At 32.7% G+C, this 72,089-nt stretch overlaps 1 protein-coding gene and 1 non-coding gene across 2 annotated transcripts; one reads left to right on the plus strand and one right to left on the minus strand.

The window, feature by feature from the left end:
- Positions 1 to 16,745: 16,745 nt before the first annotated feature.
- Positions 16,746 to 16,852, minus strand: LOC139860936 (small nucleolar RNA R71). Its single transcript, XR_011763561.1, has one exon. It is a non-coding gene; the product is annotated as a small nucleolar RNA R71 (small nucleolar RNA).
- A 9,332-nt stretch (positions 16,853 to 26,184) lies between these two features.
- LOC139859920 (uncharacterized) lies at positions 26,185 to 28,268 on the plus strand. The gene is made up of 2 exons (XM_071848694.1): positions 26,185 to 27,210; positions 27,384 to 28,268. The coding sequence occupies exons 1-2, from the start codon at positions 26,185 to 26,187 to the stop codon at positions 28,266 to 28,268; spliced, it is 1,911 nt and encodes a 636-aa protein (XP_071704795.1).
- Positions 28,269 to 72,089: the final 43,821 nt, after the last annotated feature.

Below are 72,089 nucleotides of genomic sequence, written 5' to 3' on the forward strand. Positions count from 1 at the left end.
TTTCTTTTCGACTTTATTAACATGTGCTAAGATAGCATAGCACCCTTTCTTCAAGCACTTTTGAGCTTTCAAATAACTAATGAGTTTTAGCTTTGAGTTACCCTTCTCTCCATAAATCATTACTGGCGTTTTATTCTTACGAGGAATGCGAATTGCCTTCTTGGCGCACACAACTTCAGCTCCTATTTTGGACATCCAGTCCATGCCGACTATTACATCAAAACTTCCTAATTCTACGGGTATCAAATCAATCTTAAATGTTTCTCCGGCTAAATTTATTTTACAATCACGGCAAATTTTATCGGCTTTAATTAGTTTACCATTAGCTAACTCCATCATGTACTTAGCATCTAGAGGTAATGATGAACAATTCAATTTAGCGTGAAAGTCTCTACACACGTAACTTCTATCAGCACCAGTATCAAATATAATAGATGCGGATAAGTTATTAATGGTAAACGTACCCGTAACAAGCTCCGGGTCTTCACATGCCTCTCTAGCATTAATAACAAATGCTCTCCCACGTGCAGGTCCGATATTCTTCTCTGGATTCGGGCACTGGCTCTTATAGTGACCTTGTTTTCCACACCCAAAACAAGTAATGGTAGCCAAAGCAGTTCTATTTGCATTGGTGGCAGGAGTCTTGGTACCATTTGTATTTGTAACGAGAGCCCTACAATCTTCAGCAAGATGACCCTTTCGATTACATTTGTTGCATACCACATTACAGTAACCAGAGTGATGTTTGTGGCATCGGTTGCATAAAGGATTTTGTCCTTTATAACCAAAGCTTAAACCACTACCCGCACCTTGCGTGTTTTCTTGTTTCTTAAAAGATTGTTGTTGGTTACCTCGATCATAATTTCCATTCCACTTTCTTTTGTTACCTGATACCTTCACATCAGTATTGGATACTTTCTTATCCATGATGACCTGATCCATTAGCTCGTTTGCCATGGTTATAGCTTCATGAATTGTCTTAGGTTTCGATGCTGTAACGTTTGCCTTGACCTTTTTGGGCAAACCATCTTTGTACATTTCAATCTTCCGTTCTTCGGTTGGAACCAATTCAGGACATAGCAAAACTAATTCCATGAATCGCTGATTGTAGTTGGTGATTTCAGTACCAACAACCTTCAGACTTCGTAATTCATCTTCCAACTTCCTAACCTCGTTCCTTGGACAATATTCGTTGATTAACATTGTTTTGAATTCTTCCCATGGAGTATCATAAGCTACATCTCCTCCTACAGCCTTCACATAATTTTTCCACCACGTGAGTGCACTATCTTGTAAAGTGCATGATGCATACTTGGTCATGTCCTTTTCAACACAACCACTGATTTTAAACACAGTCTCCATCTTTTCTATCCATCGGGTTAAACCGATCGGTCCTTCTGTTCCACTGAATGATGAGGGCTTGGAAGCTTGAAAAGTTTTGTAAGTGCACCCCACACGAGGATTTGGGTTAACTGCAGCACCTCTTGCAGCCTCAACCCATAACATTCTGTCGTTCACTCGTTGATTGATGAGTTCCTGGATTTCTTGTTCCGTCATTCGGTTCAATCGCGCCATATTCTTCTATAAGAATGAAAAGAAAATAATTATTCACATGGAATATTATAGATGTAGTGTATATTTACAGTACATTATAGCTTATTAATAATATGAACCAGGTATTATTATAAAAGCCTTTTCTTCTTATTAGCGTTTTATAATTATATCTAGGGTAGTACCTACCCGTTAATGTCCATACTTAATAGCTTAGTACAGAATCAATTACTACCATCTAAATAATACTTAACCATGGAAAATTATTGCATTTCACACTTCACTATTTTACATATGCTTATCTTACATCGAACATTAAGCAAACCACACTAATAATATTATACAAAACATTATATGATCCCATGGTTTAATACGGCAGCGCATCGTTTGGTCTATTTTCTAGGACGTTTAGGTTCAAAGAATCGCTTAACGCTTATCCTGGCTGTCTGCCTATATTTTGGCTGTGGGACTGAAGAACTGGATGCCGGGATAGAACGAATAGGAATAGCGGGAATAGGGGTGGTAGTGTCTAGTGGAGTTGGTGCCACATCATCCTTATTAAACTCAGGATTTGAATTTTCTAATTCATTAGCCTTTCGTTTCTTTCCTAGTTCGAACTCGTCTTTTGTAATTTCCTGTATTTCTTCCTCGGGTTCACTTTCCTCCTCGGGTTCACTTTCCTCCTCGGGTTCACTTTCAGGGTTCTCTATAGTTGGTTCATCCGGAATTTGTGAGTCTTCCCCAAAGATATCATTTTCGTCATCGGATAGGTTAATGACTGGAACACCATCTGAAGATTCTGGTTCGGAGTCGCTGAATGTGATAACAAGTTTTGAGCCCGACATCTATCATACAACAACTAACCCATTAGTACTACATAATATTTACATATAAATTTTAACCAACAATGATAAGCAATGGTTTTTAAATCAGACCCGGTCAAAGTCCAGACTTACTAATGTATCCTAATGACTTATCAGTTAGACACACTAATGCAAACCTGGTTCGCTAAGACCACCGCTCTGATACCACATGTCATAACCCGTCCTTAACCATAAGAACGTGTTAGATAACGTATGATTTCATTGCGAGGTATTGACCTCTATATGCGACATTTTTTAAAGAAAAACTGCATATATTATACATTACAAACCATGATCCTTATTTTTGATACAAGCTTTGGACAAAATAAAGATGATTATCGTTTAGCGATAATCTTCGACTTACAAACTTTACAAATGATAATAACAACCCGATTTCTAGCATATTTTACAACACAAGTTCTTGGATATGCAGTCTTATTTTTGACACAAATATGCGTACGCAAGATCCTGCTTAGATTCAACATGATGCAGCGGAAGCTTTTAGAAATCACCTGAGAATAGACATGTTTTAAAAGGTCAACATAAAGTTGGTGAGATATAGGTTTAGTGCCGGCAGCAATATATATATAGACCACAAGATTTCGTATATAAACAGTTTAATAAAAATATTCTAAGTGGTTGAGCACTTGGTAACCATACTTAACATTTAATCACGTCGCATATTCCCTTTATTATGAAATCTTACTACACCGTACCAAGTGTAGTCACGAAACGAAGTACTGTGCAACCGTTGAATACTGGTCGTCCAGTCCGGTTGGGGTTGTCAGGCCCGATAGATCTATCAACAGGATTCGCGTTTACAATACCGCTGTAAATAACAGTTACCAAGCTACAGGGAAGTATGCCAGTGGTACAACTCAACGTAGAATATATTTTTCAGTTACTTGTGTCCATAATGTAAAACATAAAATACATGTATTCTCATCCCGAAATATTTAGAGTTTAAAAGTGGGACTATATACTCACTGTTGTCTTGAAGATATATATAATTTGACTTGCTCTCCGGTTGATATCACGAACCTATCCATATATAATATATCAATACCTTTTCTTTTTAAACAAACGTCACATATATATACTTGTTATACTTTTAATACTTTGAATAATTCCTTAGTCCGTAGTTAGCAGTTCGTTGTTAGTAATTCAATTTTAATGGTTCATTTTTAGATGTTTAATATACCCGCAATGAAATAAATAAAACCCCCTAACGAAATAAATAAAACCCCATCGTATATGTATTGGTCGAGATTAATCTTGACCCACGGTACCGGTGTTGTCAAATGACGTGTTGCGTACATAAAGTACCGGTGTTGTCAAATGACGTGTTGCGTACAAACATGGGATCTTATGATTAATCTTCTCGTGTTGTTTGCGGGTGATCTTGAACCATATAAAATTGAATTATAAGTACATATATATAAAATATCATGTTATCTTAGAAATATGTGATTTTATTTAATTTTTCCCAATTAATCCCGAAGTTAAACAAGTCTTAGATATCCGATCTCGTTTTGGTCATAGTTTCTTCGTTACAACTCCGTTTTCGTTGATTCAACTTGTCACTTCCTTGGATCGAGTCCCTCTTTAAGACTATGAACTGTAAATACCTTAGTTTGTATTCGAAATCACAGGTCATAGGTCAAACTTTAGTGAAACTTATGAAGTTAATCATTTTCCATCATGTAAACAACCTTAAATGATTATTTTTCTAAAAATACTTATACTTTGAGTTAAATCATGAAATTTTTATGTGTTATCATATTCATAGTAAAAATCATTTTTCCAGAAAATAAACCTCCAATTCAAAGTTTAAGATGGTTTTTAATTATCCAACCCAAAACAGCCCCCGGTGGCACTCTGACGTCGTAAAAACAGTTTTTAAGATAATCTTTGAAAAACCAAGTTATACCTTGTTAAATTAGCATATATTTAAGTTATATTATAGGTCTTGGAGTATTTTAAAAGTTAAGTTAGAAGGATCTATTTAGTTTGCAAACAAGTTTGAAAACATTCAAACTATGTTCTTGTTGTTAAAATTTTATACCACAAAATAAGATAGCTATATATATATGAATTGAATAAGGTTATGAACATAGTTACTACCTCAAGTTCCTTGGACAAGGTTGCTGTAAAATAGGAGTAAGAACCTAGAACTAAAAGGGTGATGGAATTGGATGAAAGATTGGAAGTAAGTTTGTGTTCTTGGAAGGATTCTTGAAGTGTTTTTGTAAGGGTTTTCTTATGGTGATTAAGTGATGTTTTTGAAGCTAAATGATGGGGAAAATGCTTGGAGATGATCAAGTATGAAGTTAAGAGTATTTTGAGAGAGAAATGGGAGTGTAAGTATGAGAAAATGGGGTGAAGAAATGGTGTGCATGCATAAAAACGTTTTTAGGTTATAAAGGAAAAAAAAGATACCTAACTTTGTTTTCTTGCTAAATAATTCATGCTACTTGACAAATGGTTGGTTCCACATGTTTCTTAATCATTTAAGGCTGCTAAGGAGCAGATTTTTATTGGTATATACCAATAGTAAATACATCTAGAAGCTGCGTATGATACGGGTACATATACTCTAGGTATACGTATAGAAATCTTTGAGGAAACGGAACGAGGATTCAAATATAGCTATCTTTTGTAAATATACTTATATTGTTTTATGTATGTAAGCCCTTTAAAAGTGATAAAATACATATCTATACGATGCATGTATAAGTAATATAGGTTATAAGTATTTACGTCGAAAAACATTACGTATAGTTATCGTTTTGAAAACTTAAGTTAGTAGTTTTAAAATATACTTATAACTTATTGTTATTAATACAAAATGAGATATTAAAACATTCTTAGATCATGTTAAATATGTATATATACATATATATACACAAACGTATAATTATCATATGTTATATAGTTCGTGATATCATCGGTCAAACTAGACGGTCAAACGTTGTGTAAACTCTTTTCGGAAATATAAATCTCGACAATTTGGATTGCTTATCATGTTGGTAAGGTTTAATTTATGTAAATATTAATCTTATAAGTATAGAACGATCGAAAAAGTGCGGGTCGTTACATCTTTAATCCTTCCTTCGATCTGATTCACTAGTTTGTGAGCCATTCGACTTGCCTTTTGTATGTAGGCAGGCTCGCGTGAACTCACATCTTCTTGAATCCTTTCCGATAACCCATTTACAAATGCGTCGATCTTCTCTTCTTCGTCTTCGAACGTTCTGGGACACAATAGGCACAACTCTGTGAATCGTCGTTCGTACGTGGTGATATCGAAACCTTGCATTCGTAATCCTCTAAGCTCTACCTTGAGCTTATTTACCTCGTTTCTGGGACGATACTGCTCTTTCATCAATTGCTTGAATGCTGACCACGGTAGTGCGTAAGCAGCATCTTATCCTACCTGCTCGAGATGGGTATTCCACCATGTTAAAGCAGTACCTATGAAGATATGCGTAGCGTACTTTACTTTGTCTTCTTTAGTACATTTACTTATGGCAAACACCGATTCAACCTTCTCGGTCCACCGTTTTAATCCAATTGGACCCTCAGTTCCATCAAATTCCAAAGGTTTGCAGGCAGTGAATTCTTTGTAGGAGCATCCTACACGATTTCTTGTGGAATTAGTTCCACTGCTAGAACCAGAGTTATTGTTGTTATTTTGCAGTGTAACCTGCACGGCGGCTATGTTCGCAACAAGGAAAACACGAAAGTCTTTCTCACTCATGTTCAAGTTTTGACGAGTCGTCGGTGCCATTTCCTTCAAAAATAGCCAAAACAATTGAGTTAATCATATAGAATTTAAGAGTAGTCAATAGTATTTCGTAGCATAATATGAACTTATTTATAAAAGCTTTTTTTCATATTAGCATTTTATAGTTTTAATTCGGGTAGTACGTACCCATTAAGTTCATACTTAGTAGCTACTATACAACTCAACTACTACGCTTCTATATGAAAAACTTATTACAATAATATTTCGCGTTCAAACTTTTATACAATATTTTACAAACATACAATACCACTATTATACATATAGGATGAAATATAGCATATAATAACTTGCTACTCGGTAGCTATAAAGGCAATTCTAGTTAATACGCAAGCCGTTCAACAAAAGAAATAAAGACACGTAATTCATAAGTCCAGAAACAAATCATGCATTCTGGTTGTACTAATATTATCTCCCATCCTTGGTTATGTGGCAGATAACCATTATGACCGTTAGCTAGGCAACATGTTGTAACGTCGTCAAAAGGACGAGGGTTTCGTAATGCCCAACAGCCCCGTAACAATCTAAAAACCTTGTTTCTCACCCCAACTACCGAATCCGTCACTTGTGGGAAGGTTTTATTTAAAAGTTGTAATCCGATGTTCTTTTTCTCACTTTGGTGATAAGCGAAAATCACTAACCCGTAAGCATAACATGCTTCTTTATGTTGCATGTTAGAAGCTCTTTCTAAAGCACGAAGTCCTATGTTGGGATATGTTGAGTCAAAATAGGTTCGTAACCCGTAGCGTAAAATTGCATCTAGGTTTCCCGCACTAAATGCTTTAAAGAAAACTTGGTGTAACTTAAAGTCTCCCCAATGTGATATGCCCTATCTTTCAAAGGAAAGCCTTTTATAAAGTAAGGCATGTATGGAATGTCTTTCAAACGTTCAACAAACTAATTTTGCCGTAAATAATTGTGCTGATAAATTCTGCCCGATTCTAGACAAGATTTCATCAATCGTATCCCCTGGTAGGTCTTCTAAAATTTTTGGCTGTCTATCCTTAACGTCCATTTTTGTTTTTATACTGTAAAATAAACAAGGATTAGATTCGTAAAAGGTAATTAACAAACAATACAAGCAATTTTTACATATAACATAAAAATACAAACACACTACAATACATATATTACACAGCATGATTACAACTCTTTATTCCGACTCACTCGTTTCTTCTTCTTCGGACTTAGTTCGTTTGGCTAATTTCCTAGGGATACATGGTGATCCTCTAATATGAGCCATCATTTTCACAAATGGTTTAGAAAAACCTGGTGGCCTAGATGTTCCTGAATTATTGTTAAAATCTAAGAAATACTAGCGTTTACGATACATATAAAGTTCATCGGGGTCGGAATCAGGTTTCTCTATTTTGATGTCCTTTCCTTTATTATTCTCTTTTGCCTTATTAAATTGAGTTGGGATGATTTCTATAACATCATCGAAATCCTCGTCGGGATCCGATTCATCAGAAAATTGGTAATTTTCCCAATATTTTATTTCCTCGGCGGAAACACCATTGACCATTATTAACTTTGGTCCGTTGGTTGAGGATTTTCTTTTATTTAATCGTTTAACTATAGGTATTAATATTTCTTCCTCCAAAACCTCTTCTTCTTCTTCCGGTTCCTCCTCTTCCGGTTCCTCTTCTTCCGGTTCCTCCTCTGCCGGTTCCTCCTCTTCCGGTTCTTCCTCAGGAATTTGTGAATTTCCCAAAATATATTCGACTCTTCATTATTATTAGGTGAGTCGATGGGATTTGTACTAGAGGTAGACATCTATCACACAATATCAAACACGTTAAGAGATTAATATATCACATAATATTTACATGTTAATAATATATAGTTTCTAACAAAAAAAAGTTAAGCAATCGTTTTTAAAGAAAACACGGTCGAAGTCCAGACTCACTAATGTATCCTAACAAACTCGGTAAGACACACTAATACAATTTTCTGGTTTTCTAAGACCAACGCTCTGATACCAACTGAAATGTCCCGTTCATATTGATTATAAACGTTCCATATTAATTGATTTCGTTGCGAAGTTTTGACCTCTATATGAGACGTTTTTCAAAGACTGCATTCGATTTTAAAACATACCATAACCTTTATTTTATCGTTAAAGGTTTAAAAATGATAATAAAAAATATATCGTTTTCACACGAAAATAATATTACACAACAATATATGTCTTCGAATGCAGTTTTCAAACAATATTATACAAGCATGGACTCCAAATCTTGTCATTAATTTAGTATGCAACAGCGGAAGCTCTTAACAATTACCTGAGAATAAACATGATTAAAACGTCAACAAAAATGTTGGTGAGTTATATGTTTAACCTATATATTTATCAATCGTAATAATAGACCACAAGATTCCATATTTTCATTTTTCATAAACATCATTCCATACATAGAGATAAAAATCATTCATATGGTGAACACCTGGTAACCGACATTAACAAGATGAATATAAGAATATCCCCATCATTCCGGGACATCCATCGGACATGATATAAAAACTCGAAGTACTAAAGCATCCGCTACAATGGATGGGGTTTGTTGGTGAAGGTTTTTCTTATGCCCGAGAGACATATTAAATTAATGTGGCTAATGTGTTGTGATCCAAGTCGGGTCATACCCAATAACAAGCTTACCGACACCTTATATGTATTTAATCTTAACGATTGGATCGTTAAATAAATACGCGACACTTGAACTTTGGAAAATCGGTTTTCTAAAATATTATCACTTGAGATAAATTATTTGGATAATTTATATTTAATTATTTATAGGTTTAAATAATTATGTTGTGTTATATTTTATAAATTGGTTTATAAAATGTAAGTAACTTAACAAATGCATGTTTTATATAACAAGTTTTATATATAATTGCAAGGTATTTTATAACAAGTTTTATAAAATATAAATCTTGTTATAAAACCTAATGGGGGATGGTTTTGGGGTCTCCAAGGAGACACCCCATGCCTTGTTTTGTTACTTTCAAGATCACACAAATACTTATGAGCATGCTTGTCTCCTTGAACTCTCTCCTTGACCAAGAAAATACACTAAGTTTTAAAAATAACTCTCTCATTGTTGTGAGGGGTCTGCTGGCCAAAACTTTTGGTGAGGAGAGGAGAGTTTTGCTTTCTAATTAAGTTCATCAAGTGTCCTAAAATCCTAACTAAATAATAGAAGATGTTGGTGATTGAAAGCTTGTGGGTATTACACACTTGAGACTTCAAGTTAGAGGTTGTTGTTGCTTCATTTTCATCATCATCTTGCTTGTTCAAAATAATCCTCAATTTACTTGAGGAGGTATAATATCTACTCTCCTTGTTCTTATATGTAAGCATATGTTTCAAGACTTGATAACAATATGGAATTCACACAAAATGGTTTAACATATAAACTTGGTTTTATAAACCTTCATGCATCCGCTTTCTTTAACTATCATAATATGGCTTTGTGATTATGTTAACATTAATACTTGTTGTTATGTTAAATTCCATCAATGGTATATAGAGTCGAAGTCTATGAAATATGCTTCTTATATACGGTCTTTAAACCCACTATATTTTCATTCTAAGTACATGCATGAAAATGGAATGCAAAAATTTTCGGGTTTGGGAGGGTTGAGTGATTTGGCCGGATTCTTGGAGGACCCAAATGGGTTTTGGGTTGTTCCATTTTGGTCATATTTGTTGTATATTAATGTTCACAATCATAGCCATGACCATGTGTTTGGATGAATGCTTGTTTGGTTGATTAATTATTCATTTGGTATATAATATTAATTCATTCATTTGGTTGGTAATATTTATTCATTTGGTCATGTAATTTATGTAATTTATTTTATATTTGGTATGTAAAATAGATTAGGTTGTATTTTCATTTTTTAGAAGAAATGTATTAGGATATATTTTTTGTAATATGATGAAGATACAAGATGAAGACTTGGAAGAACACAAGAAGAAGCATTTGGATGCAAGATTAAGTGGGAGATTTAAAATCTCCTACTTTGTGTTACAACCCCTTTACCGGTGGCATTTGTTTTCGGTTAAACAAATGTCTACCAAATTGGCTTGATTGTGAACATATTTATTTTGCATGCATGGTTGTTTATTGTGTTTGTATGTTTGGTTACTACAATTAAATCACAAGTTAACAACAAGTAAATTGATAATTTAATTGGTTAAATTAGACATTATTAACAACATGCAAAACGATAATTTAATTAGTTAAATTAAAAATGGCTAAATGGATTATAATAATTGGTTATTAAAACACATATAAAATGGTTTATATCAATGTAATGAAATTGGCTTTATTACATAACATGAAAATGGATTTTCAAATAAACCATACACTAAATGCATGTTGGTGAATGGCATAGAAGTTTTCTTAAACTAGAAATAATGAAAACTTAAAATCCCTTATTAACAAGGCAAAACAAGTTAAACGCCATCCTTTTATGTGACACTTAAAAATATTAGGGAACTCATAATGGAATAAAGGTCACCTAACCGTTATGAGCAAACTAATATGATTAAGGTGAATTTCGCACACTTGTGGGATAAAGGTCACCTAACCACTTGTATGTTAAGTTTACAAGTTTACACAAGTAGGACGACTTGATTTGGGAATCATGAACTTAGGATCACCGAAGCATGAGGAACAAACATGCATTAATGGGATAAATATGCCATGCAAAAGGATTGCATGATCCCATACCTTAGAAGTTGCAAAAGGATTGGAATTGTCATATTAATGACTACCTAGCTAAATTAAATGACGGGATAAAGGTCACCTAACCGAAATTTGGTTTACCGTTGGATTCTAAAATTTAATAAAAATCAATTGGATTTAAAGGGTATTGATTGTTAAATTAAAATTGATACTTAAACAACTTTGTTAAATTTTGTAGATGACCGCCAATAACAACAACATTCCAAAAGCACCAATCAACTTTAACAACCTATCGTTGATGTCAATCCTCGAAAAGGAAAAACTCAACCATACGAATTTCATGGATTGGTTTCGCAATCTAAGAATTGTCCTTAAACTTGAGGATAGGGCATATGTGTTGGAAGACCCCATTCCCGATCGACCCGGCGAGGATGATACGGAAGGCATAGCTTATTGGGATAAGTATTGCACTGATTCGGTGAAAGTCTCTTGCCTTATGCTTGGGACTATGATACCCGAACTCCAAAAGGACTTCGAGCATCATAGTGCATATGACATGATCACACAGTTGAAGGAGATGTTCCTTCAACAAGCTCGTGTCGAGCACTTCAAAACAGTTCGAGCGCTTCCTGCATGTCGGATGGACGACTCCCAATCCGTTTCATCTTATGTCCTTAAGATGAAAAGCCTAATTGATCGAGCGAACCGTCTAAACTGCAACGTGTCTAATGAATTAGCCACGGATGTCATCCTTAATTCCTTGTCAAAGGGGTTTGACACATTTGTAATGAATTACAACATGAATGGTTGGGATAAGAGCATTGGCGAATTACATGCCATGCTTAAGATGGCTGAAGCAAGCATGGGTAAAAGGGCTTCACCCATGTTTATGATCAATGAAGGCGGGTCGAAAAACAATAACACTTCTAAGCCAAAGGTGGCTAAGAGGAAAGGACCCGCCTACCAAGGCAAGGGCAACGGAAAGGGGAAGATGGTTACCCCAACCAACAATAACAAGATGCAAAAGGTTGTTGGAAAAACAAACCCCAAGGAAGATCCGTTCTTTGGTTCGGTGAAATGGGTCACTGGAAACGCAACTGCCCAATCTACCTCAAGGAGTTGAAAGAAAAGAGAGATATAGGGCAAACCTCAGGTAATGTATATATGGTATACATTGAGCTTAGTATTGCTTCTTCTAATACATGGGTATTAGGCACAGGATGTGGAACTCATATTTGCAATTCTTTGCAGGGGTTCAAAAGAAGTAATCAAGATGCGAGAACAACAAGTCTCTTCATAGGTAATGGAGCAAGGGTGCAAGTGAAAGCTCAAGGAGACTTTGTTTTGAAGCTTCCAAGTGGTTTGGAGCTTATTTTGAAAAATGTTTTGTATGCACCTGATTTATCTCAAAACATTATTTCTATTTCCCGTTTAAGACAATGTGGTTTTGATTTTAATTTTATTGATGATGATATCCACGTTTCTTTAGATAATGTGTTCTATTTTAAGGCTTCACCTTTGAATGCTATTTATGAATTGGTTCATGATGACACATCATACAATAGCTCAATGTTCCAGGCAAACACCAAGAAACTCAAAAGGGATTTGAGTGATTCCTACTTATGGCATTGTCGCCTTGGTCACATAAACAAGAATCGAATGCATACACTTCAAAAGAATGGACTTTTGAAATCAAATGAACTAGACTCGTTTGATGTATGTGAATCTTGTTTACAAGGCAAAATGACTAAAGCACCTTTCAAAGGGACCTATGAAAGAGAAAAATACTGATTAGGATTAATACATTCGGATGTGATAATGCTAAAAACGAACATATATTTCATAGCATTATCCCTCAAGAAAGATAAGCTTTTAGTTGCAATTGTTCTATTTACAAGTGATATTCGTTTAAATAATAAAAGGTGAAGACAAAAGACAGATTCGACGAATTGAAGACGCAAACGACCAAAAAGCTAAAAAGTACAAATTACAATCAAAGTGGTTCCAATTATTGATAAGAAACGTCTAAAAATTACAAGAGTACAAGAAGCAAAACGCAAAATACAAGATATTAAATAGTACGCAAGGACGTTCGAAAATTCAGAACCGGGACCTGAACCAACTCTCAACGCGCAACATAACGGACCGAAAATTACAAGTCTACGGAGTACAAGAATATAATATAATATATAATTAATTATATATAATTAATTATATTATATTATAAATATTATAAAAATCCAGCAGCCCACGTTTTGGATTCTTTGTGAGCTGGAAAAGCAGGCCATGCGACCGCATGGCCTGGAAGTGCAAAAACCATGCGGTCGCATGGTGCACTGTAGCACGAGACATCCTATAATTTTCGCGTGTTTTGGCCGAATTTCATACACTTTTTCTCTATCTCTCAATCTCACGTATATATATATATATATATATATATATATATATATATATATATATATATATATATATATATATATATATATATATATATATATATATATATATATATATATATATATATTATAATTTTAATTTTAATTTTAATAATAAGGGTATGTTAGCGAATGTTGTAAGGGTGTAAGTCGAAATTCTGTCCGTGTAACGCTACGCTATTATTAATAATTGTAAGTTATGTTCAACCTTTTTAAATTAATGTCTCGTAGCTAAGTTATTATTATGCTTATTTAAGCTGAAGTAATCGTGATGTTGGGCTAAATATTAAAATTGGGTAATTGGGCTTTGTACCATAATTGGGGTTTGGACAAAAGAACGACACTTGTGGAAATTAGACTATGGGCTATTAATGGGCTTTATATTTGTTTAATTAAATGATAGTTTGTTAATTTAATATAAATAACCACATACACTCGATCAGACACGATGGGCGAAATATTTATAAGTACTAATAATCGTTCATTTAACCGGATACGGGAATGGATTAATAGTTAATGGACTTATTAAAACAAGGGTGAATTTTGTACAAGGACACTTGGCGTAATTGTTAACAAAGTATTAAAACCTTGGGTTACACGTAGTCGATATCCTGGTGTAATTATTAAACAAAGTATTAAGACCTTGTTACAGTTTTAGTCCCCAATTAGTTGGAATATTTGACTTCGGATATAAGGATAATTTGACGAGGACACTCGCACTTTATATTTATGACTGATGGACTGTTATGGACAAAAACCAGACGGACATATTGAATAATCCAGGACAAAGGACAATTAACCCATGATAATAAACTAAAATCAACACGTCAAACATGATGATTACAGAAGTTTAAATAAGCATAATTCCTTTATTTCATATTTAATTTCACTTTTAATTATCGCACTTTTATTTACTGTCATTGTATTTAAATGCAATTTTAATTTTCGTACTTTTTAATTATCGCAATTTTATTTATCGTCATTTTATTTATCGCATTTTTATTTATCGCAATTTCATTATCGTTATTTACTTTACTCTTAAAATTAAGTTATATTTATTTTTAATATTTTACATTAGGTTTTAACTGCGACTTAAGTTTTAAAATCGACAAACCGATCATTAAACTGTAAAAACTCCCTTTTATAATAATAATACTACCTATATATATATTTACAAATATAGTTTTTAAAAATATAGCGTTAAACTTGGCTAGTTCCCTATGGACGAACCGGACTTACTAAAAACTACACTACTGTACGATTAGATACACTGCCTATAATTATTGTAGCAAGGTTTAAGTATATCCACTCTATAAATAAATAAATAACTTGTGTAAAAATGTATCGTATTTAATAGTATTTCCTAGTAAAATATAAACTATTTCGTATACACCTCTACGCACATCAAGTATTTTTGGTGCCGCTGCCGGGGAACTGCTTAACCGCCGGAAGCGAAACGCTATATATATAAAAAAATTTATTAAGTTCTTTGTATAAAAATATACGTTTTAAATATTAAAAAATTCAAAAATATAAAAAGAAAAATATCTATATATTTATTTTTAAGAATTTGTTTAAAATATATAAAGTTAAAAAGTATTTTTATTTCTATTATAGTTTTTAAATATAAGTATTTTATTATTTTATATAAATATTTATTTATATTAAAAATAGAAAAACAGAAAAAAAAAATAATAAAACACTCGGCCTGGTACTGTAGCAGCCCAGATTCTGGCCCGAAACCCTAGCCCATGCGATCGCATGGAAATATAACTTCGAAGCCATGCGATCGCATGGCTTGAAAAGACAGGCTTGGTAACCTCAGCCGACAGGATTAGGGTTAATTTAATTAATAATATATAATTAATAATAATTAGGGTTTAGTTTATTTATTATTTAGTTTTAGTTAATTTGTATTTTTAGTTTAATTTTAGTTTTATTAATATATAAAAATTAATACTTTTATAAATAAATAATAAAAACATAATATTTTTATAAAAATTGTACTTTTTACAACTTTAAGTTTATTTTTATATTTTGTATCTTTTTATTTATTTTAGCATAATATTTGTATTTTTCGTTCGTATTTAGTTTTAAGTCATACTTTTTGCCATAGTTATTTTTATTTCTAGATTTTTAAGCTTTGTCCTAAAATCCCTTAAGTGCTTTTTCTTTAGACTAAGATTTAGGTGCTTTAGAATTTTGCGACGCCGTTTTTAAATTTTAGTACTTTTTAAGTTATTACCGTTTTGGATATAGAATTTCTTTTAAGCTTTAATATTTTTAGACGCAACTTTTAATTCTTAGTTTTTAGACTTTTAAGTTTCGACGCGCTACGTTCTTTTTATTATTTTTCGACTTTTTATTTTTCGACGTTTTTCGACGCGCTCTTTTTCTTTCTTATTTCTCAATGCTCTAGTTTTTAGGACATAGAATTTTCTATTTCTTCTTTAAAATTTCTTTAAATTTCAACAAAAAATTATTTTAAGTGGTTAAATTGATAGACATCCAAAATTTTCTGGTTCGTAGTAATAGTTGGATTTGTTAGTGGCGAGTTGTGGGCTTCCGATTTAAAGGGTCCTGGCTACCTACTGCATCTATTGGCTATTCGAAACGTGGGCAAAATCAGAAAAGTCTATTATTTTGATAACTTATATAATTTTTATTTTTTTACTAATAGGATATTCAGTGAATGCACCGAGCAAAATGTTTTCCACCTTTCGTACGTTCACCACCTGTAACTCGATCAAGACATCTAGCCAATATTGTCGCCGTTAATTTTTCTTTAGAATCGTCATCTAGTCTACCACGTACTCCAATTCAAATTTTTGATAATCCATTTTTTGAACCCGACCTCATAATTGAGAATCCGAAGGATATTCAGGGACAATTCGGAGATCCTGAACCATTAATCTTTCCTCCGGAACCACCAATCATTCAAACAGATATTGTCGAGGAACAACCCATTAAATCAGAATCCTCTAGTGATTCAGATTCAACAAATTCAATAATGGAGAATCTGGAATCTCTAAGTATGGAAGACCGAATGAGAGCTAAATGCACTGGCCAAGGTTACGCAATTACTCAACCAGATATTAATGCGCCAGATTATGAAATCAAAGGACAAATCCTACACATGGTAACTAATCAAGGCTAATTTAGTGGTGCGCTGAAGGAAGATCCAAATGAACATCTTCGTACCTTTAATAGGATCTGTACTTTATTTAAAATCAGAGAAGTGGAAGATGAACAGATCTATCTCATGTTATTCCCCTGAACTTTAAAGGGAGAATCCAAAGATTGGTTAGAATCATTACCTGAAGGGGCGATTGATACATGGGATGTTTTAGTTGAAAAAAAATTTCTTAAACAATTCTTTCTGGCATCTAAAGCCGTGAGACTTCAAGGAGAAATTGTTACGTTCGCACAAAAGCCAAATGAAACTTTATATGAGGCATGGACAAGATTTGAAAAGTTATTGAGAGGATGTCCGCAACATGGTTTAGACACTTATCAAATTGTAAAAATATTCTACCAAGGATGCGACATCACTACACGAAAAGACATCGATATAGCAGCTGGTGGTTCCATTATGAAGAAAACCGCAACTGACGCTTAAAAAATTATTGATAACACTGCTTCCCACTCACATGAGTGGCACCAAGAAAAAGATATCGTTATATCATCTAAAGCAGCTCGAGCTGATTATAGCCATGACTTTGATTCCATTTCTGCAAAGATAGATGCTGTAGAAAGACAAATGGAAAAGATGACTAAAGATATCTACTCAATACGAATTAGTTGTGAGCAGTGTGGAGGACTACATTTGACAAAAGATTGTCTCAGTATTGAACAAACAATGGAACAAAGAGAGAATGTTTCATACATGAACCAAAGGCCTGGAAATAATTATCAGAATAATTATCAACCGCCAAGACCAATCTACAATCAAAATCAGAATTACAACCGAAATGTTCCATACAACAACCAACAAGGTCCTAGCAATCAACAAGTACCTAATAATACTTACAATCAGCAAAGACCTATTTTTCAAAATAAACCACCACAAACAGATGATAAAAAGCTAAATTTAGAAGACATGATGTCGAAGCTAGTTGAATCTCAAACGCAGTGTTTCACATCTCAGAAACAAACCAATGAACAAAATGCTCAAGCATTTAGAAATCAACAAGCTTCTATTCAAAATTTAGAACAAGAAGTAAGCAACCTAGCAAGTGATACAAATGCTAACCCCCGGAATGAAACAGCTAAAGCCGTTACCACAAGAAGTGGTATTACACTTAAACCACCTGAAATACCTGTAATTTCTGATGAAGCTATTCCTACTCCACAAGAACCACAATCTGATCAAGATAAGGAAACAGAACCGGTAGTTGAAAAGGTTAATGAAGATAACACAGTTAAGGCTAAACCTTATGTTAAACCATACCAACCACCACTTCCTTACCCGAGTAAAATGAGAAAAGAGAGACTTGAAGCCGAGCAATCCAAATTCTTGGATATGTTTAAACAAATAAATATAAATCTTCCTTTCATTGGTGTGATTTCAGGAATGCCTAGATGTGCTAAATTTTTGAAAGATCTAATCACAAATAGAAAGAAAATGGAAGAACTCTCGTCTGTTACTATGAATGCTAATTGTTCTGCAGTGCTGTTGAATAAGATACCAGAAAAATTATCTGATCCAGGAAGATTCACAATTACATGTTTTCTGGGTAGTCTTAGTTCAATAGAAGCATTGGCAGACTTAGGTGCTAGTATAAATCTAATGCCGTATTCACTATACGCTAAACTAGACCTTGGAGAATTGAAACCAACATGAATAAGTATACAACTAGCCGATCGATTAGTAAAATATCCTTGAGGGATAATGGAGAACATGCTAGTTAAATTTGGTACTTTAGTATTTCCAGTAGATTTTGTTATTCTGGACATGGAAGAAGATTCTCGAGTTCCTCTCATATTAGGAAGACCATTCTTAAACACGGCTAAAGCAATAATAGACGTGTTCGGTAAGAAACTGACCCTAAGTATAGAGGACGAGAGTGTTACCTTTTCAGTTGATAGAGCCATGCAACAACCGCAATATGCAGATGATACATGTTATTATATTCAAACTATAGATTCACATGTAGAATTGTTAGAAGAATTTCCAGAATTACAAGGAACAGGAGAATGTTCTTTAGGAGAAGGAACTGAACCAATTGATGAAACTGAAATGTTAGCTACACTTATGGCTAATGGATATGAAACAACAATATAAGAAATTCAAATGCTAAAAGAAGAAGACAAATATCAATATAAATCATCGATAGAAGAACCACCGACATTAGAGTTAAAGCCACTTCCAAACCATTTGGAATATGCTTATTTACATGGTGAATCTGAATTACCTGTAATAATATCGTCTTCTCTTACTAAAAATGAAAAATCTCAACTTATTTCTATGCTAAGAGCTCATAAACTAGCTATTGCATGGAAGATTCATGACATTAAAGGAATAAGTCCTTCGTATTGCACACATAAAATCCTTATGGAAGAAGGTCATAAAACGTATGTGTAACGCCAAAGAAGACTAGATCCTAATATGCAAGATGTTGTTAAGAAAGAAATTATTAAACTGCTAGATGCAGGTTTAATTTATCCAATCTCTGATAGTCCATGGGTAAGCCCAGTTCAATGCGTACCTAAGAAGGGTGGCATGACTGTCATCACAAATGAGAAAAATGAGCTTATTCCTACTAGGACTGTAACATGATGGCGTGTTTGTATTGATTATAGAAAATTAAATGACGCCACCAGAAAAGATCACTTTCCCTTACCTTTCATTGATCAAATGTTGGAAAGATTAGCCGGAAACAGTTACTATTCTTTTCTTGACGATTTTTCTGGATATTTTCAAATTCCAATAGCACCTGAGGATCAAGAGAAAACCACATTCACGTGCCCTTATGGTACTTTTACTTACAAATGCATGCCATTTGGACTTTGCAACGCCCCTGCAACCTTTCAAAGGTATATGATGGCAATTTTTCACGACATGATAGAAAAATGCATGGAAGTTTTCATGGATGACTTTTCAGTCTTCGATGATACATTTGAATCATGTCTAGTTAATCTTGAACGAATGCTTATTAGATGCGAACAATCAAATCTAGTACTTAATTGGGAGAAATGCCATTTCATGGTTAAAGAAGGCATCGTTCTTGGTCATAAAATTTTAAAGGAAGGAATTGAAGTAGATAGAGCTAAAGTAGATGTAATTGCTAAACTTCCACATCCCACCAATGTTAGAGGAGTTAGGAGTTTTCTAGGGCATGCCGGTTTTTACCGACGTTTCATAAAAGATTTTTCTAAAATTGCCACTCCTATGAATAAACTACTAGAAAAGGATGCTCCATTCATATTTTCAGATGAATGCATCAAATCTTTTAATATTCTTAAAGAAAAACTCACTAATGCGCCGATCATGATAACTCCGAATTGGAATCTACCGTTTGAACTTATGTGCGATGCAAGTGATTTTGCAATGAGAGCTGTTTTAGGACAAAGGATTGAAAAACGATTTCAACCTATTTATTACGTTAGTAAGACATTACAAGGAGCACAAAGGAATTATAAAACTACTGAAAAAGAACTCCTTGCTATTGTCTTTGCTTTTGACAAATTTCGTTCATATCTCGTTCTAGCTAAAACGGTGGTCTATACCGACTATTCTGCTCTTAGATACCTATTTTCGAAACAAGATGCTAAATCACGATTAATTCGTTGGATCTTACTCTTACAAGAGTTTGATATTGAAATCCAAGATAAAAAGGGAGCAGAAAATCTCGTCGCTGATCATCTTTCTCGTCTTGAAAATCCCGAATTAGAAGTTCTAAATGAATCGGCCATACAAGATAACTTTCCTGATGAATATCTATTGAAGATAGATTATAGTGAAATTCCATGGTTTGCAGACTATGCAAACTATTTAGTATGTGGATTCCGTAAAAAAGGGTTGTCGTACCAAAAATAAAAGAAATTCTTTAGTGATATAAAACACTATTTCTGGGAAGATCCACATTTGTTTAATAGTTGTCCCGATGGAATAATACGCCGATGCGTATTCGGAGATGAAGCTAGTAAAATCTTAAACCATTGTCACACAAGACCAACTTGAGGGCATTATGGGCCTCAACTCACAGCAAGAAAAGTTTACGATGCTGGATTCTATTGGCCTACAATTTTCAAAGACGCACACCTTCTTTGCAAATCCTGTGATGCTTGTCAAAGGGCCGAAAAAATAAGTCAACGTGATGAAATGCCACAAAATGTCATTCAAGTATGTGAAGTATTTGACATTTGGGGTATTGACTTTATGGGTCCATTTCCAAAATCTCATAATAATCTCTACATTCTCGTTGCAATTGATTATGTATCTAAATGGGCGGAAGCACAAGCTCTCCCAACTAACAATGCACGAGTTGTAATCAACTTTTTAAAATGTCTTTTTGCAAGGTTTGGAACACCAAAAGCTTTAATAAGTGATCGGGGTACTCATTTCTGTAATAATCAACTTGAGAAAGTTCTCAAAAGATATGGTGTAACTCATAAAATCTCAACTGCTTATCATCCACAAATAAGTGGACAAGTTAAAAATACCAACCGAGCTTTAAAACGTATTCTAGAGAAAACCGTAGGATCAAATCCTAAGGAATGGTCCATGAAATTGGAGGATGCACTCTGGGCTTTTAGAACAGCCTACAAAACTCCAATTGGAACCACACATTTTAGACTCGTTTATGGAAAAGCATGTCATCTTCCAGTAGAAATTGAACATAAATCATTTTGGACTTTGAAGACATGTAATCTTGATTTACATGAAGCTGGACGTCTACGGTTAAGCCAACTAAATGAATTAGAAGAATTAAGACATGAAGCATATGAAAATTCGTTAATCTATAAGGAAAGAACGAAGAAATGGCATGATAAAAGAATCAGAAGTTCAAAAGAATTTAAAGAAGGAGACAGAGTTCTTCTTTTCAATTCACGATTCAAGCTATTTCCTGGAAAATTGAAATCAAGATGGTCTGGACCATTCATAGTCAGAAGAATTTTCCCATACGGAACTGTAGAATTAATAAATTCAAATGGGATTGAATTTAAAGTTAATGTGAAAGGACCCGTTCATATACATTATAAACGATTCACAATAGTTGATTACATTGCGAGGTATTTGACCTCTATATGATACATTTTACAAACATTGCATTCGTTTTTAAAAGACAATCTTTCTTTACATCAAAAATTGACAGGCATGCATACCATTTCATAATATCCACTATCCAACTATAAATTGATTTAATAATAATCTTTGATGAACTCAATGACTCGAATGCAACGTTCTTCGAAATATGCTATGAAAGACTCCAAGTAATATCTTTAAAATGAGCAAATGCACAGCGGAAGATTTCTTTAAAACCTGAGAATAAACATGCTTTAAAGTGTCAACCAAAAGGTTGGTGAGTTCATTAGTTTATCATAATCATTTATTTCCATCATTTTAATAGACCACAAGAATTTCATTTCCAGTTCTCATAAATATACGTCCCATGCATAGAGACAAAAAATAATCATTCATATGGTGAACACCTGGTAACCGACATTAACTAGATACATATAAGAATATCCCCTATCATTCCGGGATCCTCCTTCGGACATGATATAATTTCGAAGTACTAAAGCATCCGGTACTTTGGATGGGGTTTGTTAGGCCCAGTAGATCTATCTTTAGGATTCGCGTCAATTAGGGTGTCTGTTCCCTAATTCTTAGATTACCAGACTTTAATAAAAAGGGGCATATTCGATTTCGATAATTCAACCATAGAATGTAGTTTCAATTACTTGTGTCTATTTCGTCAAACATTTATAAAAGCGCATGTATTCTCAGTCCCAAAAATTTAAAGGGTAAAAAGGCAAATGAAACTCACCATACTGTATTTCGTAGTAAAAATACATATAACGTCATTGAACAAGTGCAAGGTTGGCCTCGGATTCACGAACCTAAATTAATTATATATATTTATGTGTTGGTCAATATTTGTCTAACAAATTAGGTCAAGTCATAGTGTACCACAATCCTAATGCTCGAGACTAATATGCAAAAGTCAACAAAAGTAAATTTGACTCAAAATAATTTCCAAAAATTTATACATGATTAATATATAGTTTAAATATCGTCGTTTTATATTTTTAAAAGATTTATTAGAGTAAATAATATAATTTATTTATTAATAAATAAAATTTTATATTATATTTATATAATATAATAAAATATACTTTTATATATATTAAGTAATAAAATTTATAGGGTTCATTTAATATTATAAAGATAATATGATACGTATTATTAAAGTAAGTTATTACACGTAGTAAAATATGTTTGTATCAAATATTTATTTGATAAAATAATATTTATAATGATAGTAAGTAAAAGTTGTATTATTTTGTAATAATAATTATTATTATTATTATTATAAAAATATCAATATTTATAATTACTAAGATGACATTATGATAAAACGATAATTCTAATTATGATAACTTTGATATTTACGATAATTTTTAATATTATCTTTAAAATAATAATTCTATTTAAAATAATAATAATAATAATGATATTTTATAGTAACAATGACATTTCTATTAAAATGATAATTTTTGTTAAAATGATAGTTTTAATACTAACGATAATTTTAATAATAATAGTAATGATAAAAATAATAAGAACGATAATTTTATCTAAATCAATATCTTATAATATTTTAATTTCATCATGATACTCTTACCCATTATTTCCTAATCGTTTCGTTTAATAGCTTTTAATCGTCTTTTATATCGTGTTCGTAATAATGATAATAATAGTAATCAAAATAATTAGGTGTTACAAATATTTGTTTTAATTACACTAATATTAATAATGATAGTTACTATAACATTATTAACGATAATACTAATAATTATCTTAATGATAATATAGTAATAATAATAATAATAATAACAATAACCATTTTTAAATAATGATATATATATTAATAATGATAATAATAATAATAATACCAATAATAATAATAATAATAATAATAATAATAATAATAATAATAATAATAATAATAATAATAATAATAATAATAATAATAATAATAATAATAATAATAATAATTGGATAATAATAATACTAATTATAACTTTAACGATAATAACGATAGTAATAATAAAAAAATAACAATTTTTAATGATAAATCCTTTTATTGATAAAGATAATAATAATAATAATAAGATAAAACTAGAACGACGATAATAAGGACGATAATAATAATCATTTTTAATAATAATACAAAAATTCGATGGACTATAACTTCAAATCCGTTCATCGAAATCATTCGATATCTAAATGAAAAGTTCTTAATTTTTCGCTATCTTTCCAACGAATGCATATCTTATACCTTATCTCAGTCGCATATATAACTAATTCAGGATTCAACATAACCTAACTAAAGGCAATATCAAAAGTACAAACATGCATAATCCTATATACTCGAGCACTAGTCAGGGATACACTATTAGTATGTAAAAGTTAAATTATGAGTACTCACGTATCAATATTGAGATTCAATATTGCAGGAAAGGTATGTAGATGCAACAGAGATGATAAACACTATATTGACCTCACGAGCATACCCATGAACCATACCAATCACCTCCATAGCTATAACCCATAATTTCCTTAATCCAATCCCACTCGAAAAACAATTTCGAAATCACTCGGACAGCACTCTGACGTAATATTTTATGTATACTAATAATATATTGAAATAATACGGAGTAAATATATATATGTAAATCGATTGAGAGAGTTTAGAGAAAAATATTTTCAAGTTTCTATGAAATAATGAAACCTATTGAATTCTATTTATAATAGATTTTTGAATTATTAAAGTGAGTTATTAAAGTATGAATTATTAAAGTGAATTATTAAAGTATGAATTATTAAAGTGAATTATTAAAGTATGAATTATTAAAGTGAATTATTAAAGTATGAATTATTAAAGTGAATTATTAAAGTTAAAGTAAAGTAAAAATAAAGTAAAGGTAAAGTTTAAGTATAGTAAAAGTATAAAACTATGTATCGACCCAACCGTCGCACCTCATATATAGATCTGAATTTTTCAGATCTGAGTATTTTATCAGATCGTGGTGGCGGTGGCTCTTGTTTGTTGCCGGAATTCGACGCCGGCGTTGCTTGTTGCCGAAATTCGACGCCGGCCTTGTTGTTTGTTGAAGGAAGTGGCCGCAAGTGGTGGACTGGTGGTTGGTTGTGATGAGTTCGGGAGGCAACAACACGAAGAAGAAGGGACCCCAATCGACGTCAAAGGTGCGACGCAGCTGGACAATTGAAATTGAGGGTAAGGCCGATGTGACTGATGATGCAACTTCCAAACGTGATGTTGAGGAAGAGGAGAAGATTAATGATAATAGGAGCGTGCATACGGCTAGTGATTTATCGGAGTCAGAAGATGATACAAGATCTGTTCTCAGTGGTAACCCGATTAAATAAGGGATACCTGATGCTGTGGAAAACCAAAAGACTTATATGAATATTCTGGGTGAAAATCAATGCAAGAAACAAGTAAATTTCTGTGAATTGAAGTATGAGGGTTTACTGGATGACGATGTTGACGTAGTAATTCCTTTAGCATCTGTAAGGGAGGCAGCGAAGCGTTATCAAAATATTCTTTATGGTTACTTTATAGGGAATCGAGTGGCTTTTCCGGTGGTAAAGAACTACGTCTCAAATGTTTGGAAGAAATTCGGCCTGGACAAAATAATGATGAATGATAAAGGGTTTTATTTCTTTAAGTTTGAGACCAAAAAAGGCTTATTGGACGTGTTGGAGAATGGTCCATGGATGATACGAAATAATCCGATAATTTTGAACAAGTGGTCAGCTGACATCTCGCTTACAAAAGAAAATGTGAAGAAAGTGTCGGTTTGGGTAAAACTTTATGATGTACCATTAGCGGGATTTACTGAGGACGGATTAAGTGCTATTGCTACCAAAGTTGGGCGTCCTATAATGTTGGATTCGTACACGAGTACTATGTGTATGGAGTCGTGGGGTCGACCAAATTATGCCCGGGCCATGGTGGAGGTTTTGGCAGAGTTAGACTTGAAAGAATCAATTCGGGTTGCTACACCGAGCGTGAATGGTAAAGATCGAATTGTTGACATTATTCGGGTAGTGTATGAATGGAAGCCTCCGCGGTGTTCATGTTTTCGAGTTTTTGGACATACGGATGCTAGTTGTCCACTTAATATTCTAGTGGAAGTTGAAGTTCCAAAGGTTGATAATGATGGGTTCAAAGTAGTTGAAAAGAAGCATGCAAAAAATAAGAATATTGACACTCAGTCACGTTTAAAGGTGGTCTTTAATTTGGGTAAAACTAAACAACAGTTAGTGTATCGACCAAAGTTTAAAGATACAAGCTCTACTGAGGTGGGTACTTCGAAGCAAACAAAGCATGGTGAGGAAAATAATGAATATCAACACTTAAATATGTTTTCAGCTTTAAATAGTCTGGATAAGGAAGCTACTGATAAAAAGGTGGATAATGATGAATGTGATGTTAATGAAGATCTGAATGAAATGGATGAGTTCATGTCAAAAAAAGATCCGGTGGGTGCAAGCACACCCAGTACAACGGTTCTCAATGGTTAGCATCGCTTCATGGAATATACGGGGTCTTAATCGTGTCCCCAAACAAAACGAGGTTATGGAGGTTGTTAATGGTAATAAGTTATGTTTGTGTGCGATTCTTGAATCACATGTGCTTATTAATAAGTTGAATAATATTTGTAACAATGTTTTTCCGAATTGGCAATGGTTGTCTAATAGTAATTATTGCAAAGGTGGTATGCGTATTATTGTAGGTTGGGACCCTTCTGTTGTTACTGTTATGGTGCTTTCGGCATCAGATCAGGTGATCCATTGCTTACTAGAGATGGTTACAGATAAGAAACAGTTCTATGCTTCCTTTGTTTATGCGCACAATCTGTATGGTAAGCGTAGGGCTTTATGGCATGATTTGGCTAGGCACTCTGCGTTTGTGGGGAGTCATCCATGGGTGATCCTTGGCGATTTTAATGTTTCTTTGGAGTTGGAAGAGTCGTCAAGTGGCTCGTCGAAGGTTTCTTTGGCTATGAGGGAGTTCCAAGAATGTATTGAACAAATTCGAATGACTGATATTAATCATTCGGGGTTTCAATTTACTTGGAACCAATGCCCGAATGCTTCCACTGGTATTTTGAAGAAAATTGATCGGGTCATGGGTAATGATATATTTTTAAATGACTTTGTTAATGCGTTCGCTTTGTTTGAACCTTACAGGATATCAGATCACTGCCCGGCAATTCTAAGAATCCCAGGTACAGTTGTTTTAAAGCCGAAGCCATTTAAGTTCTGTAATTTCGTTGCTAAACATGATAATTTTGAGGAGACTGTTCGGGCAGCCTGGGGAGTGGAAGTTCATGGGTGTCACATGTTTAAGTTGGTAAATAAGCTGAAAGGCTTGAAGAAACCATTACGTAAACTAGCATGGCAACGTGGGAATCTTCATAAAAGGGTCATTGAGTTACGTGAAAAGCTAGATGATGCGCAACGTGAGTTGGATAAAAATCCAAATTCTATTGTAGCCCGCAACTCTGAAGCTCAATGTCTTCGTGATTTTAATGATGCATTGATTGAAGAGGAAGTATTTCTAAGACAAAAAGAAAAATCGATTGGCTACGAGTGGGTGATTGTAATTCAAAATACTTTCATAATGTGGTTAAAACTCGTACTAATAGGTCTCGAACCTAATCGGTGGTAGATGGAAATGGTTCGAGAGTAGAAGGTGTTAGAGTGGCTGACTGTTTTGTTAAGCACTATGAGACTTTCTTGGGCACATCTCAAATTGTTAACTCCCTGGATCAGCATGAGCATTTGTTTTCTAAAACTATATCAGCTGAAGCTTCAACTTTTATGATAAGAGAAGTCAAGGCCAAAGAAGTTAAGGATGCCATATATAATATCGGGTCAGATAAGTCTCCGGGTCCGGATGGGTTTAATGCGGAGTTTTTTAAGTCGGCTTGGCATATTGTGGGGGATGATGTCACGAGAGCAGTGTTGGACTATTTCAATAATGGGCGACTTTTAAAACAAATTAATCACACTGTTATTACTCTTCTTCCTAAAGTGAAGACTCCTGACAAGGTGACGGATTATCGGCCTATTTCGTGTTGTAATGTTATTTACAAGTGTATTAGTAAAATCATTACAAATCGCATCAAGTTAAGCTTGGATGAAGTTGTAGGTTGTAACCAATCGGCATTTATTCTGGGTAGAACGATCTCAGATAATATACTGCTTACGCAGGAATTGATGAAGGATTATCATACGAACCGAGGTGTTGCACGTTGTGCTTTCAAAGTTGATATCCAAAAAGCTTACGATACTGTCGATTGGGTTTTTCTGGAGAGTATCCTTCGTAGATTTGGTTATCTGGATACCATGGTTAAATGGATCATGACGTGTGTTACTTCGACGTCCTTTTCTATTGCGGTTAATGGTGATCTGCATGGTTTCTTCAGAGGTAAACGAGGCCTTCGTCAAGGGGACCCAATGTCACCGTATCTTTTTACCTTGGTAATGGAGGTTTTATCTCTGTTACTCCAAGAAAGCATGACTGAGGAAAATAGGTTTCGATTTCATCCAAGGTGTGAAAATCTAAAGATTATCAACCTATGTTTTGCGGACGATCTCTTCCTTTTCTCTCATGCAGATTCGGGGTCGGTAAAGGTCATTGCCGAAGCTTTGTAAGAGTTTGAGCTTTGCTCCGGGCTATCCCCTAGTATGGCAAAAAGTACAGCATTCTTTGCTAATGTCTCCACACGTATGAAGGAGGTTATTCTTGAAATATTACCCTTTGAAGAGGGTAAACTTCCTGTTAAATATTTGGGAGTTCCATTAGTGTCTTCAAGCTTGTTGTATCGTGATTGTCAGATTCTTGTGGATCGAGTGAAATGTAAGATCCAAGACTGGAAGAATAAATTTCTCTCTTTCGCAGGTCGGGTCCAGCTTATTATTTCGGTTCTTACCTCTATGCAACTATATTGGCAATCTATTTTTATTATTCCTGATGCTATCATTAAGGAAATTGAAGCTTTGATGAGGGGTTTTTTGTGGTGTCAAGGGGATCTCGGTAGGGGTAAGGCAAAAGTTAAATGGTCGACTGTTTGCTTGCCAAAGGATGAAGGAGGCCTGGGTGTTAAACGTTTGAAAGAGTGGAATGTTGCATTGATGGTCACTCACATTTGGCGAGTTATCACAAACAAGCAGTCTTTATGGGTTAAATGGATTCACGAGTACCACCTTAAAGGTAAGAATTTTTTGGATGTCCCGTGTGTTGCCGGGGCAAGCGTAGGTTGGCGCAAGTTACTCGCTATTAGAGAACGGGTTCGAGATAAATTTATTGTTACAATTGGTGATGGAAAGCAGGCGTTCGCTTGGCATGATATATGGAGCGATAATGGACCACTCATCCAATTTATTAGCAATCGGGACATTCATCAAGCCGGGTTCTCAAGTTGTGCATCAGTCCGTGATATATGCTCTAGGGATAACTGGGCGTGGCCATCAGAAGGGTTATCAAAGTATCCTCAATTGCAGAATATGAGTGTTCCTATTTTTGAAGATAAAAAAGATAAAGTTAAGTAGAGGAACTATAATGGGGACCTGCAAGAGTTCTCTGTTGGAGTTGTATGGGATACAATTCGTAGTCGGCAACAAGTTGTCCCATGGTATAATATTGTTTGGTTTGCGAATTGTGTGCCTAGGCACTCATTTATGACGTGGCTTCTAATGGGGGAGAAACTAAAAATGCAAGACAAATTACAAGCATGGGAAACAAGATTTAATACTGTTGTTTCGAGTGTATGCTCATTGTGTTCGCAAATTGCTGACTCTCATGACCATTTGTTCTTTGAGTGTTCATTCTCTTCGCAAGTGTGGGTATATAGCAAAAGCTTATCTAAGTTTGCATGGGTGGTCAATCATGGAGAGATTTTGTAGCTTGTTTGGGTCCGAGTGCCGGAAAAAAGTCGACCAATGTTATTGTTGCGAAATTATTATTTGGAGCTTCGGTCTATTTTATTTGGCAAGAAAGGAATAGAAGGCTTTTTGCGAAAAAGGCTATGGTGTGTGACAAGGTGAAGGAGCTTGTCTATTCGACGGTGAGGATGAAGATTATGGCTATTAATTGGAAGAATACCAAGAACGTTCAAGCGATGAAAGCAGATTGGAAGATTCCATAAGCTTTTTGTTTAGTCCTTCTTTGCTTGGTGTGTGGGTTTGGCTAGTTGTCTTGGCTCATTGGCTCTAGAGGCATGTCTCTAGAGTCGTTCTTGTTCTTAATTGTAAATTTTTTATATTAATATATTTACCGGGTGAATACCCTTTACCGAAAAAAAATAATAATACGCGTATAAATATATATAATATTAATTTAAATCGTTATATATATTTAATAAAGTAAAATATAAATATCGTTATCTTTATCATACTGGGAGTTGTCAAAAGTGGTTCTAGATATTTATACAAGTTATATACGTTTTAATAATAAAGTTCTTTTTAAACTGAAAACGTTTTTGTACGTTTGAAACTAAATCAAATAAATATAATAATTTTGTTTTCCAAAACCAAATATATTTTTAAGAATCATTTTGTTTAAAGGTTAAAATAATGGAAATCGTTATATCATAAAATGTTTTAAAAAAGTAGAATAATATATATTCATAATAGGTTTCAAGTTTTTAAATTACAGTTTGTTGGTGAAGCATGGGATAAAGTTCAAAGGTTAAATAAACGTATGAAATCATCTTAATGAAAAATGTCGAGTTACTTAACTTGTCGATATCCAACATCTAAGTTATTTACACTTCACGTTCTTACTTATAAATCACTTTTCCATTTTCCGAATGTTGTAAAAAAGAATAGATTTCTTAAATCATAGTGGACCTCATAACATAGACCCGTAATCATGTAAAGTATTATACGTTTAATAATTTATTAATATTCTCAAGTTATAATATATATATATACATATATATACATATTTATTTATATATAACGGTTCGTGAATCGTCTGAATTTGGTCGAGGTTATAATGAATGTATGAACACAATTTAAAATTCTTGAGATTTAACTTAACAAACTTTGCTTATCGTGTCGGAATAATATAAAGATAAAGTTTAAATTTGATTAGAAATTTCCGGGTTGTCACAGTACCTACTCGTTAAAGAAATTTCGTCCCGAAATTTGAGTGGAAAGGTTGTGAATGATAATAAGTATGTTTTCATGATGCATACAGGCTGAAAATTAGAGTTTTATCATCAGCGAATAATTTAGATAAACAATCCATTTATATGAAGAGTACGAATGAAGCTAACATAGAATAGTGAAATGAGTAAGTGTAGATTCATCTTATCATTTGACGTAGATATGATTGATTTCCAGATTTCAAGGGATTTGAAGAAAATCTTTGTAATAAGATTTGATTCTCCGGTAACAAAAGGAATTAGGATCCGCTTTAAATGCGATCGTCCATTTTAATTGTTCTGTCGGAGATTTTCTTATAAATTCACCTCCTTCCTTTTCTGACAACTCACACCTTCTGTTGATGCATTTTATGCAAGTCCCTAGACATCTACCCACGTCCATTGCAGGTACAACAGTTTACAGGCCACCATGATCGTTCGTTATTATCCTATCCGTGTTTGTATGTGGTTACAGCAACTACAGGAACGAGATGTGGATGTTTGACTATGTTAGACTTAGTCAGACGTCCGAGTGAAGCCTCACTCGTACGGCTGATAGGCTCATACGCACGATTGATGCTGGGCTAAGTCACAATTACAACCTAAATGAGAAGACACGAGTGAGTGATCACCCGTACGGCTGATGAAGCCAACTCGTACGTGTGATGAATGAATCGTATGGGTGAGTCAACAGTAGGGGTATATAAATTCTTATGTTCTTCATTTTAGGTTAAGCATCTCATTTGTTACACACACTCAGATCTAGTGAGCTCCTCCGATTCTCTCTCTCAGTCCAAATCACCCAGGTGGTGAATAATAGCTCTAGGTGTTGATCTAATCACACTTGATTTAGTTGTGGTTTGACTAAATTAATCAAAAAAAAAAAACTTAACCTATTCACTAGAGGGTTTGATTCACTTATTCCGCCATTGTGTGAGTTAAATCTATTGATTTCTAAGTTCCTAGTCATGTTTCATCACCTTCTATTCTTTCCCCCTCAACTCATATTTTAAAGTATTCATCAATATGCTCCATCCAGTTCTGATTCTCAATATACTTCTAACTTTCATATCGGTCATTCTTCTTTTTCATCTACCGCCGGAAGAATCTATTTACTTCTACTATACTCTTGGGTTTATAGTGTTTCTAGTTCTCCCGTGTCTTTATATTGCTATATGCATCGATATATATGGTTTATAATTTTTGGTTTGTCGTTGGGCTTTATATGTTCCCTTATATTTCAAAGTCTCTGCTTCTGTCTTCTATAATCATTATCATTCACTGTTAATGCTCTCTTTTATTTGCTGCAATTTATACCCCAATTTCTATTTCGGAGTTTTGTCCTTTCGTTTCTTCTTTTTGCGATTAAGCACCGCTTGTAATGGTCCAGAATTCACAGATATAAATTTCGGAATGAACATTGTTAATGTTCTAGGAAGGAAATTGTGATGGCACGATCTTGACTTGTCAAATTACTAGAATACCTTGAAAAAGGCCGAATCATCAAAAAATATTTTCTTGATATTTTAGAGGTTAAATAGAATACAAGAGTCATATAACATGGCACATGATGATGTTATGATCTGTGAATCATCACGTTCCATTTAGAAACTCAGTATGACTTACTGTAATATAATCACATTGATCAAGTGTCATTATATTATACTAATTCATGCTTCAGTTCCCAACACTACTTCAAAATATTCCTATTTTAAACTTGAATGTTTCAGAATTTAGAAACTAAAATAGTTTCTTTTATGTTGTAATACAGATAACGCGAAGAGGTAAATGATTTCAAATAAGAAAAATTAAGAAAATATCTTCAGAAATATGGAGGATATTTATAATGAAAGATATGATGATATTTTAGAATTTCTAATATAAGAGGATGATGAAGAATATTGTCCGCAAGGGTTTAGAGTCAGGAGCAAGGTATTCATTAATGACTTCAGTAGGTACTGAATCATTTGGATCCTTTGAAGTCAGGTTCAGTCTTTATAATTTGTCCACAGCCTCCTTCCTACTTTGCTCAATCTGTTTTCCAGTTCCAAAACTTCTCTTTTTCTGCGCTTTGCCAGTACACTTCATCATTTTCATCCAGCTTTTACCATTTAAAGTCGTTTATAGTTTTTGCTGCTTCATCAGCATTTTTTTTTTCCATTTTCGAAGAACCAATTCGTAGTTCGGAGTGTTTTTTAGAAACTTCACATTCAAATTAAGTCCAGAAGATAGACGTTATATATACACATATAACTGTTGGCGTAGACATGCTGCGAGATTTCAAAATACTGATTGCTAATTCCCAATGATTCGTATGGCAATTCTCATTACAAGATGCGAATGAGTAAATGATGGGGTTTCAATGAATAATTATAATGACTTTTTGGAGAGGCTAAAGTCAAAGGGTAATGAAGTTGTTGGTACATCTGCTAATAATGTGGTGGAATGTAAAAGGTTCCCAGGTAACGATGGTGTATATCTCAAGGTTATAATAAGGTTAGTCTGACTGAAAAGTCGAAGTTGACTTGCTGGAGCTGTGACAAAACTGGCTACTTTGAATAGGAGTCGCAAAGTTATTTTTGCTAATAAATGCCAAAGAATCTGACGCGGATACGTTGTTTAAACTTTTACTTTGGTTTCAAGAGTTTTTCGGGTACATAACTGTGGGTAACATGTGGTTGGATCATCATCTCGATTGCTCATCATTCGAAGTGTCTTCAGAAATTTTCGAAGGGTTTGAACACAGATTGTAATCGTTAACATACATTTGATATTCTAACACAGTTTTGAAGTCAAAATATAGCTTGTGAAAGATGTAAGGATCTAAGAGTGATGATTTTGGTCATATCTCAAGTTGAATTTTGAGATTTCAAAATCAGAATATGTAATTAAATTTTGAATGAGTATGGTTGTTTTGATTTCTATAAAAGAATGTATATTGTTGTGAAAGTAGGGAGTATAATGGATGATTTGCTGAATCAGATTCGAAGAATGTAACATATTAATTGTAAATTTATATATCTCTCGGGTATTACCTACCCGTTAAAAAAAATTTCACAATTAATATTTTGTACAAAAGAATTTTATTACAGTCTTTATAAAAATATATATATGTATATTTTCTTCAGATGTAACATAGATTTAATGAGTTAATGTTAAATTAAACTCATTTGATTTACGGTTGAAACTAGAATTGAATAATCCCTAAAGGCTTTAAAAAGTACATAACTTTTACGCAGTATTTCTTTAATGACATTGAAATTATGAATCAATACTTCGTTATTTATTGATGTATGATGTTCGGTTCGTGGAATTCTTGTGAATTTCGCAAAGTACGAATGATGTTATCTGAAAAGTTTCGGGTACATTGATGATGAAAGTGTAAAATCAAATATATACTTGATTTATTATGAATTGGAATTTGTTGAATTGCAACAGAGATTGTAGTTAACGCTGGTTAAGTTGCGGCCGAAGGACGTACATTATTGCATATTTGTAATATGAATTAACCGAGTAGTTAAGATTCACACACAATAGCTTAGCACGGAAAGATTTATTTCAAAATATATATATATATATATATATATATATATATATATATATATATATATATATATATATATATATATATATAATATAATATAACATACATATAATTTCTTTAGAGGGAATGAGTTAATTCTTCATAACTCGTTGATACAATATACACGTTATTGATTCGTAATGATGTCCATAGTGATTCTTGAACTGACGGAGTTTGTGATGTTATCGGTGTTGTTGATTCGGATGTTGACTGTACTGACGATGCTGGTAATGCTGACGGTACTGTTGATGCTGTTGGTAAAGCAAGTTTAGCTTGTTAATCACACACCATTTTTGTCCGGGTTTCTACTCTTCCTTCTATCATTTTGGTTTGCTTAACTGATTTATGGTTAGGGCTAGATTAGATAATCTCTAAGACTTTAGAGATTACATAATCGCCGCGGAATGTTTCTCCAATGAAGTTATGAATTAATACTTCGTCAGTTATTGTTGTTGGTACTCCTTGGTATCTATGGTGCGTATGACGTTGATACTCGTGGGACAGATTGTGAAGTTGAGTTTTACGACGCGGTTGTGGTTGGAGGTGGTAATGGTACTGTTGGCGTTGATGATGGTGGTACTAGTTATGCTGCTGATGCTGCTGCTGCTGGTGTTTGTAATCTCTGCACCATATTTTCCAAAGCCACTACCCGAGAGCGAAGTTCGTTGACTTCTTCTATTATTCCAGGATGATTGTCGGTCGGAACGAGCAGATAAATAAAATCTAGAATTTGATGTAGTATATAATCGTGACGAGATACCCTGGAAATGAGAGAGAAAATGGTGTCTCGAACATGTTCGCCGGTAAGTGCTTCAGGTTCTTCGCCAAGAGGGCAATGTGGTGGATGGAAAGGATCGGCTTCTTCTTGTTTTCAATGATTGAGGAGGCTACGAACCCATCTCCAATTCATCCAGAATAGGTGATGACTGATTGGTTGATCCATTCCGGTCACACTACTTTCGGAGCTTGAGTGAGATTCCATTTCAGAATCCGAGTGACTTGAACTGATGACAAATTCCATTTCGTACGATTGGATAAAGGATTTTCGATATAAAAATGATTTTTCGGCTATCGGGTGGTATTCTATTTACATAGGATATCTATATATAGAGATCAAAAGATTTCATAGATTACGTAGGAATTTGCGGGGTATGTCAGGTAAAGTTTAAAGTAACAGATACGATAAGATATGATTTAGCAGATACGCTAAGATATGAAGTTTGTCTATACACTACTCATGCAATTAATGTAGCAAGACGTGTCTAGACTAATAATGATAAGCAGGTAATTTCCTATGGATGATAAGCAGATGATTTCCGACTAGAAATGATAAGCAAAACGTTTGACATGCAGACACGGTCGAAGTCCAGACTCGCTAATGCATCCTAACGACTTATCAGTTAGACACACTAATGCAGACCTGGTTCGCTAAGACCACCGCTCTGATACCAACTGAAAGGACCCGTTCATATACATTATAAACGATTCACAATAGTTGATTACATTGCGAGGTATTTGACCTCTATATGATACATTTTACAAACATTGCATTCATTTTTAAAAGACAATCTTTCTTTACATCAAAAATTGACAGGCATGCATACCATTTCATAATATCCACTATCCAACTATAAATTGATTTAATAATAATCTTTGATGAACTCAATGACTCGAATGCAACGTTCTTCGAAATATGCTATGTGTGATGACCCGGAAATTTCTGGCCAAATTTAAACTTAATCTTTGTATGATTAACATTTCCGACACGAAAAGCAAAGTCTGTAAAACTGAATCTCAAAATTTTTGAACTACTTTTATATATTTAAATACCCTTCGGTTGTTTTCGATGATTCGCTAACAATTATATGTAAATAGATACATATATACTATAACTTGAAAAGGTAACAATATATTAATTGTTTGATACCGTACATTAAACTTATTGGTTTAAATAACTATTTGAATATATATATATATGATAAGTTGAAATATTTATTATTAAAATTTATTTAAAAATAACTTCCAATTTGTATTTAAAAAACTGATTTATGTATATTAAAAAGAAATATACATATATATAATTTCAAGTTATTTAGTAAACGATAGTAACATTCGTTTATTGATTCGATTGATATTTAGATAAGTTAACTAAAGCATTTAAGATGAACCAGTAAAACACTAACTTGCTACAGTATTTTCAAATTGCTACAGTACCCAAAATGCTACAGTGTTTTTGAAAATCACTATTTGCTACAGTGAAATTGACTTGCTCAATCTATTATTTTTTTTACTCCGTATTATTATTATAATTATTATTATTATTATTATTATTATTATTATTATTAATATTATTATTATTATTATTATTATTAATCTTATTATTATTAGTAGTATTATTATACATAAAATACTACGACGAGGTCTTGAGCGTGTCACTTTCAAAATGGGTTTTGAGCGGGATAGAGCTAACAAAATTATGGGTTATTGCCAAGGAGGTTATGGGTAATGTTCGGGGGTATATTTGTGAATCAAATCTAGTATTTATCATCTCCGTTACGTCTACGTACTTTTCTGCAATATTGAATCACAATATTGATACGTTGAGATCTACGGTTATTTGATACTCTGAGTTTCGATCACATTTTGGTGAACGACTTTATATGCTGCTAAGGTGAGTTTCATAAGATCCCTTTTACTCTCTACATTTTTGGGCTGAGAATACATGCAAATGCTTTATTAACCGATATACAATATTTATAGGTGTGAGTTTCATAAGATCCCTTTTACTCTCTACATTTTTGGGCTGAGAATACATGCAAATGCTTTATTAACCGATATACAATATTTATAGGTGTGAGTTTCATTTGCTCCCTTTTTAATTGCTTTTGCAATCTATATTTTTGGGCCGAGAATACATGCACTTTATTTTAAACGCAATGGATACAAGTACATACTAAATTCTACACCGAGTTTGAACCGAAAATCCCTTAGCTTTGGTAACTAGTAACTGCCAGTTATAAGAACTGGTGGGCGCGAGTAGTTATATATGGATCCATAGGGCTTGATATCCCCGTCCGAGCTAGAGCACTAGCCTTTTAACGGACGTATGCTATTTGAGAAGCGTACACGTTGGTTTGCGTGTATTATTAAGATGATTATACAAAGGGTACTTATTATATAGACATTAAAGTTTAGTTACTAGGGTGCTCAATCTTGTAGAATATTTTGATAAACGTTTCTAGATGAAACAACTGAAATCTTTTGATCCACCTTTATATACAGATTATGCGCAACATTAAAACTATGAACTCACCAACCTTTGTGTTGACACTTGTTAGCATGTTTATTCTCAAGTTTCCTAGAAGTCTTTCGCTGTTTGCTTAGATGTTAAACAAGCTATGTGCATGGAGTCTTACATGACATATTTTTCAAGGAGACGTTGCATTCACCAAATCATCACCATGTATCTTATTTTGACTGCATTGTCAACGGAAATACTGTTGTAAACTATTATTTATGGTGATTGTCTATATGTAGAAATCATCAGATGTCGAAAACCTTTGATTTAAATATTCATTTATGGTGTGCCTTTTCAAAAGAATGCAATGTTTACAAAATGTATCATATAGAGATCAAATACCTCGCAATGAAATCAATGAATGACGTGTTTGTCCATATGGATTTGGAGCGATCGTCATAGTTGGTATCAGAGCGTTGGTCCTAGCGAACCAGGTCTTGCATGACTGTGTCTAACTGATAGTTGTTAGTATGCATTAGTAAGTCTGGACTTCGACTGTGTCTGCATGTTAAACGTTTTGCTTATCATTTCTTGTCGGAAATTACATGTTTATCATTCTTAAGTCTAGACACATTTTCCTGCATTTATTGCATAAATAGTGTATAGACAAAAATTCATATCTTAGCGTATCTGTTACTGTAAACTTTTCCTGACATCTTTCGATAATTTCTCCGTGATTTATGGAATTTGGTATTATATATACATATGTAAATTATGTATTAAAGAATACCAAACTAAATTCTATAATCTAATTCATATCAAAAATCATCTCCCTAATTATACAAGATGGATCCCGTATCTAGTTCAAATTCCTTAAACTCTGACAGCTATTCCGATATGGATATTCACCTGAATTCTGAAGACAGTGTAACCGGAATGGATCAACCAATTAGCCATCATCTATTCTGGATGAATTGGGGATGGGTTCGTAGCCTACTTAATTATTGGAGACAAGAAGAAGGCGATCCCTTCCAACCACCACATTGCCCTTTTGGCGAAGAGCCTGAAGCACTTACCGGCGAACCTGTTCGTAACACCATTTTCTCTCTCATCTCCAGAATATCTCGTCATGATCATATACTCTCTCAAATCCTGGATCTTATTCATCCACTCGTCCGAACCGCCAATCATCCTGGTGTAGTAGAAGAAGTCAACGAGCTTCGCGCTCTGGTAGTGGCTTTGGAGGATATGGTGCAAAGGTTACAAGCACCAGCAGAATCACCGGCATTAACAGTACCACCGACAACAACACCAACAGTACCATTACCACCACCAACAACATCCGCACCGCAAGCCTCAATGTCACAACATGTACCTCGAACATCAATGTCATACGCACCATAGATACCAAGGAGTACCAACAACAATAACCGATGAAGTATTGATTCATAACTTCATTGGAGAAATATTTTGCGGTGATTATGTAATCTCTAAAGTCTTAGAGATAATCTATTCCAACCGTAACCGTAAATCAGATGAGTGGACCGAAATGATAGAAGGAAGAGTAGAAACCCTGACCGGAATGGTGCACGATTTACAAGCTAGACTTGTTTTACCAGCAGCATCAACAGTATCGTCAGTATCACCAACACCGGCAAAACCTGTAGCACTACAAGTTCTGCCAATTTCATAATCACCAACATCATCACAAATCAACAACGCGTATATTGTATCAACGAGTTATGAAGTATTAACTCATTTTCCCTGAAGAAATTATATGTATATTTTATATATATATATATATGTGAAATTTGAAAACAAAATAAATCTTTTCGTACTAAGCTATTACATGTGAATCATAACTGATAGGTACTACTCGGTTAGTTCATGTTACTAATATGCTATACATCCTTCATTAATGACTTAACAATCGTTAACTACAATCTCTGTTTCAACTCAATGAATTCCATTTCCTAATAAACCAAGTGTATTATTCAATTACATAATTGATTTTACAATTTCATTTTCGATGTACTCGAAACTTTCCAGAAAACATCATATGTGCCTTGTAAGGTTCACAAAAATTCCACGAGCATCAACATCCTTCACTGAGGAATATCAATAAGAATAAATAATGAAGTATTGATTTCATTAGTGAAATACTCCGCGAAGATTAGGTAATCTCTAATGTTTTGGAGATTATTCATTTCTAATTCAAGCCAAAAATCAAATGAGCTTAATATGATATTAACTCATTAAATCTGTATTACATCTGAAGAAAATATACATACAGATATTTTCATAAAGACTGTAACAAAAATTCTTTGTACAAAGTATTAATTGTGAATTTTTTTTTAACGGGTAGGTAATACCCGAGAAATATTTAAGTTTGCAATTAATATGTTACACTGTACATTCTTCAACTTTGATTCAAAAATTATTAACAATACTCACAACGATATACAATCATTTTCATACAAATTCAATTACATATTCTGATATTGACGGATCAGAATCCAAGTCATAACTCTGAACCGGTGACATCATTTTTAGATCTCTACATCTTTTAAAGCTATACTTTGACTTCAAAACTGTGCAAGATCCTTTAATGTTGTTAATACCGAAAATAATCTTGCAATTCTTTTCAAAATATCAATTTTCATCACACTTCCAACCAGTCAACTTTGACTTTTCAGATTAACTTTATTGTAACCTTGACATATATGTTCTTGTTACTGGGGAACCTTTCATGTTTCACCACATTAGCAGTAAATTTACCAGCAACTTCATTAATCTGTGACTTAAGTTTCTTCGAAAAATCACTATAATTATTCATTGAAACCCTATCATGTACTCATCCACATCTTGTAACAATAGTTGCCGTTCCAACTACCTGGAATTAGCAATTTGTATTTCGAATTTAGCAGCAATTCTACGCCAACAGTTATATATAGATAACATCGATCTTCTAGACTTATAGATTTCGAATGAGAAGTTTCTGAAAAACACCTTAAACTACGAACTAGTTCTCGAAATCCTGAAAAATGCTGATGAAGCAGCAAAAATTGTAAACGACCTTAACAGTAAAAAGTTTGATGATAAAGGATAGTGTGCTGGCAAAGTTCAGAAAAAGAGAAAGTTTAGAACTGGAAAACGGATTGAGCAAAGTATGAAAGAGGCTGTGGATAAATCACAAGGACGAAATCTGCCTTCAAAGAATCCAAATGATTCAGTATCTGCTGAAGCCATTAACGAATACCTTGCTTCCGAATCTAAACCCTTGCGGACAATATTCTTTATCATCCGCTGATATTAGAAATTCTAAGATATCATCGTATCTTTCATTATAAATATCCTCCAAATTTCTGGAGATAATTTCATAATCATTCGTATCGAAAATCAATTTTCTCCTTGCGATATCTGTGTTACATCATAAAAGAAACTATTTTAGTTTCTAAATTCTGAAACTTTCAAGTTTAAAATGTGAATATTTTGGAAGTGGTGTTGGGAGCTGAAGCATGAGTTAGTATAATATAATGACACTTGATCAACGTGATTATATTACAGTAAGTCATGTTGAGTTTCTAATGGAACGTGACAAAGGTTCACAGATCACACCCTCATCATAAACCATGTTACATAACTCTTTCATTCTATATAATCTCTAAATATATCAAGAAAATATATTTCTTGATGATTCGGTCTTTTCCGGATATTCTGATAATTTGACAAGTCAGATTGTGCCATTACCTTTTCTTTCTTAGAACATTAATTATGTTTATTCTAAAATTCATACCTACGAATTCTGGACCATTACTCGCTTGACTTAAGGTCGGGAAGAGAAAACGAAACTATAAGCTTCGAAATATAACGGAGGACATAAAGTCCGATAACAACCCCGAAATTTCAAACCGTGTATATCAATGCGTATAGCAATATAAAGACACGGGAGAATGAAAAACACTATAACCCCAAGGTAATGGTAGAAGAAAGTAATTTCCTCTGGTGGTAGATGAAAAAGAAGAATGACAGATATGAAAGTTAGGAATATATCAAGAATCAGAACTGGATGAAGCATTTCACAATCTTTTGAAAGTATGAAATGAGGAAGAAGATGTAGGAGTAGTGAAAATAATGAAACAGAAGAGGTCAATTTATAGCAAAACATCGGACGCAGCAATAGAGGCAGATTACGCATTTAATCAAAGAAAATCCTAATTTCCGCAAATTCCGAAAAATTAAATCTTATTATGAATATTTTCTATTCCTTAAAATCCGGAAATCAATCGTTACTACATCAAGAGATAAGACGCATCTCTATTCTCCATTTCACTTGATTAAGATAACTTCTCTCATACGCTTCGAGTAATTGGATTATTTTATCCATATTATTCAAACATAGATAAAACTCTATTATCAACTCATATTCGTCATTAAAACATTTTTATTGTTAGCCGTGACGACCTCACTCAAATTTCGGGACGAAATTTCTTTAACGGGTAGGTACTGTGATGACCCGAAAATTTCTGACCAAATTTAAACTTAATCTTTGTATGATTAACATTTCCGACACGAAAAGCAAAGTCTGTAAAACTGAATCTCAAAATTTTTGAACTACTTTTATATATTTAAATACCCTTCGGTTGTTTTCGATGATTCGCTAACAATTATATGTAAATAGATACATATATACTATAACTTGAAAAGGTAACAATATATTAATTGTTTGATACCGTACATTAAACTTATTGGTTTAAATAACTATTTGAATATATATATGATAAGTTGAAATATTTATTATTAAAATTTATTTATAAATAACTTCCAATGTGTATTTAAAAAACTGATTTATGTATATTAAAAAGAAATATACATATATATAATTTCAAGTTATTTAGTAAACGATAGTAACATTCGTTTATTAATTTGATTGATATTTAGATAAGTTAACTAAAGCATTTAAGATGAACCAGTAAAACACTAACTTGCTACAGTATTTTCAAATTGCTACAGTACCCAAAATGCTACAGTGTTTTTGAAAATCACTATTTGCTACAGTGAAATTGACTTGCTCAATCTATTATTTTTTTTACTCCGTATTATTATTATAATTATTATTATTATTATTATTATTATTATTATTATTATTATTATTATTATTATTATTATTATTATTATTATTATTATTATTATTATTAATCTTATTATTATTAGTAGTATTATTATACATAAAATACTACGACGAGGTCTTGAGCGTGTCACTTTCAAAATGGGTTTTGAGCGGGATAGAGCTAACAAAATTATGGGTTATTGCCAAGGAGGTTATGGGTAATGTTCGGGGGTATATTTGTGAATCAAATCTAGTATTTATCATCTCCGTTACGTCTACGTACTTTTCTGCAATATTGAATCACAATATTGATACGTTGAGATCTACGGTTATTTGATACTCTGAGTTTCGATCACATTTTGGTGAACGACTTTATATGCTGCTAAGGTGAGTTTCATAAGATCCCTTTTACTCTCTACATTTTTGGGCTGAGAATACATGCAAATGCTTTATTAACCGATATACAATATTTATAGGTGTGAGTTTCATAAGATCCCTTTTACTCTCTACATTTTTGGGCTGAGAATACATGCAAATGCTTTATTAACCGATATACAATATTTATAGGTGTGAGTTTCATTTGCTCCCTTTTTAATTGCTTTTGCAATCTATATTTTTGGGCCGAGAATACATGCACTTTATTTTAAACGCAATGGATACAAGTACATACTAAATTCTACACCGAGTTTGAACCAAAAATCCCTTAGCTTTGGTAACTAGTAACTGCCAGTTATAAGAACTGGTGGGCGCGAGTAGTTATATATGGATCCATAGGGCTTGATATCCCCGTCCGAGCTAGAGCACTAGCCTTTTAACGGACGTATGCTATTTGAGAAGCGTACACGTTGGTTTGCGTGTATTATTAAGATGATTATACAAAGGGTACTTATTATATAGACATTAAAGTTTAGTTACTAGGGTGCTCAATCTTGTAGAATATTTTGATAAACGTTTCTAGATGAAACAACTGAAATCTTGTGATCCACCTTTATATACAGATTATGCGCAACATTAAAACTATGAACTCACCAACCTTTGTGTTGACACTTGTTAGCATGTTTATTCTCAGGTTTCCTAGAAGTCTTTCGCTGTTTGCTTAGATGTTAAACAAGCTATGTGCATGGAGTCTTACATGACATATTTTTCAAGGAGACGTTGCATTCACCAAATCATCACCATGTATCTTATTTTGACTGCATTGTCAACGGAAATACTGTTGTAAACTATTATTTATGGTGATTGTCTATATGTAGAAATCATCAGATGTCGAAAACCTTTGATTTAAATATTCATTTATGGTGTGCCTTTTCAAAAGAATGCAATGTTTACAAAATGTATCATATAGAGGTCAAATACCTCGCAATGAAATCAATGAATGACGTGTTTGTCCATATGGATTTAGAGCGATCGTCACACTATGAAAGACTCCAAAAGGTTGGTGAGTTCATTAGTTTATTAGTTGAAGATTTCTTTAACACCTGAGAATAAACATGCTTTAAAGTGTCAACCAAAAGGTTGGTGAGTTCATTAGTTTATCATAATCATTTATTTCCATCATTTTAATAGACCACAAGAATTTCATTTCCAGTTCTCATAAATATACGTCCCATGCATAGAGATAAAAAATATTCATTCATATGGTGACCACCTGGTAACCGACATTAACTAGATACATATAAGAATATCCCCTATCATTCCGGGATCCTCCTTCGGACATGATATAGTTTCGAAGTACTAAAGCATCCGGTACTTTGGATGGGGTTTGTTAGGCCCAATAGATCTATCTTTAGGATTCGCGTCAATTAGGGTGTCTGTTCCCTAATTCTTAGATTACCAGACTTTAATAAAAAGGGGCATATTCGATTTCGATAATTCAACCATAGAATGTAGTTTCAATTACTTGTGTCTATTTCGTCAAACATTTATAAAAGCGCATGTATTCTCAGTCCCAAAAATATAAAGGGTAAAAAGGCAAATGAAACTCACCATACTGTATTTCGTAGTAAAAATACATATAACGTCATTGAACAAGTGCAAGGTTGGCCTCGGATTCATGAACCTAAATTAATTATATATATATTTATGTGTTGGTCAATATTTGTCTAACAAATTAGGTCAAGTCATAGTGTACCACAATCCTAATGCTCGAGACTAATATGCAAAAGTCAACAAAAGTAAATTTGACTCAAAATAATTTCCAAAAATTTATACATGATTAATATATAGTTTAAATATCGTCGTTTTATATTTTTAAATATTTTTAAAAGATTTATTAGAGTAAATAATATAATTTATTTATTAATAAATAAAATTTTATATTATATTTATATAATATAATAAAATATACTTTTATACATATTAAGTAATAAAATTTATAGGGTTCATTTAATATTATAAAGATAATATGTTACGTATTATTAAAGTAAGTTATTACACGTAGTAAAATATGTTTGTATCAAATATTTATTTGATAAAATAATATCTATAATGATAGTAAGTAAAAGTTATATTATTTTGTAATAATAATTATTATTATAAAAATATCAATATTTATAATTACTAAGATGACATTATGATAATACGATAATTGTAATTATGATAACTTTAATATTTACGATAATTTTTAATATTATCTTTAAAATAATAATTCTATTTAAAATAATAATAATAATAATGATATTTTATAGTAACAATGACATTTCTATTAAAATGATAATTTTTGTTAAAATGATAGTTTTAATACTAACGATAATTTTAATAATAATAGTAATGATAAAAATAATAAGAACGATAATTTTATCTAAATCAATATCTTATAATATTTTAATTTCATCATGATACTCTTACCCATTATTTCCTAATCGTTTCGTTTAATAGCTTTTAATCGTCTTTTATATCGTGTTCGTAATAATGATAATAATAGTAATCAAAATAATTAGGTGTTACAAATATTTGTTTTAATTACACTAATATTAATAATGATAGTTACTATAACATTATTAACGATAATACTAATAATTATCTTAATGATAATATAGTAATAATAATAATAACAATAATAATAACCATTTTTAAATAATGATATATATATATTAATAATGATAATAATAATAATAATACCAATAATAATAATAATAATAATAATAATAATAATAATAATAATAATAATAATAATAATAATAATTGGATAATAATAATAATACTAATTATAACTTTAACGATAATAACGATAGTAATAATAAAAAAAATAACAATTTTTAATGATAAATCCTTTTATTGATAAAGATAATAATAATAATAATAAGATAAAACTAGAACGACGATAATAACGACGATAATAATAATCATTTTTAATAATAATACAAAAATTCGATGGACTATAACTTCAAATCCGTTCATCGAAATCATTCGATATCTAAATGAAAAGTTCTTAATTTTTCGATAGCTTTCCAACGACATGCATATCTTATACCTTATCTCAGTCGCATATATAACTAATTCAGGATTCAACATAACCTAACTAAAGGCAATATCAAAAGTACAAACATGCTTAATCCTATATACTCGAGCACTAGTCAGGGATACACTATTAGTATGTAAAAGTTAAATTATGAGTACTCACGTATCAATATTGAGATTCAATATTGCAGGAAAGGTACGTAGACGCAACGGAGATGATAAACACTATATTGACCTCACGAGCATACCCATGAACCATACCAATCACCTCTATAGCTATAACCCATAATTTCCTTAATCTAATCCCACTCGAAAAACAATTTCGAAATCACTCGGACAGCACTCTGACGTAATATTTTATGTATACTAATAATATCTTGAAATAATACGGAGTAAATATATATATGTAAATCGATTGAGAGAGTTTAGAGAAAAATATTTTCAAGTTTCTATGAAATAATGAAATCTATTGAATTCTATTTATAATAGATTTTTGAATTATTAAAGTGAATTATTAAAGTATGAATTATTAAAGTGAATTATTAAAGTATGAATTATTAAAGTGAATTATTAAAGTATTAATTATTAAAGTGAATTATTAAAGTATGAATTATTAAAGTGAATTATTAAAGTATGAATTATTAAAGTGAATTATTAAAGTTAAAGTAAAGTAAAAATAAAGTAAAGGTAAAGTTTAAGTATAGTAAAAGTATAAAACTATGTACGTATAATACGCGTATAAATATATATAATATTAATTTAAATCGTTATATATATTTAATAAAATAAAATATAAATATCGTTATCTTTATCATACTGGTTAAGTAATGAGTTGTCAAAAGTGGTTCTAGATATTTATAAAAGTTATATACGTTTTAATAATAAAGTTCTTTTTAAACTGAAAACATTTTTGTACGTTTGAAACTAAATCAAATAAATATAATAATTTTGTTTTCCAAAACCAAATATATTTTTAAGAATCATTTTGTTTAAAGTTTAAAATAATGGAAATCGTTATATCATAAAATGTTTTAAAAAAGTAGAATCATAAATATTCATAATAGGTTTCAAGTTTTTAAATTACAGTTTGTTGGTGAAGCATGGGATAAAGTTTAAAGGTTAAATAAACGTATGAAATCATCTTAATAAAAAATGTCGAGTTACTTAACTTGTCGATATCCAACATCTAAGTTATTTACACTTCACGTTCTTACTTATAAATCACTTTACCATTTTCTGAATGTTGTCAAAAAGAATAGATTTCTTAAATCACAGTGGACCTCATAACATAGACCCGTAATCATATCATAATGTATCTGATAAATCAACAATTTGATATTATCTTCTAATTCCATCGATAAACATATTGAAACAAATACGATCATGTAAAGTATTATACGTTTAATACTTTATTAATATTCTCAAGTTATAATATATATATATATACATATATATACATATTTATTTATATATAACGGTTCGTGAATCGTCTGAATTTGGTCGAGGTTATAATGAATGTATGAACACAATTTAAAATTCTTGAGATTTAACTTAACAAACTTTGCTTATCGTGTCGGAATAATATAAAGATAAAGTTTAAATTTGATTGGAAATTTCCGGGTTGTCACATAATGTTCACAGAGTTAAACATTACATAGATAAACCAATGGAAGTTGAAGATGAAGTTAATCACAATTTCAACACCACAGCTAACTAAGTGTGGGAAGGTTCGAATCTTTTTAGGGTAATATGTATTTCTGTTAGAGTTAGATATTCTGTTTTCGTGTAGTTTCCGAGAATGGAATCTGAATGGTCTTTCCCTAGCAGACCCTAAATAACTAGTCTTCTTCCCCCATTCTGAATTTTTATTTTTTTTTAGGTTTTACGAGATGAAGAATTCCTTTGATCTGAACCATGGTCTAATGCTACACGCTATGATTACTAAACATAATAATGACACACTTCCGAGTGAACTGGTATCATTCATAAGAGAAAAAATGAACGGAGTAAGAAAAGAACTCAGAAAAGATCATCATAAGATACATTTTGGTAAAGGAAAATCAAAATCCGCAACAAAAAGAAGAGTACGGCACCTTGAAAGATGTTATATATGCGGAAAATGGTCACACGAAGGTAAATGTTCAAATAATCAAACATATTCAAATACCGAATTTTTTACTCTATGCAGAGAAGGACCATTTATATGTTTAGAAGAAAATATATTGAAGATTCTAGGTTATGCTTACGTACCTATGGAGAACCAAATCACACGACTCTCCTATGAGTCGGCTAAAGCAGGTCTCTGAGAATTCTTTCTCACAGGTAAGTATGTACAGTTTTTATTTTTATTTTTTTATTTTTATTGCTTTTAACCTTTTGATAATAAACGCTGAATCGTTCGCTATAAAGTATTAAATTGGTATTCAATAAAATTAGGTATGTGTAACCGAAATTATTGATATCATACAAAAATTTATTACATCACTGCGAAATTTACCGTTTATTCTTAAGGTATAAATATCTTTAATCAATCAACCCAAAATATTTCAAAAATTCGTCAGGAGTAAAACTAGGTCGTTGAACCGAAATTACTTTACCGAAAAGAGGGGCTTATATTTTTTATAATATTTGATTGATTAAAGTGGGATAAAAGACCAAAAAGATTTTTAATTTTTAATTTTTACCTTATTTTTAAAATTAATATATAAATATTAAATTAATATTGTAAACTTTTTAAATCAATATATTTAAGTTTGTAAATATTTGAAAAATTGATATTTTTAATATAAGTTTGTATGTATAAAAACAAAAATATAATATAAATTTGTTGAATTTTTAATTTTAATAATATGAATTTTTAATTTTATGCATTTTAAATTTAAGTTTGGTGTGAATTTAAAAACAAAAATTTACTTTATTTCGCTAAGTTAAAAATTTGATTTTTAAAATTCGTCATGAGTTGAACACTAGGTCGTTGAACCGAAATTGCTCTACCCAAGGGAGGGACGAGAACTTTTATTATCATTATTTTGAATCTTATTGAATTAAAGTATGCCAAAAATATTAAAAAAACAAAAAAAAAATCTTTGCTTTTAAAACAACGCTTTGAATTGACAAATTTTTAAAATTTTGTCGAAGGACGGACTAGGACATCGTTTCGAAATGCCCTCATCCTAAAAAGAAACAAAATTTTAAATATAATTTAATTAATTGTTTTAATAAGTGTAAGGTTTTTATATTAAAAAAAAACAGTACCCGGACCCCATTCGATCGCATGTGATTTACACCTCAATTCCATGCGGTCGCATGGATAAAGAAAACTGGTCAGGAACTTAAGCTCATCAAGCTGCTTCTGTCTCCACTCCAACACACACACACACACACACACACACATATACACGAAACCCTCACAAAATCACCCCTAAAATCGCCATTTTTCACCAAAATCAACCAAATTTCTTGCTATAATCCGCTCTAATCATGAATTTGATAAGAAGTTTATCAAGAAGGGTAACAATTACACCCCTAAACCTCTTTAAATTTGATTTTTATTGTTCTTGAGCTATATTTTACCTAATTTGATTTTGTTAATTTCTAGTGTAATTGGAGTTAAATTGTTTGTATATTATGCATGTATAACCTAGATTGATGCTATTTAACATGAGTTGAAGCCAAAAACTTCAAAAATTTTAAGAATCTAGGGTTTGTGTTCTTGAGCAATTTGGGGCTTTTTGATATAAACAGGTTATGGCCGATTTTTTCATGAATTATTGCTAAATTAAGTAGTGTAACATGTTTAGGTAGCTAAATGATCCAAACTTTGATCCTAAACATGATTTTTGAGAATTAAAGTGTACTTTTTTAGGTATAAAATTCATGAACTTGATTAAATTGATGTAAATGCCATTTGAAACTTGTTTAATTGCTAGTAATGATTGTTTTAACATGTTATTTGAGTTGAATGCTTATGAACTTTGTAAACATTTTCATATATGTTTATTTGAAAAAGTGTAGAATTGTTAAAATTGTGAAAATGTGTATAAGCTTAATTTTGATTAAACATGTTATTGTAATTGTTTCAAGTTGTTATTTTGCTAACAGTAAAGCATATTTGGATGAACAAAATTTGTGTTGAATGTGTTTTGCAGAGATTTACTAATACTGATGGTGCATCATCATCATCTAGACAACCTGCTCCAGAACCTGAACCAGAAATGCAATATGAACCTGAACCGGAGCAACAATAGGAACAACAACAACAACAACAACAACAACAACAACAACAACCTGATCAACACGTTCCATATTATGATCCGCAACTAGAATATATTGATGCCTACATAGTATTTCCGATGCATCCGATAGTACAACACCCAACGATTCTTGAAGAACAGTTGCATCATAATCTGAGGTTTGATCGAAGTTGGAGAGATTACCCGACATATCAAAGTAACAAATTCAAACTGGTAATGAAAAATGGAGAAGTGCCAAGGGTAATCGATTGGGAGCCTTTGGAAATAGTCCAACTTGCTAACTCAGTTAGATAGCATCTGATCCAAAGGTATGGCAGCTCTTCTTTTCCCGATTGAGAACGTTTATTCACCATTCGTAGGCATGTATATAAGGAATGGTGCATTGAGCTTATGAGTACTATTTCACTTAATGCGGACGTAGTTAGATTAGATGATAGAAGTTTTCTTAGATTAATACTTGGCCGTAGGATGTACAGGATGTCCATGCTGGACATGGCCAGGGCTTTACAGATATATACGCCCACTAAATTACTACTACCCGATTGTATGAATTTGATTTATCATGGTGAAAGGGTAGATAGAAATTTTGATGCTAACGCCGTCTGGAGGCGTATGTCAGATTATAATGTTTTTGGGCGGGCAGGAACACATACCTACTTACATATTCATAGAGCCGAGCTTCGTATAATTCATAGATTTCTGGCTAACTCGATTACACAGAGAGGTCACAACAAGGAGAAAATGACCTTACATGATTTATTCTACCTTAAGTGTATTCGAGACCCAAGAGGCTTTGTTAATATCCCCTACTGTGTTGGTTTTTATTTGTCTAAGATAGTGGAAGGAATACAGGAAGGGTGAATAATAAGAGGAGGTATTTTTGTTACTCTCATTGGAGAGTATTTGGGTGTAGATAGGGATCAAGGGGGTCTACTCTTAGTTTGTAGGGAACAGGATGATACTTTAGGATTGAAGGTCTATCAGGGTGCTAAGGTATTTAAGAGCAGACACAATCAGGCAGTACCCTATGTTAGTCGTCATCTACAGGTAGAGAGAAGTTCAGATGAGGAAATGGATGAAGCGGATGACATTAGGGATATCATTAGGGAGGCTATGACTGACGTCTACCAGCGTATAGATGAGGTAGAAATGACAAACCAGGATAGACATAATCGATACGAGTAGTGGCAAGCCCGGAATGAGTACGAGCATTCCATGCAACGACAGCATGATAGATGGGACTATCATCAGCGTCAGATCATGAGTTGGCTATCACCTCAGGATCACTATCCTCCACACCAGCCCGAGATGAGACCACCATATACTCTCTACGACCCTAACTAGGCCTACCAGTACACCTATCACCAACCATGGAACCCGACCGATGATATGAACTGGAACCCCTATCCAGATTGATATAGTTCCCGTTGGTGATTTCTATGATTTTTATCTTTTTATTATTTATTATTTCTATTTATTTATGTTTAAACATATAATATTGTGATACTTTTATTGTAATGTTTAATATTTTTATTATGTTGTACTAATATTTCATATTTGATTTGAAAGTGGGATGTTAAATCCCATTTCAAATTACCATGCATGTTATTTGTATGTATGTATATTGTCAATTGTATACAATAGGGTAAAACAGCGCATTTTCAAAGACTGGCATTAAGTTCAGCAAAAGCTACTAATTTTGACGACAAAATGAAAAACAAATGTGATGTAACAACAAGACGGAATAAACAAATGATGTGCACCATTTATCATTCAGCAAACAAACGCCAATATGTTTGGAAACTTTGGTAAAATTTAATCATTTTTCTACGCTAATCACCCTCAATAATTTAAATTATTACTGATTTCTTGCAAATGAGGGCATTGCAAGATCTTAAGTGTGGGAAGGGATTAAATTCTTTCGGATTTTTAAAATTTTAACTTATACACTTGGTTACCATTAAAAATACTAGTAACGCAGTAGTTGTATTAGAATCTAGTGCTCTCTGATAATAAAGAACAGCCCTAGTCTTATATACTGACTACCCAATTCTAGTAAAATTTTTCAAAATTTTCAAATAAATGAATTCAAAATCATGTTTATACATATTTATGAACGGTAAAACTAGGTGTTAACACCGAAATTATTGTTACCTCGGAAATGACATAAATTGAGAAACAACCCCAAATGTTAAAATTCATTTAAAATGGAATAGAGGACAATAAAAAGGCAAAGAAAGGAAAATAAAAGCCCAGTGTGGGAAAATTTACCAAGTTATTTAAAACATATATCACATATTTTTGTACAAATAACTGAAGATACTTTTGTTTTGGACAATTTTATCAGTTTTACCCAACTTCTTATAATATATTTGAAAGAAAGATGGATCTACACGATGAATCAATTCCATTATTAATAGCAAGTAAAGTCTTCCGAAAAAGACACGCGCTTCTTGATTTAGGTCAGGAAGTTGTCGTCCAGACCAGTTGTAGAGTCTACGAAAAACCTTGAAAAGTTTTCTCAATAATCAGCTGGAAATTCACGGACCTCAACATCAAATAGGGTCACCAAGTAGTCAGACTTATCCTAACCATGAGAGGATCTGTCTCGTAAAATGGTGAGGGCGCCGTGCAAATTAGCTTGATAAGACTAATGAATCAGATCCCCAGAAAGGATAATCTCCTTAAAGATCAAAAATCAGCTTTTAAGACTGATATTACTCAATCCTTGAGATTGACTTTTAAAGATTAAGAATTACAAACTCATGGAATTCGATGATATCTAAACTCGAGCTTGAACGAGAAAATATTTTGATCAAAATTACAAACCGATTTGTTTTCTGAAAACCCGTTTTTAATGCGTTCATTACCATTGAACGTAAAATCCTAGGAATTCACCTGGAATTCATTAGGTCACCTGAACCAAATCGGGTGTCAACCGTAAGAACGGTGGTTGCATAGCATGGTCAAAAACAGGACTTTGTGCCAGACCGAAAAACCATAGGGTGAGCTTTACTATTGTTCATACCAAGAATAGTAATTGCATCTGACACGTTATAGACCATAATTAAAAGCATGTCACGGGACATTGCCTTAACAGTTGCTTGTTCAACGCTTTCCTTTACAACCAGACGGTAGTTTACCGAAAGGTAATATACGGAGCAAGTATACTGGACGTGTTGCTTTCCTAATACAAGGTTAGCAAGTGGGTGACACAAAACCGCAAGTTTTGAGCTAAAATTTTCAAATCTGAAACCCACAAAACCCACAAAAAGATTTTGCAAACACCGGTGAAGGGTTATTTCGGAAAACTTATCAAGGGTAAAAGCTAGATTGTATTTTCAAAAGATCAAATGTTTTCATAAAGATCCAATTTCCTTAAGGATCTAAATTTTCATAGTCATGTGGGACTGTAAACCACAACGTTACTATCATTGTTTATACCGCCGTATAGAAATCACTGATGTACAAAGTGTGAAGAATAAAGAAGTGATTCTAGTATTTGTATTTCAAGACTATATTGCTTGAGAACAAGCAACATTCAAGTGTTGGAATATTTGATAATGCTAAAAACGAACATATATTTCAAAGCATTATCCCTCAAGAAAGATAAGCTTTTAGTTGCAATTGTTCTATTTACAAGTGATATACGTTTAAATAATAAAAGGTGAAGACAAAAGACAGATTCGACGAATTGAAGACGCAAACGACCAAAAATCTAAAAAGTACAAATTACAATCAAAGTGGTTCCAATTATTGATAAGAAACGTCTCAAAATTACAAGAGTACAAGACGCAAAACGCAAACTACAAGATATTAAATAGCACGCAAGGACGTTCGAAAATCCGGATCCAGGACCTGAGCCAACTCTCAACGCGTGATGCAACGGACCGAAAATTACAAGTCAACGGAGTACAAGAATATAATATAATATATAATTAATTATATATAATTAATTATATTATATTATAAATATTAAAAAAATCCAGCAGCCCACGTTTTGGATTCTTTGTGAGATGGAAAAGCAGGCCATGTGACCGCATGGTCTGGAAGTGCAAAAACCATGCGGTCGTATGGTGCACTGTAGCACGAGACATCCTATAAATTTCGCGTGTTTTCGCCGAATTTCATACACTTTTTCTCTATCTCTCAATCTCACGTATATATATATATATATATATATATATATATATATATATATATATATATATATATATATATATATATATATATATATATAAATTAATTTTAATTTTAATTTTAATTTTAATTTTAATAATAAGGGTAGGTTAGCGAATGTTGTAAGGGTGTAAGTCGAAATTCTGTCCGTGTAACGCTATGCTATTATTAATCATTGTAAGTTATGTTCAAACTTTTTAAATTAATGTCTCGTAGCTAAGTTATTATTATGCTTATTTAAGCCGAAGTAATCGTGATGTTGGGCTAAATATTAAAATTGGGTAATTGGGCTTTGTACCATAATAGGGGTTTGGACAAAAGAACGACACTTGTGGAAATTAGACTATGGGCTATTAATGGGCTTTATATTTGTTTAATTAAATGATAGTTTGTTAATTTAATATAAAGATTTACAATTGGACGTACCTATAAATAACCACATACACTCGATCGGACACGATGGGCGGGATATTTATAAGTATTAATAATCGTTCATTTAACCGGACACGGGAATGGATTAATAGTTAATGGACTTATTAAAACAAGGGTGAATTATGTACAAGGACACTTGGCGTAATTGTTAACAAAGTATTAAAACCTTGGGTTACACGCAGTCGATATCCTGGTGTAATTATTAAACAAAGTATTAAGACCTTGTTACAGTTTAAGTCCCCAATTAGTTGGAATATTTGACTTCGGATATAAGGATAATTTGACGAGGACACTCGCACTTTATATTTATGACTGATGGACTGTTATGGACAAAAACCAGACGGACATATTGAATAATCCAGGACAAAGGACAATTAACCCATGGTAATAAACTAAAATCAACACATCAAACATCATGATTACGGAAGTTTAAATAAGCATAATTCCTTTATTTCATATTTAATTTCACTTTTAATTATCACACTTTATTTACTGTCATTGTATTTAAATGCACTTTTAATTATCGTACTTTTTAATTATCGCAATTTTATTTATCGTCATTTTATTTATCGCATTTTTATTTATCGCAATTTCATTATCGTTATTTACTTTATGCTTAAAATTAAGTTATATTTATTTTTAATATTTTACATTAGGTTTTAACTGCGACTTAAGTTTTAAAATCGACAAACCGGTCATTAAACGGTAAAAACCCCTTTTTATAATAATAATACTACCTATATATATATATATATATATATATATATATATATATATATATATATATATATATATATATATATATATATATATATATATTTACAAATATAGTTTTTAAAAATATAGCGTTAAACTTGGCTAGTTCCCTGTGGACGAACCGGACTTACTAAAAACTACACTACTGTATGATTAGGTACACTACCTATAAGTTTTGTAGCAAGGTTTAAGTGTATCCACTCTATAAATAAATAAATAACTTGTGTAAAAATGTATCGTATTTAATAGTATTTCCTAGTAAAATATAAACTATTTCGTATACACCTCTACGCACATCAGGATGTATGTAGACCTTTTAAGCCCATGACTAGGAAAGGTGAAAGATACTTCATCACTTTCATTGATGACTTCAGTCGTTTCGGATATGTCTATTTATTAAGGCACAAGGACGAAACTTTTGAAGCATTCAAAGAATATCAAAACGAAGTACAAAATCAACTCAACAAGACAATCAAGGTACTTCGTACCGATAGAGGAGGTGAATACCTAAGCGATGCCTTCCAAGATCATCTTAAAGGTTGTGGGATTATCTCGAAACTCACTTCTCCTGGAATACCCCAACTTAATGGAGTTTCCGAAAGGAGGAACCGAACCCTAATGGATATGGTTCGATCTATGATGGCAAAAAGCTCGTTACCTCTATCATTTTGGGGTTATTGTCTATGCTCCACGGCTCGTATTTTAAATATGGCCCCAACCAAGAAAGTGGAACGAACTCCTCATGAGATGTGGTTTGGAAAACCTCCATCTCTATCATACTTAAAGGTATGGGGATGTGAAGCTTATCCTAAGCGTTACGTCCCTAATAAGTTGAATGCTCGATCCACGAAGTGTATCTTCATAGGATATCCCAAGGATGATATGGGATACTATTTCTATGATCCAACCGAGCAAAATGTATTTGTTGCTCGAAAGGCTGAATTCCTTGAAACTAAGTTCCTAATTGAAGGAAATGGTGAGAGGAAGATAGATCTTGAAGAGGTTCAAGATCAAATAGAGGATACACAATTGGTTAACACTAGCACTCAACATGAAAATATTGAGAATGATCAAATGGATGATCAAAGTATACAAGACGTTCGCAGATCTGATAGGATTAGTAATCCTCCTGAGAGATATGGATTTCTCATGGATGGTTGCTATGTGGTTGATTTGGATGAACCAACAAACTACCAAGATGCTTTATCAAGGATTGATAAAGATAAATGGCAGGAAGCCATGAACGCTGAGATGCAATCCATGTATGACAACCAAGTTTGGGAACTTGTTACACAACCTAATGGCTCAAGGCTGGTTGATTGTAAATGGCTTTTCAAAATGAAAACCGACGTACATGGAAACTTGGATACATATAAAGCTAGACTTGTAGCAAAAGGTTTCACTCAAACTCAAGGGGTTGACTATGATGAAACTTTTTCGCCTGTAGCAATGCTTAAGTCTAATAGGATATTACTTGCCATTGCTGCTCATTATGATTATGAAATATGGCTAATGGATGTCAAGACCGCATTCCTAAATGGACATCTTGAGGAAGATGTCTATATGGTTCAGCCTGAAGGTTTTGTTGATCCGAAGTATCCTAAAAAGGTATGCAAGTTAAAGAAGTCAATCTACGGATTGAAACAAGCATCTAGAATGTGGAATCATCGTTTTAATGAGGTGGCCAAGAAATTGTTGGGATTTAACAAGTTTCATTATGCTTAAAACCATTTAAGAATCTTACAAAGCGAAAGCATGTATATTACCATTTAATAACTTGTTAATCTTTAACCATTTAAAGTTAAATCCCAATTAGGATCAAGTAATGAAATATAATTACAAACTACAAATGGGTTTAGAGATAATACCGCCTCAAGCTAGTTGAGGGTTAATCCAAAATATGATGATGAAGATGATGAAGAATGGAGTTCCAAAAGAATGAAACCTCAAGGAGAAATACCCCAAGCTTTTGCACCAACACCTAGCCTTTGGTTAGGATTTAATTACACTTGAATAGAGCTTGCAAAAACCAAAATATGAACCCCTTTGTGCACCAAAAAGGCCACGGCCTGGACAGCAGATGGGAGAAGTTTTGTGCAGTTTTTTTTGATATGATAATTGCATGTATGTCTCAAAGTGAGTCAAGATGCTTGTATATGGAATTGGGAAAGTATGGCCAAGTAATGAAGTCTTTAGCATGCCTACTTACAACTCCAAGGCCACTCCCCTCTTTGTTTATAACAAAATACTTGACATAATTTATAAGCTTGCATTTTTATAAACTTGTTTTGTAAAATTAGATTTCATAAAAAAAATTTTATAAACTTGCATTTTATAAATTATGTATACATTACTTATAAAATTCCATATTATTTGTCATGTATACTTTATTTTATAAAACCAAATTTATAAAATGCAACATAACTTAATTAATTATTTAACCTATAAATAATTAAATCCTTATTATATAAATCATTCCATGATTTATATATATATACATATCAAGTGTTATTATTTTAGAAACCATTTTCTAAAATTCAAGTGTCGCATAATTTAATCGACGATCCAATCGTTAAGATCAAATATGAATAAGGTGTTGGTAAGCTTGTTATTGGGTATGACCCGACTTGGATCAAAACATATAGCCACATTAATTTAATATGTCTCTCGGGCATATGAAATACCTTCAATCTCCCACTTGCACGAGAAACATAAGAAATTAATGCACGTGATGGATATCACCTAACAACCGTCCATCACCCCCAATATGTTATGACTTTGTGCCATTCAATAACATCATCCCTTTCGAGTTCCATCTCGAATACGAATAGGTGAATCTTTTCATTATATCCTTTCATCCTAGATGTCATGTTAAATCCAAGAGATACAGATTGATCACTCTCTTCTAGATTTAACTTTATCAGGCCTTAGACATCTGACTCTCAACGAATATGAGGGACAAATTCCATCTTGACTACATACGTCCTAGATAAATACTTTGTATTACACCTGAGCTCTTCCTTATGAGCTACCATATTTCAGAATAGCGAAGGAAAGAATCAAGCACAATACTTGGTGAATATCTGAACCCAATATGTATCTCAGGTCAGAGGATACAATGATATTCGCCTTTACTCAAGATTACATGTGATCAACCACAAAGGCTCCATTTAGTAAATCTTGAGGGCGGGTCTTCCAATATTTGTAACCCACAAATATCTATGAACCTTGGTTGCAACCTTGCACCACATTCATCCCGTAAATGTATACCAATCCAAGTTCATAATAGTCTAAACCTCACACTTGTTCCCACAAATGTGATCGACTACGGAATTTAGAATAATTTCTTATTCATGGATAAAATATGCAAAATAGGAACTTGACTCAAAATAAATTAATACCATAATTATATTAATGAGTTTGAACAATCTTGTACCGTTACAATACTTAAAACAGATCATGACCAATCACTAGAATATTGAAGCCCTAGTGCACAAACATGTCCTGCATGTTTTGATCCATGTAAGAGCTTCGTGAGAGGATCTGCTATATTAAGATCTGTGTGAAATTTGCGAATACATATATTTCCCTTTTCAACTTCATCCCTTATGTAGTTGAATCTCCGCTCAATGTGATGGGTCTTTTGGTGAGCACGAGGTTCCTTGATTTGAGCAATCGCACCCTCGTTGTCACAAAAGATCTCAAGAGGGTCCTGAATGGAAGGGACTACTCGTAAGTCGTCGATGAATTTCTTCATCCATGCAGCTTCCTGAGCTGCCAATGAGGCGGCAATATACTCCGACTCTATAGTGGATAATGCAACAACATCCCGTTTTGAACTCTTCCAAGAAACCGCACCTCCATTTAACGTGAAGACATAACTGGACTGTGACCGAGAATCATCTCGATCAGTTTAGAAACTCGCATCCACGTAACCATTTACAGTGAGTTCCTCCTCACCAGACCCATATATTAGAAACATATCCTTAGTCCTCCTAAGGTATTTCAATATACTTTTGATAGCAATCCAATGACTGTTTTTTGATTTATTCTGGTATCTACTTCTCAGGCTAAGAGCGCATGACACATCCGGTCTAGTGCATATCATTGCATACATAATTGACCCAATAGTAGATGCATATGGGACTTTCTTCATTCTCTCTTGTTCATCTTTCGTGGTAGGATACTGGGATGAACGGAGAAGCGTTCCTCTTTGAATAGGTACCAAACCTTTCTTAGAGTTTTCCATCTTGAACCTTTTCAATATCTTTTCAATGTATGCACTTTGATTCAAACCTATCAGTTTCTTGGATCTATCCCCGTAGATCCCAATCCCCAAAATGTATTGTGCTTCTCCAAGATCCATAATGGAGAAGCATTTACTTAGCCAAGTTTTAACACCTTGCATTGCCAGAATATCATTTCCAAATAACAATATATCATTCACATATAGTACAAGGAACATGATTGTGCTCCCACTAGCTTTCTTATATACACAAGCTTCATCACCATTTTTAATGAAGCCGAATTTCTTGGCCTCCTCATTAAAACGATGATTCCACATTCTAGATGCTTGTTTCAATCCGTAGATTGACTTCTTTAACTTGCATACCTTTTTAGGATATTTCGGATCAACAAAACCTTCAGGCTGAACCATATAGACATCTTCCTCAAGATGTCCATTTAGGAAATCGGTCTTGACATCCATTTGCCATATTTGATAATCATAATGAGCAACAATGGCAAGTAATATCCTAATAGACTATAGCATTGCCACAGGCGAAAAAGTTTCATCATAGTCAACCCCTTGAGTTTGAGTGAAACCTTTTGCTACAAGTATAGCTTTATAAGTATCCAAGTTTCCATGTATGTCAGTTTTCATTTTGAAAAGCCATTTAAAATCAACTAGCCTTGAGCCAGTAGGTTGTGCAACAAGTTCCCAAACTTTGTTGTCATACATGGATTGCATCTCAGCGTTCATGGCTTCCTGCCATTTATCCTTATCAATCCTTGATAAAGCATCTTGGTAGTTTGTTGGTTCATCCAAATCAACCACATAGTAACCATCCATGAGAAACCCATATCTCTCAGGAGGATTACTAATCCTACCAGATCTGCGAACGTCTTGTGTATTTTGATCATCCATTTGATCACTCTCAACATTTTCATGTTGAGTGCTAATGTCAACCAATTGTGTATCATCTACTTGATTTTGAACCTCTTCAAGATCTATCTTCCTCTCACTATTTCCTTCCATTAGGAACTTAGTTTCAAGGAATTCAGCCTTTCGTGCAACAAATACATTTTGCTCGGTTGGATCATAGAAATAGTATCCCATATCATCCTTGGGATATCCTATGAAGATACACTTCGTGGATCGAGCATTCAACTTATTAGGGATGTAACTCTTAGGATAAGCTTCACATCCCCATACCTTTAAGTATGATAGAGATGGAGGTTTTCCATACCACATCTCATGAGGAGTTCGTTCCACTTTCTTGGTTGGGGCCATATTTAAAATACGAGCCGCGAAGCATAGACAATAACCCCAAAATGATAGAGGTAACGAGCTTCTTGCCATCATAGATCGAACCATATCCATTAGGGTTCGGTTCCTCCTTTCGAAAACTCCATTAAGTTGGGGTGTTCCAGGAGGAGTGAGTTGGGAGATAATCCCACAACCTTTAAGATGATCTTGGAAGGCATCGCTTAGGTATTCACCTCCTCTATCGGTATGAAGTACCTTGATTATCTTGTTGAGTTGATTTTGTACTTCATTTTGATATTCCTTGAATGCTTCAAAAGTTTCTTCCTTGTGTCTTAATAAGTAGACATATCCGAAATGACTGAAGTCATCAATGAAAGTAACGAAGTATCTTTCACCATTCCTAGTTATGGGCTTAAAGGGTCCACATACATCCAAATGTATTAATCCCAATAAGTCTTTATCATAGGTCCCTTTGAAAGGTGCTTTAGTCATTTTTCCTTGTAAACAAGCTTCACATACATCAAACGAGTCTAGTTCATTTGATTTCAAAAGTCCATTCTTTTGAAGTGTATGCATTTGATTCTTGTTTATGTGACCAAGGTGACAATGCCATAAGTAGGAATCACTCAAATCCCTTTTGAGTTTCTTGGTGTTTGCATGGTATATTGAGCTATTGTATGATGTGTCATCATGAACCAATTCATAAATACCATTCAAAGGCGAAGCCTTGAAATAGAACAAATTATCTAAAGAAACATGGATATCATCATTAATGAAATTAAGATTAAAACCACATTGTTTCAAACGGGATACAGAAATAATGTTTCGAGATAAATCGGGTGCATACAAAACATTTTTCAAAATAAGCTCCAAACCACTTGAGAGCTTCAAAATAAAGTCTCCTTGAGCTACTACTTGCACCTTAGCTCCATTTCCCATGAAGAGACTTGATGTTCCCGCTTCTTGTCTAGTTCTTTTGAACCCCTGCATAGATTTGCAAATGTGAGTTCCACATCCTGTGTCTAATACCCATGTATTATAAGAAGTAATACTAAGCTCAATGTATACCATATATACATTACCTGAGGTTTGCCCCGCATCCCTCTTTTCTTTCAACTCCTTTAGGTAGACCGGGAAGTTGCGTTTCCAGTGACCCATTTCACCGCAACTAAAGCACGGATCTTCCTTGGGGTTAGCTTTACCGGCAACCTTTTACTTCTTGTTATTGTAGGTTGGGGTAACCATCTTCCCCTTTCCCTTGCCCTTGCCTTGGTAGGTGGGTCCTTTCCTCTTAGCCGTCTTTGGCTTAGAAGTGTTATTGGTTTTGGACCCGCCTTCATTGATCATAAACATGGGTGAAGCCCTTTTACCCATGCTCGCTTCGGCCGTCTTAAGCATGGCATTTAATTCACTAATGCTCTTATCCCATCCATTCATGTTGTAATTCATTACAAATGTGTCAAACCTCTTTGACAAAGAATTAAGGATAAGGTCCGTGGCTAATTCATTAGACACATTGTAGTTTAGACAATTCGCTCGATCAATTAGGCTTTTCATCTTAAGGACATAAGATGAAACGGATTGGGAGTCGTCCATCCAACATGCATGAATCACTCGAACCGTTTCGAAGCGCTCGACATGAGGTTGTTGAAAGAACATCTCCTTCAATTATGTGATCATGTCATATGCACTATGATGCTCGAAATCCTTTTGGAGTTCTGGTATCATAGTCCCAAGCATGAGGCAAGAAACTTGCACCGAATCAGTGCAATATTTCTCCCAATAAGCCATGCCTTTCGTATCATCCTCGTCCGGTTGATCGGGAATGGGGTCTTTATCCCAAATTCCGGTTAGGTGACCTTTATCCCGTCATTTGATTTAGCTAGGTAGTCATTATATGACAATTGCAATCCTTTTGCAACTTCTAAGTTATGGGATCATGCAATCCTTTTGCATGGCATATTTATCCCATCAACGCCTATTTGTTCCTCATGCTTCGGTGACCCTAAGTTCATGATTCCCAAATCAAGTCGTCCTACTTGTGTAAACGTGTAAATTCAACATACAAGTGGTTAGGTGACCTTTATCCCACAAGTGTACGAAATTCACCTTAATCATATTAGTTTGTTCATAATGGTTAGGTAACCTTTATCACATCATGAGTTCCCTAATATGCCTAAGTGTCACACAATAAGGATGGCGTTTAACTTGTTTACCTTGTTAATTTAGGGATTTTTAAGTTTTCATAATTTCTAGTTTAAGAAAACTATTGTACCATACACTAACATGATTTAGTGTGTGGTTCATGTGAAAATCAAATTTTCATATTATGTAATAAAGCCAATTTTATTACTTTGAAAATAAACCATTTTATTGTGTCTTAATAACCAATTATGAATTCCTTTTCATGTTCTTAATAACCGTTAATCAATGTCCTTTTGCCACTTTTAATTTAACCAATTAAATTGTCGTTTTGCATGTCGTTAATAATGTCTAATTTAACCAATTAAATTGTCATTTTGCTTGTTGTTAATTTGTGATTTACTTGTAGCAACCAAACTGTGACGACCCGGAAATTTCCGACCAAATTTAAACTTAATCTTTATATGATTCCGACACGATAAGCAAAGTATGTGATGTTGAGTCTAGAAAATTTTGAAACGATGTTCATATATTCAATTGACCTTTGACTATTCCCGACGATTCACGAACAATTTATTTGTAAATAAATATGTAATTAAATATATATATATATACATATATATAGATGTAAGCATATATATGATTATTAAAATTTTAAAAATATGATTTGAATGTTTAAATTAAATAAGCTAAATAAGATACAAAAACAATTTGGTGTAATTTAAAATAAATATATATATAAATATATATGATTACTATGTATAATTAATGTTACATGTATATTGTAACATATATAAATATTCAAATATGTTACTATATAAAATAAGTAATACATAATTAATAAAATATAAGGTTAGTATATTATAAGTTAAATTATAATGTTATGATCATTACTTTCATTATTATCATTAATGTTAATCTTAATATTAATATTTATATTATTAGTATTATTATACCTAATATAAAATAAAGTTTGATATGTTCAAGTTGCTATATTATTGTTATTATTAATATTATTACTATCATTAATAATGTTAATATTGTTATAAGTAGTGTTATTAATAGCATTATTAATAATATTATTGTTATCATTCTTATTATGATTATTATTATTAAACTTCTTAAAATGATCATTTTTGTTATTATTAATATCATCATATTATTATTATTAGTTTAAATTATAATTATTGTTATTATTAATATAAATTATTATTAATTAGTATTATTACTAATATACTTATTAGTTACTAAAAATTATTTATATAATTTATAATCTATAAAATCAGGAAATAGAATCAGATTCAGTTTCATGTGTACATCAATCTGCAGTTAAATCTTTGTTTCCTTCTTTATTAGTACAAATCACATGCCATATCAAAAGGATAATCTAAAATTAGTTGAAAGTCAGTATCACCTTTTTAAATTTTTTATATTTTATCTTCGTACCTGATTAATTGAGATTGTCGACATACATTGCCATAAAACAAAGGAATTACTCAGAGTCATTGTCACACTTAATCAACTACATGTTCTCAATATCAATTCTCACTTTCATCTGCTTTAATTGGTTGATTTTTTAAACAAAAAGAGGCAAGAACACAGACTGTACCCTGTTCGTGTTCCAAAATTTGAAAAACTCGAATTTGAAATTAATTTCAAAATCTAGAAATGTCATGTTGTTAGGAATTGTTTGTTTAATCTTTCTGTAAAGTCTCAACATCCAATTCAATCTATCGAGTTCGAATTTAATAGTCAAACTATAGAATTCAAAAGTCAACCGTCTGTTTTTCATCAAAATTTGGATTTGTTTTTGTGTTTTAAGTTTAATTGATCATCCATAAAGTTTGTATGAGTGATTTAGGACCTGTTTCATGTAGAAATTTTTATCTAAAACATTCGAAAAATTTGAAATTGAATTGGGAGTTTATCGTGTTCTTGAAGAGGCTGTACATCGGTTTAAAAAAAAAGAAAAAAAGAATTGTTTTCTTCTTCTGTGTTGATAAACCAATTTACTCACACTTGAATTGATTATGTTACATTTTCAAAACTTAAATAAATTCTAAACCGGTTGTGTTGTTGAATTCATGCTTGGTCGATTTTGTGTTGAAGAAAGAAGACAGAAAATATAGTGGTTTAAATACATTCGGTTATAGAATTAATCAGAAAAATAGAAAATAGAGCATTGGTTTAAGGAGTTGTCGGGTGAGCGAGAGGTCTTGGGTTCGAGCCCCGTTGAGGCGAATTTTTTTTTTTAGAAAACCTTGAGGTGGTTATTTCCCTTTTAATTTCATAAATTCCTTATTATTATTATTATTATTATGATTATTATTAATTATGTTATTATTATTATAATTATTATTGTTATCACTAATATTAATATTTTGAATCTTATTACCATTAACATAGCTAATATTATTATAATCTTCATTGTTATTATTATTATTACTATGATCATGATTAAAGTTATAAATAAGAAAAATCATTAGTTAAAGCTATAAATATATATGTATACAGACTATAAATACAAAAACGATTATAAAGATGATGATACTTATAATTGACTAATGACTTAAAATGAAATATTATTATTATTATTATCATTATATTATTATAACTATGACCATGAGTATGATATGTATGATAAATAGAGATAAAATTATTAGTATTGACAATAATTAATATTATAAATACGTATGAAATCTAGATAAGTTTATGGATTGTATATGTATAACACATATGTTATTACTGAAACTTTATTATAGTTATTACAAAATTTATGATTTTACCATTACTACAATTATATTAACATTATAATTATTATCACTTTTATTACTACTATTACTATTATTATTATTATTATTATTATTATTATTATTATTATTATTGTTATTATTATTATTATTACCATTATTATTATTATTATTATTATTATTAATATTAATATTATTATTAAAAATTGTTATCATTGTTATCATTTTATTATCATTATTATTATTATTTTATTATAATTAATAGCAGTATTATCGATATTATTATTAATAAAATAATTATGATTACTAAAAATAAAAGTTTCAATGACGTTATTAAGGTTATAATTATAAAAATAAAGAATATATATATATATATATATATATATATATATATATATATATATATATATATATATATATATATATATATATATATATATATATATATATATATATATATATATACATAAATATATTCAGTATACATAATTTAACCATATTAACATCTATATATATAAGATGAAAATATATAAATAAATAATAAAACTTATAAATTATTAAATCGATAAATTACAACATTAATATTAATATATAGATTTATACGAGTACAAGAATATGTTTTAATATATATATAATTGGTATAGGTTCGTGAATCCGAGGCCAACCCTGTATTGTTCAGTTGTTAAATATCGTCATATGTATTTTTACTACAAAATATAATAGGTGAGTTTTCATTTGCCTTTTTACTCTTTATATTTTTGGGCTGAGAATACATGCTCTGTTTTTATAAATGTTTTATGCAGTAGACACAAGTAATCGAAACTACATTATATGGTTGAATGATCGAAGCCGAATATGCCCCTTTTGCTTGGTAACCTAAGAATTAGTAAACCGATCTACTAATTGACGTGAATCCTAAAGATAGATCTATTGGGCCTAACGAACCCCATCCAAAGTACTGGATGCTTTAGTACTTCGAATTCGTTTTTATCATGTCCGAAGGATTTCCCGGAATGATAGGGGATATTCTTATATGCATCTTGTTAATGTCGGTTACCAGGTGTTCAATCCATATGAATGATATTTTTGTCTCTATGCATGGGACGTATATTTATGAGAACTGATAATGAAAATCTTGTGGTCTATTAAAATGATGGAAATAATTATTTATTTTAAACTAATGAACTCACCAACCTTTTGGTTGACACTTTAAAGCATGTTTATTCTCAGGTATTAAAGAAATCTTCCGCTGTGCATTTGCTCATATTAGAGATATTACTTGGAGTCATTCATGACATATTTCAAAAGATGTTACATTCGAGTCGTTGAGTTCCTCAAGATTATTATTAAGTCAAGTATAGTTGGATATATTATGAAATGTTATGCATGCCGTCAACTTTCGATGTAATGAAAGATTGTCTTTTCAAAAACGAATGCAATGTTTGTAAAATATATCATATAGAAGTCAAGTACCTCGCGATGTAATCAACTATTGTGAATCGTTTGTAATCAATATGGACTTCGTCCAGATGGATTAGGACGGGTCTCTACAGTTGGTATCAGAGCGGTGGTCTTAGCTAACCAGGTCTTGCATTAGTGTGTCTAACTGATAGTCGTTAGAATGCATTAGTGAGTCTGGACTTCGACCGTGTCTGCATGTCAAAAGGTTTGCTTATCATTTTAGTCGGAAATTATCTGCTTATCATTCTTAGGAAATTACCTGCTTATCATTATTAGTCTAGACACGTCTTGCTACATTAATTGCATGAGTAGTGTATAAACAAAATTCATATCTTAGCGTATCTGCTAAATCATATCTTATCGTATCTGTTACTTTAAACTTTGCCTGACATATCCCGCAAATTCCTTCGTAATCTACGAAATTTTTTGTTCTATATCTATAGATATTCTATGTAATTAGAATACCATCCGATAACCAAAAATCATATCATATCGAAAAATCCTTATTCAATCGTACAAAATGGAATTCATCATTAATTCAAGTTCCTCGGATTCCGAAATGGAATCCCACTCTAGCTCCGAAAGCAGTGTGACCGGAATGGATCAGCCAATTAGCCATCATCTATTCTGGATGAATTGGGGATGGGTTCGTAGCCTCCTTAATCATTGGAGACAAGAAGAAGGTGATCCCTTCCATCCACCACATTGCCCTCTTGGCGAAGAACCTGAAGCACTTATCGGCGAACCAATCTGAAACACCATTTTCTCTCTCATTTCTAGATTATCTCGTCACAATTATATACAACATCAAATTCTAGATTTTATTTATCCGCTCGTCCGAACCGACAATCACCCCGGTGTAATAGAAGAAGTCAACGAGCTTCGCGCTCGGTTAGTGGCTTTAGAGAATATGGTGCAAAGGTTACAAACACCAGCACCAGCAGCATAACCAGTACCACCATCATCAACGCCAACAGTACCATTACATCTCCAACCATAACCGCGTCGTAAACCTCAACTTCACAATCTGTTCCACGAGCATCAAAATCATACACTCTGTAGATACCAAGAGATACCACCAACAACAAACGATGAATTGTTAATTTGTAACTTCATTGGAGAAACATTTTGCAACGATTATATAATCTCTAAAGTCTTAGAGATTATCTAATCTAACCGTAATCATAAATCAGTTAAGCGAACCAAAATGATAGAAGGAAGAATAGAAACCCTGACAAAAATGGTGTGTGGTTAACAAGCTAAACTTGTTTTACCAACATCATCATCAGTACCGTCAGTATCACCAGCATCGTCAGTGCAGTCAGCATCAGAATCAACAACATCTATAACATCACAAACTCCGTCAGTTCAAGAATCACTGTGGACATCATTACGAATCAATAACGCGTATATTGTATCAGCGAGTTATGAAGAATTAACTCATTCCCTCTGAAGAAATTATATGTATATTTTATATATATATATATATATTTTGAAATAAAAATAAATCTTTCCGTGCTAAGCTGTTGTGTGTGAATCGTAACTACTCGGTTAATTCATATTACAAATATGCAATATTGTACGTTCTTAACTTAACCATCGTTAACTACAATCTCTGTCTCAATTCAACAAATTCCAATTTATAATAAATCAAGTATATATTTTATTTTATAGCTTCATCATCGATGTACTCGAAACTTTTCAGATAACATCATTCGTACTTTATGAAATTCACAAGAATTTAACGAAAACCAACATCACGCCTCAACAAATAACGAAGTATTGATTCATAATTTCAATATTATTGAAGAAATACTTATGTAATCTCTAAAGTCTCCAAGAGGTTATTCAATTCTAGTTCCAACCGTAAATCGAATGAGTTTAAATTATTATTAACTCATTAAAATCTATGTTACATCTAAAGAAAATATATATGTATATATGTTTTCATAAAGATTGTAATTAAAAATTCTTTTGTACAAGCTATTAATGATGAGAATATTTTAACGGGTATGTAATACCCGAGAAATATTTAGATCTCACATTAATAAGTTACACTGTACATTCTTCAAATCTGATTCATCATTCATTTACTATCGTACTTACATCTACAGAGATACGAATCTGTTTACCGCAGAATAACCATTTTCATTCAATTTCATATTTGGGTTTTGACCTATCAGAATTCAACAAGTGGTATAATGAAGAAAACATTTGACAAAATAAAATTTGTTAGAAACAAACAAATGAACTAAGAAAATTTTTGTTAAGAATCCACGCTAACTGTTTCCAGCTAACTGTTCCTAGCTAACTGATTACATTTATTTATCGCAGTTTATTTATCGCAATTTTATTTATCGTCATTTAATTTCTGTTATTTACTTTACGCATTTAATTTATCATCATTTAATTTCTGTTATTTATTTTACGCACTTTAAATATCGGGACATGTATACAAGGTTTTGACATATCATATCGACTCATCTATATATATTATTTGGAATCACCATAGACACTCTATATGCTGTAATGTAAGAGTTCGCTATACAGGGTTGAGGTTGATTCTATAATAATATATATACTTTGAGTTGTGATCGAGTCTGAGACATGTACACGGGTCACGATACGTATTAATTAATTCGAATATTATATGTTAAACTATATATGAATCATTGAACTGTTAACTGTGGACTATCGACTGTGGACTAAAAACATTGGTGTAACAACCCACACCAAATCGCGACAAAACCCCGTTAATTTTCACCACATAAAAAAAATTTCCTGAACAGCATACCCGCGCGCCGCGCCCCATACCTGGCGCGCCGCGCCAAAACGGGCTGTCCCCGGGACTTTTAAATGCGAAAAAGATTGACTAGTTCCCGACGTATTTAGCCCAAACGCTTTTAACCACATGTTCCATATATAAAAACTAGCACGTTCTATTAATAAAATTATGTTTACGAAGCGGGGCCCACATCGAACCAAATTACCCTTTAAGTATCAAAATACAATTTTCGACCATAAGACTTTTAATACAAAATAAAGCCGAGCATGGCGATTGGGGATGCGCTACCCAATCCTAATAAATCCAAAAGCAAGCCTTCTACGCAAACTATGCAAGTCCTCTAATCCTCGCGCTTACCCGAGCCACCATCCGCATGCAATCTATAAAAAGAGTCAACAACGAGAGGGTAAGCTAACGCTTAGTGAATGATAATATACTAGATACATATATATGTATAAAATGGACACGCCACAAAATAACAAATACCGCATACCGAGGCATCCATATAAGGCACTACACTAAGCATACCATACGATCTCTAAGCAACGAGCTAAAGATACAACAACAATATAAGTTCACCAACGACGATGTGAACAACGCCAAATAGCTACACCCGGAGGGTTAGCTACAACACAACAATACATTAATATGTAACAGTATAAATATAACAATGCGTAACACTCCCAAGGTTAACCATAACGCTATGGTGCTACCGGCTCGTGGTTCACACCATACGCAATTGAGTCATACTCTTTTATAGTGCTACCGGCTCGTGGTTCACACTCGATGCTACCGGCTCGTGGTTCACATCAATTATTTTATAGTGCTACCGGCTCGTAGTTCACACTCGATGCTACCGGCTCGTGGTTCACATCTTAGTTTATAGTGCTACCGGCTCGTGGTTCACACTCGATGCTACCGGCTCGTGGTTCACATCTTAGTTTATAGTGCTACCGGCTCGTGGTTTACACTCGATGCTACCGGCTCGTGGTTCACATCTTAGTTTATAGTGCTACCGGCTCGTGGTTCACACTCGATGCTACCATAACATCCACAAACAAATACGCCATAAACATGAACGCATAATTATTCCACTCACAATATTAACCCTTCGCCATTGGGGTTATATAATCCACATCGCCCGCCCATGTGATAACGTACACACAAAGTGTGCACCTCGTCAAAGGTGGTCAACCAAAATGCACAACCGTGCCAATTGGACCTATACACAAGTCCATCAATCCACCTATATGTGAAGTGAGCTCTATGACCGAGAACCACTTCACCCGACCCGCACCCATCCTACACATACATATGCACATAGGATATTAACACTCACCTTGAAGTCTTGAAGAAAGCTTCCAAGTAAACCGCAACTCGCCAATGGAAAATACCTATTCCATTATCACAATTACAACAATACACTTAGAGTGGATTTACAAATCAACCCAATTCGTCACTTAGGGTAATTTCGACCCAAATGCACTTCCAAGCACAAACCGTGCCCAAAACTAACCAATAATCACTAACACAAGTGAGAATGGTCCTAATATGCCAATTAAACCCGAACTCAAGTGTTAAACACGTGTCATACCCATTTTGACACTTAAACCCTAATTTTGACCCATAAGGTCAAAATCTCACCATTTACAAGTTTCGACACCAAAACACATTTAACTCGGTTTAATAC

This window comes from Rutidosis leptorrhynchoides, chromosome 7 (genome assembly GCF_046630445.1).
Source record: "Rutidosis leptorrhynchoides isolate AG116_Rl617_1_P2 chromosome 7, CSIRO_AGI_Rlap_v1, whole genome shotgun sequence".
NCBI classification, from domain to species: Eukaryota; Viridiplantae; Streptophyta; class Magnoliopsida; order Asterales; family Asteraceae; genus Rutidosis; species Rutidosis leptorrhynchoides.

What these genes read in the sequence shown, in the direction of transcription:
- LOC139859920 (XM_071848694.1), top strand. Translation starts at nt 26,185, where the DNA reads ATGGAGGTTGTTAATGGTAATAAGTTATGTTTGTGTGCGATTCTTGAA. An exon ending in TTGGCTACGAGTGGGTGATT is followed by an intron (nt 27,211 to 27,383) that starts GTAATTCAAAAT and finishes TCCCTGGATCAG; the next exon opens with CATGAGCATTTGTTTTCTAA.